This window comes from Neophocaena asiaeorientalis, unplaced genomic scaffold, assembly GCF_003031525.2.
Source record: "Neophocaena asiaeorientalis asiaeorientalis breed wild unplaced genomic scaffold, Neophocaena_asiaeorientalis_V1.1 scaffold180, whole genome shotgun sequence".
In the NCBI taxonomy this organism is placed as follows: domain Eukaryota; kingdom Metazoa; phylum Chordata; class Mammalia; order Artiodactyla; family Phocoenidae; genus Neophocaena; species Neophocaena asiaeorientalis.
In genome coordinates this window covers 271,328-324,225 of record NW_020173697.1, presented here as the reverse complement: position 1 = coordinate 324,225, position 52,898 = coordinate 271,328, and the positions used below count along the sequence as shown (strand labels likewise).

Sequence of the window (52,898 nt, the reverse complement as noted above, 5' to 3'; positions counted from 1 at the left end):
CCGTACCCAAAAAAAAAAAAAAAAAAAAAAAAACTGTTGAGAAGTCATGTGTCCCATTCTAATGATTTTCAACATCACCACACCAAATGTCTTTCATTCAAATACAGACATAACATAATCCAGTTAGGAAATATTATCCTAACATTTGGTCCAGAATTCTTCTCTATGAGCCCTTTCTGCTCAGAAAACAAGTTCATAAATGCTGGGAGTACTCCAGCTGGTGACATCAGAGGCCAGGGAGGTTGCTAGGCATGAGGTAAGGGAAGAATGTGCTGTTTCCTAGCAAGAAGGACAGGGTCGGGGGAGAGGGAGTAAAGAGGTGGGCAGAAGAGGAGAGACAAGCCAGCCAAACAGAGGAGCAGGTGCTGCAGAGAAAAAAATGGGCCTGGAGAACAGGGCAATATAATAAGTGATGTGTTTTTGTCCCCCAACCTTTCCGATCATCGGTAAAATCACACGTTTACAAATGCTTTGGTTCAAATTTTGAGGCAGACAATACAGGAGCAGTTTGATATCCAGGTCAATAGGAGGGGGCACCCAGTCAGCCTTTGTGGGACAAGAGCCCAGGAAGCCATGAGAGAGCGAATGTCCAGACATTCACCAACGGTCATAGAATGACTTTGGACTTCTTCAACAAGTGGAAATGTAGGGTTCAAGTCCAGGTTTACCCAGCTCACCAAGGGTCAGATGAACTCCCATATGGCACATGACTTACACCAATTTATAAAGACACCAGGAAAGAGTCACATTGATTCGAAGTTGGCTCCATTACTGGGCAGTTATTTTTAACATCTAATTGAAAACCTTCCACTTAAACCAATCGTATTCCAGATCTTCTTTGTTCACCTACGGTACCTCAGCTTGACCTTTCCTAAGTCAAATACATCCCTGTGGATCTATGATTCTCGCCTACATGGTCTTCAGAACAGAAAAGTAAAATTGCTCTACCAGAGATCACGATGATATAATATTCTCTAAATGGAGATGGCTTATAAAACTATTTTTGCAGCATTCTCACACAGGTATTTTTAAAGTTATAATTCACCGGTCTGTTCTTTGCCACTTCAACTATAAAGTCAAGTGTTGTCATTTTTAAAAATTTTATTCAGGGAAAACTTTTCTTCCTGCGTCCAGTGATGTTCTGTCTTTTATTTAGCCTGCTTTCCTCCCTTCTTCTCTGAGATCTCCCCGCTGAATTTTGCTCCAGGCTCCTGATTCCTTATCTGACAGTCTTTGTAATTAGAATTGGAGGTGTGGGAGAAGCTCACATTCAGAGCAATTCCAGACTGAGCCAGCTGCAAGAGTGTAAGTCTTACTGTCGTGAGCAACTTTCACCCGTGGACAGTCCTGTGATGATACTGCAGTAAAACGCCCACATGCCCTTGGTTGAAGCTGGTCCCTTCTCTTGCTTTACGAGCTGTTTTCAAAATGCCAAAGACAAACAATACCCCTTCATCCCACAGAAAAACAGCAATCTTGGATCCAATTCCTACCTCCCTTCTACCTCCAAATTGGTTATGATCACACTTCCTCAGGTCCATAAACTATATTTAGGTGGAAAGGAAAAAGAGAGACAGGCTGTCACTGATCAAAGGAAACAGATGCACGGGCATTTCAGGTCACTCCCAAAGTGTTTCAGGACAGTTCAGGGTTTGCACTGCGCCACTGAGTGAATTCTCTTTCCAGCTCCCCTGTTGAAAATGGTTCAGCTTCAGGGAGCCATTCCAGTCTTGGCTATGTTACTGGGACTTTCTTTTGAAAAGACACGGACATGATCCTGAAAATAAATAAATAAATAACAATGCTAAAACTTCTTGTCTTCAAAATACTAAATATACAACAAATTAATCCGTAGGAAAAAGTACAGTGTTATTATGGTTTTTCAAAAAAAGTTAATAGACTAGGATGGAGAGAGTGATGTTATAAGGTCAAGAGGAGACGTTGATTTCCAAGTTGAATCTACTTACTTATTGCAAGAATACGAACAACTTTTTTTTTTTCAATCCGAACTTGCTAAGCCACTTATGCTTTCGTTGCAGCGATTGCTCCCCTGAGCGGGCTATGGCTTTGCTTACAATGAGTTCAGTTGGCTTCTCTGAGACCTCTTGCTTCTCTGGACGAGGGAGGCATTTGCCATCAGTGAGGTTGGCTGAATCAGCAAGATGTCACTCTCTATTTGCTGAAAATGGGTGCATTGTCAGGAGGCAGCGGTGGTGGGAACAGTGAGTGATTTGACTCACCCTAGGATGTCACCAGAGGTTCCAGGAACTTGAAGACAAGCAGCCTGTGCTAACTTTCTTTCAAAATAATGATATATTTTAAAAATAATCTTATGTATTAGGTCATTATCTTCATGAGAAATAAGTATCCGCGGTGCTTGAATGCACCACACAGAATTTTCTTTGTCGCTGATTAATTCTCACGTACGCTAATTAAGTTGATCAAACTCTGCTGTGCTCCTGTAGCTGGAGATGTCCTTAATCTCTGTTTCTCTCTCTTAGGAGAGCAGAGAAACTTCATCTGCATGAGTTTTCTACAAAGTTGGTCCTGTCTTTAAAAACTAGGTCAATAGAGTTGCTGGAGTTGAAATTCCCCAGCCCTCTGGCCACATTTGGGCTTGATGGATACTGAACCTGGTCAGTCTCATAAGCCTCTGGGAACTGTAGCTTCCCTCCCTTTTCTATTTTGAATGGCCTACTTTTGCCTGTGAACGGTAAGATGCCATCTAGCATAATGACTGCTTTTATTGCTTTTTAACCCTAGTGGCCACCACAGTACTTTCTATACACATCAGGGCTCCAGAAACACTTGATATTGTTGATAACAGTAAATGATGATAACCAGTTTTTGAATTATGGTTTTCTCAGGGTATATGCCCAGTAGTGGGATTGCTGGGTCGTATGGTAGTTCTATTTTTAGTTTTTTAAGGAACCTCCATACTAGTTTCCATAGTGGTTGTATCCATTTACATTCCCACCAACAGTGCAAGAGAGTTCCCTTTTCTCCAACCCTCTCCAGCATTTATTGTTTGCAGATTTTTTGCTGATGGCCATTCTGACCGGTGTGAGGTGATACCTCATTGTGATAACCAGTATTTTAAATCTTAGGAGTAGTCTTTACTAAAGCAGTAACTGACCATGGTAATACAATCTCCTGCTACTTTAGCTCATTAGTTCCTTGCAACCATCCCATTTTACAAGGAAGAAATGAACTTAGAGTAGGGAAACTGCTTTAGGATTAAGGTTAATACAGCTCATCCTGAAAGATAGATTTGACTCATGCCATTACTAGAATAATCACTTTTTATGTCAGATCTGATTCATGATAGCTGACATTGATTGCATTCCTAATATGTCAAATGCTGTTCTAAGTGTTTCACATGTATTAATTCAGCCTCACAGCAGCACAAGGAGAGACATGGATTATTACTTATATTTCAAAGATGAAAAATGCAGAAATTGAAAGGATTAGTTGCTGGGGACCCGGGGTCCTGTGGCTGGTAAAGGGCCTCCAGGATTTAAACTATGGAAGCCATTGCAAAGCCCTGCTCTCTACTGTTTGGTTATACAGCTTTTCATTTAAAATTAGGTTTTAATTCAGCTGGCGAGGTTAAGATTACATAAGATTCCATTCCTCATTTTGAATAATTTTCTGTTGTATTCCTAGCCAAGGTCATTTAATGTTATTGAGCTTCCCTTTTCATTTTTATCAAATTGTCTCTTTTCATTTTTTTCATATTAGTTTCACCAAAAGATTGCGCTTGGGAGTCCTCATGTAATATATTTAACTATAAAGCAAAATAAAAGTCCTATGTTATACACAAACTGACTGATTTTTGACAAAGGTGCAGAAATAATTCCGTGGAGGAAGGATATTCTTTTCAGCAAATGGTGCTGGAGCAATCGAACATGCTAAAAAGTGAAGCTCAACCTAAACTTCACGCCTTATTCAAAAATGAACTCAGGGCTTCCCTGGTGGCGCAGTGGTTGAGAATCTGCCTGCCAATGCAGGTGACACGGGTTCGGGCCCTGGTCTGGGAAGATCCCACATGCCGCGGAGCAGCTGGGCCCGTGAGCCACAACTACTGAGCCTGCGCGTCTGGAGCCTGTGCTCCGCAACAAGAGAGGCCGCGACAGTGAGAGGCCTCCGCACCGCGATGAAGAGTGGACCCAGCTTGCCGCAACTAGAGAAAGCCCTTGCACAGAAACAAAGACCCAACACAGCCATAAATAAATAAATAAATTTAAATCATATGGGCTTCTAAGAAGACCTCTGCTTAAAAAAAAAAAACAAAACAAAACTCAAAATGGATCAGAGATTTAAATATAAAATGTAAGAATATAAAACATTTAGAAAAAAAAGCGGGGGGAATATCTTCAGGACACAGGGCTGGGCAGGGCCCTTGGACATAACATCAAAAACATGATACATAAAAATTATTTGCGAAATTGGACTTCATCAAAATAAAAATATTTTGCTCCGTGAAAGACCCTGTTAATAGAATGAAAAGACAAGCTACACACTGGTAGGTAATATTTTCAAACTGCATATCTGACAAAGGAATTACATCTAGAATATACAAAGAACTTTCAAAAGTCAGCAGCAAAAAAAAAAGAGAGAAAAGTTAGAAAATGGGCAAAAGATACAGATATTTCACAAAGAGAAGATGTACATAGCATGTAAGCACACGAAAAGAAATTTGGCATCGTTAGCTACTAGGGAAATGCACCTTAAAGCCACAACGAGACATCACTATACACCTATCAGTATGTAAAATAAAACACAGTACTAAGACCAAATGCTGGGCAGAATGCCGAGAACCTGAATTTCTCACGCACTGATGGTAGGGATCTAAAATGGTACAACCGCTCCGAAAAGAGTTTGGCAGTTTTTCCATGGGAATCTATATGCTATTATTGCAACATCACGTGCATCTCTATCCCATGACAAAAAGTTAAAGAAGCCACACGTTCAACATAGTAAGATGGGAATGGGCCATCACTGCGTTCATTATCTTCTTGCAGTGGTAAACATGATATTGTTGATAATAATGTACATATAATAGACATGCAGAGTTTGCTTTTTAAAGTTTTTATCTCTAGTTGTTTCAGATTAAAATATCTAAAACATTCTAGCAGTTTAAGGGGAAGAATCCTTTTAAACTGCTAGTCATGGCTTGCTGCACCAGAGATGTTTTATTTGAAAAAATTCAGAGCCACCACTAGATGGCAGTAGAGGTTCGTATTTTTGTTCCCTTGGTTTTTTGAGGGGGGTGTGGGATGGGAGGGCTGAGAAAATAAGGGACAAATTTGGTTCTGCTCTCAGACCCAAATTAAAAAAATATCTGTAATGATAGACATTATTGGTGATTAGCAAGGTTTAAGCTGCAAATACAATCATTAAAAAAAATCAATATTGGTGTAAGATAAATAAAACCTGCAATAAATAACACACACTGTGAAAGACCATGGGCAGAGTACACTTTGTAAAATAAATCTTGGACTAACAGTCTGGATGAAAATGGACAATTTTAGAGAAAAAAAAGTTTGGCATTGAGCTCTGTAATGACAACTGGGATTTCCTGGTTCAAAATCTTAATGGCTTTCAGAAATTTTAAACAACTCTTTTATTTCTGCCTCTTCCTACTAATAACTACACAATATTCAGCTGCTCATCATTTCTTTTAAATTTAATTTATTAAAATTTTTTATTTTATATTGGAGTATAGTGGATTAGCTACTATGTTGTGTTGTGTTAATTTCAGGTGTACAGCAAAGTGATTCAGTTGTACATATACATACATTTCAGATATTCTTTTTCAGATTCTTTTTCCATTTAGTTTATTACAGAACACTGAGTAGAGTTCCCTGTGCTCTGCAGTAGGTCCTTGTTGATTCTCTATTTTATATATAGCGGTGCGTGTATGCTAATCCTAAAATCCTAAATTATCCCCCCCCATCATTTCTAAACTGGAAAAGTCTTCCTTTTTTAGATTACAGATTAAAGCCATATGAGGCAGAAGAACAAAATTCTGCTGTTTTTCTGATATCACATTTCAAAATACTCAATATCTTTTCGTCTTGATAAAGCTGAGAGAAAATCTCTATATCATTTGCTGGATTTTCTGTGAAATTTACTTGCTAGAGACAAATTGAAACACTGACTTAATATCAAGTTTCAAGGGATGGGGCAGTGCCGTGGGGAGGAGGGGGCAGAGGGGACCCCTGAGCTGTCCATCCTGGTCTTTAATTAAAGGCTTTCTAGGTTTAAAAAAAAAAGAAAGAGAGAGAGAGAGAGATCCTATGCTTTTCTTCCTAGAGGTTAATTGATGGGGTTAACCCATTCATGCCTCTCATTCTAACTATATGTTGTCATCAAGAATACTTCTAAGAGGACAGCACTGGTGGTCCCGTGAGCCATGGCCGCTGAGCCTGCGCGTCCGGAGCCTGTGCTCCGCAACAGGAGAGGCCACAACAGTGAGAGGCCCGCGTACAGCAAAAAAAAAAAAACAAAAAAAAACGGATATTTCTGAGGTATTTATTAGCATATGTTACTATTCTCCTGTGTCACCTTAATGTCAGATGAAGTGAAACAATGTGTATTATGTCTGGGGCTCTCTGTGTAGGAGAGACACATTCAAAATCTTGATGGAATATTCACGGAAGTGTCAAAACAAATTTCCACATGAGTCAGGCATCAGAACAATTTTTACAAACAAATGGTGCAGCTTTTAGTCAGCCTGCTACAATGTCACCTAAACCTTATGGATGCTAGGTGATGAAGGAGTGAAATTTCTATAATGAGACATCCACAGTGAGACTGGGATGGTAACAAAGGACAGCGCCATCGTGGGGTTGGAGTGTGAAAGCGCCAGGAAAGAAAGGGCTGGTATTCCCCACCCCAGAGCAGGTGATCAGTAAATCCTATTGTCTGTGAACCTGGGTGAGATCAGATGATGCTAATTCATGGTAGATTCTCAACACAGTAGATTGTTTAAAAATAAAGAGGTATTCTTAATGCCTCAGTAGAGAGAAATATCTAACATTCTCTCATTTACTTTATCCACATCAGCAAACCTTAAGAATTATTTTCATGACATAGTAGTACTTCTGTATACCCACCTTTGGTATAAATAGCAAAACAAGCTTTCCAAGGAATGTGGGTGTCTGTAAGGTCTATATTTCAGTAGAAGAATAAGATTTTTTATTTTCTCTTTAGTTCTGTAAGTCAATAATAAAATAGTTAATTCTTGAATGATATGAGTACGTTTCCTACAACTGTTAGATAATGAGATGAATGAAGCATTTAAAATGTTATCACCCCTTCAACGTTTATCAGTTTTCTACTTTTTCTTTAGCTTTGATAACAAACAGGATCTTGGATTTTGAAATTAGAATGTTTCCTGAAGAAAATTCTCTGGGGCTACTGAGGCTAATGCATAGAGATCAATAATTAATAGCGATTCTTACAAATCCACTGGGCTGTATACTTTTTATCACATCTCCCCTCTGTTTTCCGGGCCGGGGCACGAACCCATGTCCCCTGCATTGGCAGGCAGATTCTCAGCCACTGCGCCACCAGGGAAGCCCTGGGCTGTATACTTTTTATCACATCTCCCCTCAGTTTTATTTTCCTCAAAAACATGACACAGTCTAAGGCACTTGGTAATCTTGCATAAAATGTATTTTTCAATTCTCTTCACTGTACTGTCTCCAATCCTTTCAATCCCTGCATTTTTCTGTTTTTTCTTTGCTGATGACGTTTCCACTTGAAAAATCTATCCTTGATCTGAGTGAATGTCTTGGAGGATATATGTAATACAGATAGCGACAGACAGGCATTCAGAGAATTTGGCCCTGGAGCTCAGAATCTCGGTGTTGTATTTTATGAAGATGAATATATATCCAACTTGTCAGAGTTAAATGTCATCACATTGAGATAAAACTTTGACCTTACCCAGTTGATTGGAAGTTGAATTTTGTTTCTTGTCGTGGGTCTCTAGAACCTCCTGGCAACAGCTCTTAAGTGACTTGTTTTTTAATATTTTTAGGAAAAGCACCGGGGGATAGATTAATGTTTTATTGTAGGAGTGAATTTGGTTCATGTACTCAGCATTGATACCCAAAGCAGCACAGTCCTGAGAAATTGCCTGAATATTTGTAGGAAAGAAATTGTCCACTGCATCATAAAGAAGAGGCTTTTTGGAACAAATCTCACTGCAAATTTCAATACTTTACGCTTTAAAATAGTAAGAGATAAGTCACAGTGCTCTCCTCCAAGCATGCCCACAGAGTGACCTGACTGCCACCACTTGTGGTTTACATGGAAACTTTCTTTAATTGCTCAGATCGGGTTTTGAGCAGCATCACACTCAACCTCGTCTCTGCCTCCACAGCAGGGTAGCAAGACGTAGATACTGCATTTTTATGAATGCCGACATTAAACCAGAGAGTTAGAAGGTGCTGGGGTCGATGGTTCCCAGCCCTTGCGAAGCATTTGGCTATACATACCAAAGTGCTATCTACTTCTGTGAGCAGACGATTAATCTGTGCTACCCAATTCACAACTGAGTGGAAATCAGGGAAGGTAGGGAAAAAAAGGAAGAAAGAAAGAAAGATCTACAATTGTTTCAATACCTAGTACATGATTGGCGCTGTCTAGGCACTATAAAACCCTTTTTTATCATCAAATCTTTACAACCCTATGATGTAAATTTCTTTTTACACACAAGGAAGGGGGAATTCAGAAAGGGGATATGACTTAAGTTCACATAGCTTGGAGCAGGTAGAACACGGTTTTAAACCCTGATTTGTCTGCCTCAAGACCTAGTGCTTTTTGGAACCCTTGTGCACAGTTTACACGGAATGTAAACTGGTGCAGCCACCATGGGAAACAGTGTGCAAATACTTCAGAAAGCTAAAAATAGAACTAACATGTGATCCAGCCATCCCTTCTTGGGGTACATATCCAAAGGAAATTAAATCAGTATCTGAAAGAGATATCTGCACTCCCAAGTTCATTGCAGCAGTATTCACAATAGCCAGTGTGTGAAAACAACTTCTGTGTCTACTGACAGATGAATGAATAAAGATAGCGTGGTATAAGAAAACGTATCTGAAGGACTTAGTATAGTATTCCTCAGGAAGTGAATTACTGCCTTTTCTGTAGTACACTGATTTTGAGGTATTTGTTGTGTTAAAAAACGAAACCCAACTGAGTACATTTGAAGATCTAATTAGCTTAATCCAACGATTCATGGATCGGGGAGCATCCCATCTAACAAGCAAAAGGGAGTTCTGAGGAGCTGTACAAAATGGAAGGCTTTTATAGGCAGAAGGGTATAGAAAGAGGAAGTTTCTAACAAAGAGTGGATTGTCTCAGGCAAGGTCACCTTCCTTTGGAGACAGGCAGGGTTCTAGTCTGCCGGTGACCTCACCAGTACTGGTCAGGTAATTCCAGATTGACTGGTTAAAGGTCACTTTTCTGGGAGTGGCTGAAACTGTAATTAGGTTGGATATTAAATCTTGGTTTGCTGTTGTGGGGTAAGTGACCTCATTCTGGGCTTCTCTTGCTTTTTCTTTTTCTTTTTTTTTTTTTTTTTTTTTTTTTTTTTTTTTAGCAATTCCCCCCTTTTGATCAGACTCTCAGCTTCACTGAGAGATGGCATTAGGGCCACTTCCAGCTACCATTCTGAAGTTCTTGCAGTTTTTATTGATCCTTGTGTGTTAGTCATAGGTCATGATGTTTTTGTGCTTAATCTCTGTGATATTCACAGGCCATGATTTCAGGTTCCCTTTTTTTTTTTTTTTTTCCTCCCTGCAGTGGGCTGTTCCCTAACCAGAGATTGAACCCATGCCACCTGCATTGGAAGCATTGAGTCTTAATCACTGGACCATCAGGGAAGTCCCCAGCTTCACAATTTTTAAGTTGGTCTTTCTCTTCATTCCTTTTTTGATGTTCCAGTCTTAGGGAGATCACTTGCTTGGTGGTTAGTGGCTGTGGACATGCATTGGAAACTTTTGAGAGCACTTAGCATGCCAGGGAGACTACTAGGACTATTATAGGTAGGGCAATTCCCAATGTCTGGAGTGCATGTCAGAAGCACAGGCTCCAAGACCCAAACTAATCTAAATCAAGTAAGTCCAAGAAGGACTCCATTGAAGGAGTCACCTTTCTAAGCCCAGTGGCTTGCTCAGTCATCTTATGTAACTGAGCTTCAACTTCCCCAGAAGTGTTAATCTAGGGGCAGCAGGTGGTGTTGGTCAGGGAAGTAGGGCCCAGCCAGAGGAAGAGAGTCCTGAATCACAAATGCCTCCTGGTTATTCCTGTTTGAATCAGGACTGAAAAAGTGACAGCCATGGATGCCAGTCAAAATTTTAGGGTCTGTAGACCACACAGGCAGTTTTATTCTTGTCTTTTGATCCTTTTCTTTTCATAGAGCCTAGATGCAATGTTCACCAAGTTTGGGGTGTTAGCCAGAGAGAGGAAAACAGACCAAAGAAGAAATGGGGGACAAAGAAAGGATTTGTACCTGGGAGGGACCCAGAGAGTCCTATCTGGTTTCAATCCTCCCTCTTCTTTGATACTCATCAATCACAAGGAGAGCAAGCGTTGGACAAGAAAGGGAATAACGGATGGAGAGGTTAATCGTATACTCGGCAGAGGAGCTCGGTTTTAGGGGGACTCAGTTGCACAATGGGTCTGGACTTGGAAAGGAGGAGACAATGGAAATTTTAATTTTTCTCGCTAGACTGGGCACTGAGACAGACATCTGAGGGAGCTGACTTTGGCAAGAATTTTAACCTTACCTGGCTTCTGCCGGCTTTCCAAGGATATGCAAGATTTTTCATTAATTTTAGTTTCTTTGGCTATTTAAGGGAATAATGTAACAGCTTACTAGAAAATTCCTGAGTCCCATCAACCCTGGGAGAGACCCATAGGAGTGCCCTCCTTCAAGGGTATATCTAGGGGCATCTGTAAGACCACTAACTTGACGGACTTCTGTTTATTGTCACGCAGTCTCCTCAGAGTGGAAAGACAATTCAGACAGAGAATTGCTAGAATGAGTACTTAAACACAGGAGGATAGAGGGGGGCAGTAGGAGTTATGTCAGTCTTTAATCTTTCATTTTAGGTACCTCTTGTGTCTTTCATTTTTCATTAGCCTTTAGCAACAAAACTTTTATTTTATTTTTATTTTACTTTATTTTATTTTATTTATTTATGTTTTAGGCCATACCACGAGGTATGTGGGATCTTAGTTCCCCGACCAGACATTGAACCCACACCCCACTGCAGTGGAAGCACAGAGTCTTAACCACAGGACCACCAGGCAAGTCCCAGCAACAAAAATTTTAATGAAGCTATTTTGGAATTTTGAAGCCTTTCTGGAGGCTTCTGTATGCCAATTAAAACAGGCATTCCATTCTGTTTGCTTGATTTTGGAGTCCTTGCTTTTGAGTGCACTTCTTAAGTAAAGGATCTTGTCTAATTGGAATGTTTCCCATAATGGCCTTGTAATTCTAGGTTGTTTTTAGTAAGAGTTTTGTCATTTTTGTAGATATCTACAGTTTCTGGGACCACAGTTCTTAGACATAAAATAAGTAGGTGTGTCAGAAGGCGATATGCTTAACTTTTTAGGATTTGAGGATCTACATAAAACAAAACAAACAAATGTATGCACCCTAACACACCAGCAGTGACCAAGAAATGTTACTGTAGAGTATCCAAGAGAAGGCCCTGTGTGCACCACCGGCAGGAGCTTGGGACAGGGGAAAGGGCCGAGCCAGCAGGCCCCCCGGAAACAGAACTGCAGACTAGTCTGGGTTTCCAAAAGGGGAACTGTGGACTGGAAAGCCAATTAAGTAGGGAGCTCAACACAAAGAGATCATCCAATTTAGCCAGTGTTAAGGTCTGATGAGCAGTCTTATAAAATTAAAATTAAAAATATATTTCCGTGAATTTGGGGAATCCTGTGAATCTGATGATTATCAGTTGAATCATTTGACTCAATTCTTAAAGCATCTTGGTCTAGATTAAGTTTGTTTGATAATGAGCTCAAGGGGCTCATCAATTTTTCAACAGAGGATTCAGTTTATATCTTGCTTTCCTAATCTGTGCTAAGATACTAGAATTAAGGACTCTTAAAGTGAAGCGTGTTAATTAAAGCTTATTTATCAGGACCTCATAATCAGACAGGTTTGTGGATGACTTTCCCATTCCAAGATGTAATAAAGCTAAAACCCTGAGCTTCCTTCAGAGGTGCGATTGTTGGGTTGATTGTTCTGTCATCTGACAGCACAATCTCTTATCCCAGAAGTACTGATTTAGTCATTTTACCAAGAAGTCAGAAGTACATAACGAGTTCTGTAAGGTCTTCCAAAATAAGTAGGACTCTGTCTCATATTACTTTGAAGCAAAAAGTTTTTTTTTTTTTTTTTTAAACCTTTAAGATCAGAGTGATCAGGAAGCCAATTTGCTAACCTGAGAAAAGTAACCTTTTCGCTGGGCTGACGAAGTTTGGGAAGCTGTCTCTGAGCCTACACTGGTTTACTGGCTGATCTACATGTTGGCATTTACTTTTGATGGTGTGGATGTTAAGGTTTCCTTTTTCTTTATAGCTATACTTTGCTCATAGCAAAGCATAAGGGCCGGGCTGAGGAGTGCTCCTTTCCAGTATCCAGGTGTCCTACCTGGATGTCATACCATCACATCACAAAAGGAGAAATCCTTCCATAATCCTCTGATGTCTGTACTCATCAGAGGTATTATCTACACTTTTCAGATGAGTAAACCATACCTAATGGTATTTATCACGAGAGTTTGTGATTAAATATTTTCCCCAATAGAGGGTGCATAGGCCAAACATTTTAATAGATCCAAGAAAGATTCACATAGATTAATTAATTGCTCTTTAGCCAGTCTGAAAAGGACAATAAGATAACCTGATTTGGGGGGGAAGATATTTTATTTTTCCACATTTTATTCTCTCATACACATCTTTAGATATCAAGGACAGAACATGTTGTCCTAATTAGTATGGCACTGAAAAATGTTAGAGAAACTTGTTCTGATTTACTTTAAATCCTGAATATAGAATATGATTTTTTTCCTTTTTATTTTGATAGTTTAAAAACATTTTTATCTTTGATTATCTTACTTAAAGGTAACCTACTTGCTAGCTATGTAAACCTGAGCAGGCTACTTACTAGCTCTGGGCTCTAATTTCCTCATCTATAAAATAGGAGAAAATAATAATAAATACCTCCCAGGATTGTTATCATAGTAATGGGTTAATTTTCAAAAAGTGACTATAGTATGGCTTGGAACCTAGTAAGAGCTATGGGTTTGCTAAGTAAAAATTAAACAGGGATAACATGTCCAGAGAAATAAGCCTATTTTTTTCCCCAGATAATTTCTAATGAACATTCTTCAATTAGGAGAAATAAAAATATAAAAAGGTGACCCCTGAGTAGAAAAATCAGCATTTTCTTTCTCAGAAGTATTTTCAGGTGTTGATTTAGAGTGTGCTCTAAGGATTGCAGCTCATCCTCTCTAGGCTGTAACCAGAGTATCAGCTCTTCAAGGGCTGGAGGGGTATCTTACTCATTTTTATCCTCAAGCACAACAAAGAATCTTCCAGAATGCTGGTGTCCATGAAATATTGGTTGAATTAACAAGCATTTAATGTGTTCTTTTTTGGTAAGTTTCCTGGAATTTCCAGCTTGGTCAGACACTCCGTCTTCCAGACATCTCTGGTTAGTTCGGGTCCCTATGACTACGGCACATCGACCACAAAGTTGCCGTGGTGGGAGAATTCTGACATAACCAGGAGTGCCTGGAAGAGCTCAAGGTTGATAGCACAGAAGTAGAGGTTGATAGCTTATAAAAACCTTACTGTCAAGTTCATCGTCCTCCCGTTAAATACTTCTAAAATAAATTTTGAAAATAAGGCCATGGCTTTGGTGTCCTTCCGTTTGCATCAATGTGGGGAAGCATGTAATCAAAGTATCTCATGCAAAAAAAAAAAAAAGAAAATGAAAAAGAAGAAGATTTTTGATAATGCCTGAAATTTTAAAACATTTTGTCTGATGAGTAGAATAGTTTTTAGAAGAGATCACTTTAGGGAAATTCAATACCTTAAAAAAATTATTTAGCAAAGTGTTTATTGAACAATCAGGAAAATAAAATAATCTCTTGTCCATATTTAAACCATTTCCTAGAGGCTGCAGAAATGCACTTAAATATTACCATTGTTTTTTACATACTTATTGATGTCCTAGGTTCTTATGGAAACAATGTACTAAGCATGAGAGTGATCAGTTTTAGTTATCATCGATTATTGTTGAATTTAACATCTTTAATACCCTTCATTCCTCACCCCCTCCTCCCAATTCCCACCACCATCCACTTCCTTCTTGGTCTAATCTAATCTTCCTCAGACTTGATCCCAGCCTGACTTAAACGAATTCACGCTGCTCTGCTCCACTAAATCCAGCAAGAGTTATGGTTGTGGAGTTTGCTGCCAGAAACCAAGCCCCAAATCTCCTTCATCGTTTCCTTGACCTGCTAGAAATCCAGTAGCTAAATGGGAGCCGCAAAACTGACCCTACAGCCACTTCTGCACACACTGGACCTCCTCCGAAGTTAATGGCAGCTATTACTGCAGCCTCGGAAAAGCGTTTGCTTAAAAAACTGTGTAAGAGGGTAGTGGGGGAAGACAAAGCGATTACAAGAAGGAAGAAGTGTATGAAAGCTGGTGAAAGTATGAATGACTACAGAGCCAAAGTTGATGGATGAGCTCGTAGGGGAAGGGATTCGTCTGGACTGAGGGGTCAGTGATGGAGGAAAACTTGTGCATCAGAGATAGTACATAGTGAAGTAACTATGGAGACAAGACCCTTTTCTCCCAAAACTCTTCCACATCTTTCCTTAACGATTTTCTTTTTGATAATATCATCTGAGGAAACCACCTTGTTTTAACCTGCCAGGATTCTAGAAATCCATGTTTCTTCATGACACCCTTGTTATGGCCCTAGGATGCGATGCTGCTGGCAGTAGATATATTTAAGTGAGATGTCTTCCAGAACTGAGGAATCCCAGTGGCTTGTTCTCAGGGCCTGCGCTAGTCTGCTACGGCTGCCACGACAAAATACCATAGACGGGGTGCCGTAAATAATCAAGATTTACTGTCTCACAGTTCTGGAGGCTGGAAGTCTGAGATCAAGATTTCAGCAGAGTTGGTTATTTCTGAGAACGGAGAGGAAGAATCTTTCTAGCTTCCGCTGGTTTGCTGGCCGTCATTGGTGTTCCTTGGCTTGCAGAAGCTTCAGCACAGTCTCTGCCTTTATCTTTGCGCGCTGTTCTCCCCGTGTGTGTCTGTGTTCAAATTTCCCCCTTTCGTGAGGATACCAGGCACGTTGGATATGGTGCTCACCGCCACCCCCCCCAGTATGAACTCATTTTAACTAATTACACTCGCAACCGCTCTGTTTTCAAACAGGTCACATTCTGAGGTATTGGGAGCAATGACATCATCCTATGAATTTGGGGGGGGGTGCATAATTCAATCCATAACAGTGCCGGTTTGGGGAAATTTCTCTTAATTTACTGTTATTGGAAAACTATCATTTTGATTGGGTGTTCCTTCTTGGATAGGCTTTTTCTTAATGAACAAAATCCATGAACTTAAAGACCTTTAATTAACAAAGTACGATTTCCAAGCTACTCAAATAGAAACTTTCATGTGTGTCTCACGTGGAAAAACCTACCTCTATGGGGTGAGAGTGGGGCACTGAGGTAACCTGGAGGTGGGTGAGGACAGGTGCAGCTGATCACTGGGGTCCAGCTTGCCTCTCTGCAATCACAGAGCCCTTCTCTTTCTTTCTTTCATTTTATTTTTATTTATTTTTAAATTTATTTTTATTGAAATATAGTTGATTTACAGTGTTGTGTTAGTTTCAGGTATATAGCAAAGTGATTCAGTTATGTATATATCATACATATACATATCCAGGCCCTTCTCTTTTGAAGTCAGGCCAATTTATCCAAAAGAATCCTAGCAGTCTGTTTTTAACAGACTGTTTCTACACTAACTGGAATGAATTCTCTCCAAACACCTCTTCACCCCTTCGTCTGTTTGTTAAAGGAAGCCCTTCACGATGACTGCTTGTCTTCAATCTCTGGACATGGGGTCTATTGACAGAGAACTTGTCCAGACCTTTTCTATATCACTCAGTCAATGAGGAGCAATGGGGCTGGGGAGAGGTCATTCTGTTTCTGTTTTGTCTCTGGAATAAATTTACAAACCCTGTGAAAACATTTACCAAATTTACTCTTCATGTATCACATCCTCCCTGCTCTCTGCATGTATATACACACACACACACTCTCTCTCTCTCTGCTGTGGGAAAGTCTTAGGGCTATCATTGCTCATGGAATCTTCATTAACTCCCCTGAGAAATTTTAAGGTATTGGTTTATACTCAGAAATGAAGAGTATCTTATTTTTAACTCTGAACTCCTAGTACATGCAGGGAATAACACTGTGAGTCTGACTAAAAGAGGATGATTCAGGAAAAGCCATAGGGTTAATTCAAGCAAAAACAAGAAGAGAATCACAAAAAGAATTTTATTGGGGATTTTTGAGTATCTAGAAGCTCTAATTCATTTTTTAAATACTGTGGAGAAAATATGCAACCTGCTTTCCCACCCACAAAAGCTGATGTCAGAATTCTCATTTATTATGATTTTTATTGGAAAAGGATTTCCATTATCCAAGTAGGAATTCTCAGTATTACACACATGTGCTTGGGTGGTATAGAGAACTTTGAATCTAATTTTTATAAACATATAAAATATGTGTATTTATAAAAGGGAAGATAAGGTAAAATGTGATTATTTGTTTTGAGCACATTCTAGTTTTCTTTTCTTATTTCAAAACTAAGAATTTTTTTCAGGGAACTATACTCCATATTTTGTAGTAACCTATAAGGGAAAAGAATCTGAAAAAGAATATATATATATATTCAGTTAGGTATATGTATACCTAACTGAATATATATATATAACTGAATGATTTTGCTGTACACCTGAAACCAACACAGCATTGTAAATCAACTATACTTCAATTTAAAAAAAAGAATGTTTTAAAAAGTATTTGTCCAGACATTTTAAGATTCCTTCCAATCGTACTGTTAAATTAATTAAACAAGGAAACCATTAGAATGAGGGTGTCTAATGCCTTAGCAGCCTCTGTAAGCCACCAAGACCTAAGCCACCAGCAATTCCTGTGAATGCCTGCAGGGCAAGAACTACCAATCGCAACCCGCCAGCTCCACTTTCCCAAATAATGCAAGCGTGAAGCTGTAGCAGGTCAGATGAGTTATTTACTTTGCTTCTGCATTTTCTCCACAAGACCCTTGTCCCAGCTCCTCTCTGTGGAGTACTCCTAACCACTTCTGGGTTGGCACTGCCCCATTCACACTGATGTTTGCTCAAATAAACTCTTAGCAATGTTAACATGTCTCGGTTTATCTTTTAGCAGTACCATTGAGGCACTAGTCTTCTTTTATTAAACCTTGTTCCTGATTTCTGTGGCACTACGAGAGAGTGACTCAAGAGGGGCAAGTGAGCATACACAAACACACACACACACACACACACACACACACTATTGCCGGCATCCTTCTTTAAGGAACGTGTCTTGTCCTTAAAGAGTGTGTTAAGGATTGTACTGGAGACAGAGTGCTAACATTTCTCAGATTCTTTGCGATTACGCAGGACTTTGTGACTAGTTGTGGTCAATAGTTGTGGGTGGAAATGACGTGTAATATTTGTTACCTTAGCATAACGGCCTCTCTCTCAACTAATACAAAGATCTGCACAAGATACATCACCACACACTTTCATTTTTCAGATATCAGCAATTTTATCTTCCCGGCGTGAGAAAGATGGAGAAGGTGTATTCTGACAGTTACGGGCTCTCAGTTTGGGATCATCTTTACAGCTAGGAAACAGGAGGGGACCAACCCATCTTTCTAGCTGACATATCAGATGAAAGATCAAAGGGACTGTCTTATCTTAAGAGGAAATGTCACCACTTAAAAATTCATGCTGCTAACTGATGACTTTTCACTTACAGGACACTCAGGACTACCCAAGATATTGTCTTTGCTTAATTTAAATACATTTTTAACTTCCAACTCCAATGTTTAAACATTTGAATCCTTCTGTTAATCATACATTTTAAGTAGCAGAGCCAACACTGGCAGCTGTTATATTATCTCAAAAAGACAATGTACCCTAAAATCAATTAGGCTCGTCCCGTTTGAATATTCAACTTATGATCATACAAAATTTAATCTCTTGAAAACGGGTTTTTGACAATAATCAGACCTACTAAAATTATCTTCCAAGAAAGTAATTGCCTGAAGACGTGGTATAAACAAAAGAAGCTGGCCTTACCTCCATATCGCCCAGAACAATGCACCCTCTCTCTCTGCCTTGATATTCTGAGATTGTAGCTGCCATAACACCCAAGAATGGGGGATATAATTGTTCCAATTGACATACTTAGGAGTATGAAAAAAGAAGAGAGGAGAGCGGAGTAAGAGAGGTTGGGATGCAGGGGCGGATAGGATGGGACGTAAATGTTCACAGGGTGTCCGTGTGGGTCTCGTTGAGAAGGTGTGATCTGAATAAAGGTTGATGGAGGAGAAAGAGTGACCATGAAGGGATCTGGGGAAACAGTTCGAAGAGGAGGGCTCCGAGAAAGCCAAGTCTCTCCGTGGGAGCGTGGGGATCACGAGAACCGGCAGAGAGCTGTCCACGGCTTTCCCTCCATTGTGATGCCAGACCTGGGACTCTTCTGAGCTGTAGAGCTGTGAAGCCCAGTTTTCACGTCATGGCCAGAGGCAGGGATGGCACACACTCTGCCCCGGATTCCTTCCCTCTATGGCGTAACAGCACGCACTCTGCCATTTTTGTGCATGACTTTAAATACATGAGTCAGTACTGCAAGCATTAGCTGTGCAAGTTCTTGGCTAAGGAAAGATTAATTTTTAACCTGATCTGAGCCTAAGCCTGAGGAATGAACTCAGAAATGGGGCAAATGAAACTTTACTTTGGGATTTGGATAATCGGAAAGATGGTTTCCTATCAGTATGAAATGTGTCACTAGGATTTTAAGTCTCTATTGGATAGTCAAAGTGGCACATATGATTACTAGTCACCCAAAATATTCCAGTAACAAAATGTATTCTTAGTGGCTGATATGAGAATTCTTCTAAGGGAGAAATGCAACTTTTTCTTCTAAAACACCCGGCTGGATAAGCCCTTGAGGGTTCATAGGTTTTGATGAAGAGCATGAACTGTTAGGCTATAAAATTGGAGGTCTGAGTCAAGATTGTTTATTGCTGCAGGAGACTTGGATCTGATTGTATAGGAGTTACAGGTGGAGTTAAAAGGCGGATGGATAGTGTAAACACTGGTCGTTTGTTGGTTATGAGATTGTACATTTTTTATTAAGCATTATTGACATATTCAAACCTGGCATGGAATGATTCCTAAAGCACAAGAACTCTTTGATAAATGTTTCCTGAGTTTCTATAATAATGAAACACTAAAGGACTTACAAAGATCACAACAAGCCTTTTAATCAACGATTAATTCCAGGAACAAATTGTAAAGTTAAATTCATTACAGGAAAGCCTCGTTTACTTTATCATTGTAACAAATGAAAAATTTGCAAGAGAGTTTGAGGAAACTTATAATCAAAGACAAGGACGAAGCTCAGAAGCCAGGGTGTGAGTGACAGTGTCATTTGATAAAGTTCCCTGAGATGTCTGTAGTCATTTACTTATTGGGTTGGAGAAGCTCAGCTAAGAAAGTTTAATTTACCAAACAGATTTATCTTTTCAAGATGTTCTTATAAACAACATAAACACCATATTGTCTAAGATGAGCTTCTGGCCATACATAATTAGGAATTGACACTATAATTTTTCAAGCCATATAGCTAGTGAAGTTAGAATCAGATAATTTCCACTAGCTGGTTAAGGTTATAAAGAATGGTCAGTATGACACTGGGTATTATAAGTGCTCTCAGCTCCTGCAGGAAAGTCTTTGATTTTCTCTCACCTGCTGTGTATTAGGATGACTGTTTAGAAGTCTAATGTGTTTGCTGCCTCTCTGTGAATTAGAAGAGAAGAGGAAAGGAGAGAAAAGAAAAGAGGATAAATGTCTTAGGCTGAGTGACCTCAATAAAGGGAGAATGCAAATCCAAACCCACTGCCATCCGAGTGCTAGATATTCAGGAGAGAAAAATTTCCAACATAAACCATATAGATGGGAAAGAGACATCACCGGCCATTAAGCTGGGGCAGAAGGAATTCATTTACATCTTCACCGTGTCTGGAAATTAGATGGTGGAGGTGGTGCTGATGAGTAGGTGGACAGTATAGAGGTTGTGGGAAGATCAGTCCGTTCATTTATCTAAAGAGGACCAGCCTGAGTACGAGACCAAAGTTCACGAGAAAATGCTGAAGGAGAGCGACAAGTCTCTGTTCCACAAATTGGGAACCAGTACGACCGAGAATGAGAATGAGTGTGTGGACAAATGGGAGAGCAGGTCAGAGAAGAAAGAAACCATTTCAGGCGTGGTGCCTCTGGACTCCGTCACCTGTACCTCTAATAGCAACAGCAGTCGCCTCCAGACCAGCCAGGTCAACGACAGCTAACCTTCACTCAGTCCTTTCCGTGGGCCAGGCACGGTTCTCAGTGCATTATATTATTTTATTCTCACAATAAACTTATGAGGCTGGGAAAAAAATAAAGAAGGCCTCAGGGGAGAAATGGGAAGGATTCTTATCCAAGTGAACTTGAACTTCCAAGGAGGTACAGGCGGTATGCCTAGAATGCTTTAATTAGAAATGGGCTCTGATGTTGGGAATGAATTTCCTGACAAAATACCATCTTTCAATGATCTGGTTAGTTACTCATCGCCCGCTACACCCAAGCAACAACCCTGGGCCACCACACTGGTGAAGAGTTATGTAATCCCATGATTGCCTTAAGTGAATACTGAAGACATAAGCAGTGAATCCTCCAAACTCTCAAGTGTTTTCATCCATACCATAACTCCTGGTCATGGCCGTTACTTTTTTTCTTCATGTATTTTCTTCATTCAGAAAGAATGATTCAAAAAATTTTTAAATGATGCCATATCATGCCACTCCCTGATTATATGCTTCAGTGGTTCCAGGACTCTGTGTTTCAAAGCACTCAATTTTACTTGATAGAACTTTCCTCAATCACGTGTTATTATTTATTTAATCTGTTTATTTGCTGAATATCTGTTTCTTCTATTAAACTATTAGCTTTACGAGGACAGAGAGCATATCACTTTATCCAGCCATTATTTTTTATTCATACTTCTTTTTTTTTTTTTTTTGCGGTACGTGGGCCTCTCACTGCTGTGGCCCCTCCCATTGCGGAGCACAGGCTCCGGACGCGCAGGCCCAGCGGCCATGGCCCACGGGCCCAGCCGCTCCGCGGCACGTGGGATCCTCCCGGACCGGGGCGCGAAACCACGCCCCGTGCATCGGCAGGCGGGCTCCCAACCACTGCGTCACCAGGGAAGCCCTATTCATACTTCTTAAACAAGATAAAAATGTTTCCTGACCACATGGACCTTACAGTTCACTAGGAAAATTTTTAAAAAATCAAACAGGTAGTAATATAAAGTATGAGTTGCAATTTTAGAGACAGCAACGCCATGAGGGTGCTTGGAAGAAATAGCTAGCCAGTCTGAGGGATTGGATTAGGTCAGAAAAGAATTTCTGGTGTAAATGATACATAAGCCGAAACTTAAAAGGTGAACAAATGCTAACCAGGCAATGAAAATAGCTAAGAATATTTCTGGAAGAGGGGAGAGATGGTAAAAGAATTATGCTATGGATGCTTTTGATACGGTTCAACATGGATGTGCTTGGTGTGTGAGGTGAGTGACAAAAAAGGAGACTAAACAGATAGGAAGGGTGTTGTGAGCCATCTCTGAGCTCTTACGAGCATCAGAAAAACCATTGAAGTGTTATAAATTAGGATTCAAAGGATCACAGAAACTCATCCAGGTACTTGGGCTTCTTTTTGAGAAAGACCTGGGAGAAAGGATAGAGGTAAGCAAGTCAGACAGTTTCAGTAAGCCAAGTGAGTAGCTAGGATGACTTGAAATCGGACGGGAGTGGGGCCGTTGGGAAAAGAGAAAAGTCTAAAAATGATTAGAAAGTAGGTTAAACAAGATTTGATTTTTGACCAAACGTGGGAATGAAGGACAGAAAAGAGTCAAAGGAGACTCTGAAGTTTCTGGTGTGGGCAGTGGGGAACACATAGGAAGAAGCTGGTTGGAGAAAAGGTGAGGATGATGGAGTTCAGTTTGGGATACATTGAGCTTAAAATGCCCAGAAGCCAGCAAAGTTGCAGTGTCCACTAGGCAGGTATGCACACAGCTGGGAGGCTTCAGAGAGAAACCGGGCACAAAGATTTGAGACTTATAACCATGGAGTTGATAAAAATCACCAGGAGTGCCTGTGCAGAGCAAGCAGAGAAGGTGGCCTCGCTAGGACTAAACCGTGAGGAAATGATTCATATTTAAAGGGCAAGCGTGAGAAGAGGACCTTTAAAAAATATCTGAAAGGAAAAGAGGTTAGGATTATGGAAATCAATAGAAGAAAGTGTTTCAAGAAAGGAATGGTTCACAAGTGGTGAAAAGTCCCCAGCAGATCTGTCAAAAGAAATTTGCCACTCACCTTGACAGTAGTGGTTTCAGTAGGGAAGAAAGCTGGATTGCAGTGGGATACCAGGGATTGGGGATTAAAATACATAACTGTTATAAGACGCTTAGTTGAACAGGAAGAGAGATAGGGGGATAGCTGGAAGGGAGTGTGCCGTTAGCAATTTTTTTAACTTTTAATGGAGGAGATGCTCAAACATGCTTCATACTTACACAAAACAATCAGTAGAAAGTGAGTGGTGGAAGACACCAGTGTAATTGAAGAAAAATGTTCAAATCTTTATATTCTGAAATATATGTGATTTCCTAACATGTGGGTAAAATCAAACATCGGGAAATCATGCTAAGTATGACAACAGTATTCTATTTTCAAGCAGTTTCCATTACCTGTCAAACATTGTAGAACATTTAAGTTCGGCATGAAATTTATTTTGGCTCGTAATGTCCTTAATATAAATTTTGTTTGGATTTCACTGTTGACAAGATGTTTGAAATTGGACATTTTGGAGCATAGCCATCCATTTGTTACGCATTTCGTGGTGAAAGTCTTCAACTTTCTGAGGAAAAGTATTGAGGATTATGTTAAACAGCTAGAGGCGGCAAAGCAAATTTCTTATTCTGGGTCAAGTAAAGAAGTCTGTGGTATCAACTAGTTAGATATGTTACACTAATGAGAGCAAAATTAGCCTTGACCCATTTCTGGCAGGTCTAGAAAAACATGAGATATAATTGCTACCACACACAAAGTGTTGCATCAGAATAACATAGGGTATCACTGTTGAGCCTACAAAGGGCCAGGCTTATGCTGTACTTGGACAGACCCTGCCTCCCAATGGGACCAGAAACCTCAATGACTCTCCAGGTTGAATCAATTCAGAGATTTTGGAACTATGTGGAGATTCAGACTGGAAAGTCAGGGGCCACCATTGATGATCTCAAGAGGTGACAAATTCCACCAGGATATGCAGTTGGTGAAGACTTTCCATGTGAGCAAACACAAATCAGCTCTGATACAAGGTGCATAAAAATCACAGAGAGCTCTTATGAGGATCATTGGAAAAGAAAAGAGAGACGAATGTCACTCTCATTTCGTCCACATTTTCTTTTCTCTTCCTATAGATAAATTTGCGAGAATCATTCCAGAAAAGAAAATGAAAAATGAAAATGGTTGCTAGTCCAATAATGGAAACTGTTGTGATTAAGTTTTTGGAAAGTTTGAAATGGAAAGAGAGTTTAGTGCAGATAGGGTAAACAAATCAGCCCACCACCTGTTTTTGTTAATAAAGTTTTATTAGAACACAGCTTCACCCATTTGTGTCTGTCTTGACTATGGCTGGGGCACACTTTAGTAGTTGTAACAAAGACTTTATGGACTTCAAAGATAAAAATATTTTCTATTTGGCTCCTTAGAAAAAAATTTCCCAGCCCTCTAGTCCAGTGAATCAGTTTAGTTTTTCAAAACTTTCTTTCTGTAGGTTCCTCTTTTTCCCTGCCTATGAAAATATGCTGAAGCAAATAGCAAGTGCAAATGATTTAATTTATAATTGTGTATATGAGACTAAAGACATAACTACTTCTCAATCAGACTTCTCTGATTTCAGTGGAAACGGATGGGGAGCAATAGGAGAAAGTGAGTGTGTAAAGATAAAGAGTGACAGGAAAATAGCTAAGAAAGCATTGATTCATAAGGTCAAATGCACTTCCAAAGAAAATATCTTCAATTTTCATATCCTTTCAATCCTTCGTCAGATAACTCATAGACTTGGCATTTAAGAGGCTTAAAAACAATCAGATCAAATGGGTTTCATTCTTCTTGGTTGTCTTGCCCTCATCAAGTGGTAATTTCTTTATAAGGAAGGAAACAAATTTAGGGGAAGAAAACACGGTGTGTATTGAAGTGGCTTTTTTTCTACTTGGTAGGAGTGACATTAAGTCAAAACTCTCCAAATAAAAGCTAGAATGCTATTTCCTATTATTTGCTCTGTCAAACTGGGGCTCTCCTATGTCCATACTCTTCAGAAATCTTTTTTGTGGTAGATGATCATAGAATTTGATAAATGAAGTTGGATTAATTTCTATTACTTGTTCTTAGGCAAAAATGATATCAAATGCTTAAAAAATACACTCTGCCCTAGTAATTCCTTTATTTCAAAATCATTCTAAATAAATTATTAAGGTTATAGGCAGCTACTTAAATATAGAATGTACAACAGAAGAAATCTTTACAGCAAGTAAACATGAAAAATATCTAAATGACCAATAATAAAGGATTTGGTTAAGTAAATTATGGTGTATACATTAAATGGTCTACTTACAGCCACTGAATGATATTGTATGTAAATATTTTTTAACACAGAAAATGTTCATAATATCATCTAAATGAAGCAAACAGGATACAACATGGTATGTACATTTTGGTCCAATTTTTATTTAAAGCTATACTTTTACACCTATACCCCAGCTTTTTAATTTAAATTTTTATTTATACCCCAGTTTTTAATTCTAAAGTGTATAATTTTTGTTATGGTCTAATTTAGACATATACATATCACATTTTTAATTGTGATTATTTTAACAATAAAATATAGATATTTTAAATGTTAAAAAACTATATATTCTTATTTTTCTTAAATTAATTTAATTACATGTAGAAATAAAATTACAGTATATTTTACTTTCACTTGGCTAATTTTTGTTCATTATTTAAGCTTTCACTTAAAATATTTGTGAAGTTACTTTAAAAGTTTCTGAAATTAAGGTGATATTATGTTTGAATCAGACTTATTTGAGTAAAAAGCTAAGAAATAGACCTCCTTTTATCTTAGCAGTCCTCACTGAGACATGACCAAGGGCACAGAACTAGATGAACTTTGAAGTTCATTTCTAGTCTCATAATTCACTGAAAGTGCGCCTGAAGATGTGAACTCAGCTTCTAATTTACAGTACATCAGAGACTCTGCTTTTAGAAGTGTATGGATACTGGTATATGTAAAATATGGTGGTTAAAAAATTCAGTCCCACAAATCAAGCATCAGGATTAGAGGTGATCATTTGTCAAAAAACAGGTCAGTTTAGCTTAATAAGGCTGTCCTCCAGTTCTTGAGTTCACAGTGTTTTAGTAAAGAATTGGGGGTTCTCACATCACACCACAGTTGGGGTCTGGTCAGGAATCTAGGGTTTCCCTTTGAAAAGATCTAATCCATGTTTATGTAACCATGATTTTTCTATAATTTGTAATCTGGTCACTTATTTGTTAGTATAAATAGTCAAGATTTAAATTTTACTGCACTTGTAACTAAACAACTTGTAAAACAACTTGAATTTTTTTCTAATCAGGTTTTCTGATTTTGGAGTCTGCCTGGTTGACTGAACATCGGATGAATGACTTGGGCTCCCCTGTCTTTGGTGAGCTGGACAGATGTGGTACTTGTGAAACGTTATGGGGAAAGATCTCAATTTCATCCTTTCCACTTAAACCTAAACTCAAAAACATTTTATTTTCCCTAAAAGTATACATCGCAATTTACCTTGGAAAGTCTTGGAATACAATATTTTAGTTTCTCTGGGAATATAATTATCTGCAATGAGTTTTTACATATTGTAGGAAATTAATATTTCCCAAAGGATAGAGGGTAAACCCAGCTGCCATTTTGAGTCTTGGATGCATTGGAACACGTTTTCCTGCTGCTACTTCTGATAGAGCTGATTTGACTCCAAATAAATTGTCAGTAAAGGGAGCATTGACTTATACTGGCTTGATTTTACATATTCTCGTATATGAAATGAGTTTTTTTGTTTTAACAAAAAGTAAGTCAAATGTCTGACTTGCTAGTTATATTTGAAAAACTTGGAAAGAAGAAATAATAAGGTAAAATTTTAATGTAGAATAAAGTGTCAGATTGGTTCCTAACAATATATCGGTATTCACTCATTCGATTACCAAATGTAATCAACATCGAAATTCCAAATCACTACCAATTTTTTGTTGTTGTTCATAAAGCCTTTCATTATTAGCCTTAAAGCCAAGGCAAAGATGAACATGACTAGGTATTTTGCTTGCTGCTGTGGTCTTTTGCTACATACTGATGTGATAGAAATGGTCTTCCTGGGTAGGCTGCCAGAAGTTTTATGTTGCTTTATCAAAATCACTTAATTACTGCTGGGACTGGATTTTAAAGCTACATTTTCCTCTGACATTTGGGTGCTAAACTGAGCCACTATGTATATTTTTGAAATGTAAAAAGCTATATTCTGAAAGATTTTTTTGGTGTTCAACAAAAGTGCCTTGTTCATTGTTATTTAAAAGTATTAACCTCAATTACCTCAATTGTAATTAAACTTAGTATTAAATTAATTAGTATTCAACCTAATTAAACTCAAAAGCTTTTGCACAGCAAAGGAAACCATAAACAAAACAAAAGGACAACCCACAGAATGGGAGAAAATATTTGCAAACGATGTGACAAACAAGGGATTAGTCTCCAAAATTTACAAACAGCTCATGCAGCTCAATATCAAAAAAACAAACAACCCAATCAAAAAATGGGCAGAAAACCTAAAGAGATATTTTTCCAAAGAAGACATACAGGTGGCCAAGAGGCACATGAAAAGATGCTCAACATCGCTAATTATTAGAGAAATGCAAATCAAAACTGCAATGAGATATCACACCAGTCAGAAAGGCCATCATCAAAAAATCTGCAAACAATAAATGCTGGAGAGGTTGTGGAGAAAAGGGAACACTCCTACACTGTTGGTGGGAATGTAAATTGGTGCAGCCACTATGGAGAACAGTATGGAGGTTCCTTAAAAAACTAAAAATAGAGCTACCAGATGATCCAGCAATCCCACTACAGGGCATATATCCAGAGAAAACCATAATTCAAAAAGACACATGCACCCCAATATTCATTGCAGCACTATTTACAATAGTCAGAACATGGAAGCAACCTAAGTGTCCATCAACAGATGAATAGATAAAGAAGATGTGATATATATATACATATATATGTGTACATATATATATATATATAATGTAATATTACTCAGCCATTAAAAAGAATGAAATAATGCCATTTTCAGCAACATGGATGGACCTGGAGATTATCATATTAAGTGAAATAAGTCAGACAGAGAAAGACAAATATATGATATCGCTTATATGGGGAATCTAAAAAAAAATGATGCAGTTGAACTTATTTACAAAACAGAAACAGATTCATAGACTTAGAGAAGAAACTTATGGTTGCCGGTGGGGATAAGTGGGGAGGAGGGATAGATTGGGAGCTTGGGACTGACATGTACACACTGCTCTATTTAAAATAAAATGCCTTCCCATGAAAAAAATAATAAAACTATTTCACATTAGATGATGAATAAACAAGGGCAATCATCTCCTTTCCTGAACCCAACTCTCAAGATGCCACAAAAGTGAGAGGGTGAAAATGTAATATAAAATCAAAGAGTATTCATCTGGGAAGGCATATATGCCTCGTGTGTGACTGAAATTGAAGCCCAGGACAGCAGAGGACCTGGCACCATGGATAATAGGATAAGATTGAGAGTCCAGGTCTTTTATGTCCTACCATCGCTCTGGAGGTGGATGGTTGCCTGTTTAACTGCTTACAAAGCAGGAAAGCCAGAGCCCGCTGGGCTAGGGAACTCTAGGCAGGCCAGTGGGACTCCAAGCAGGTCTTTATCATTCCTTCTCACATCTGCCATACTCCACGGGTGAGATTACAAATAAAGAAGAAAATTGTCCAATGGAAAAACAACAAAAATAAATAAAAAGAAGAAAATTGTGGAATCTTTGGAAAAGAGCAGGAATTGGGATAGGGGAGTGGACTGAATTAATAAGAAATGAATTCGTGATAAGGAAAATTAGTCCAAGGAACTCTCCCAGAAGGCATCCCGCATAGATAAAGAGGTGGAAAGTATATAAGGAGAGGTAAGTGATGGGGGGTGGAAGTAGACATGTTAAGAGGCTTGAAGGGTCACAGAGGCTGAAAATGAATGGAGAGACGTTAGCTTCTGCTCAGGATGTAGAAAGCTGGAAGGAGCATCACTCCTACCCTAACAACAAGAAAGACAAAACTGTACAAGTGATACGTGGTTTTTGAGTGCAGCATAAAACTGAGACAGCAGGGTGACAAACTGGCCTGAAATCTAAGGAAAGGAAGGCACTTCCAGGGATGTGGAGACAGAGCTAGAAATTTCTTTCAATACCAAGATGTTCACGTTAGCAAAGTAGGCAGCATTTCGGAAGCTAGTGTAGTACAGTGTGCTGTGGAGGGAGTGTGGATTAGTCACGAGTGGGATCCTTACAAAGCAACTTTCTAAATGTGTACTTTAACCTATTTTACAAATCCGAACGATCAGAATAATAACACTTATTTCCTAAATTTGTTGTGAGATTTATAAGCGCCCATGTGTGTAGCATGTCTTATAGATAACGGTCATTTTCAGAATGATTTTTCATCTCTCCCTTAGCAACATGTTCTTGGTTACAGTATTTGTACTTTCTTATTATCTCTCATATCCATTTCCTTATTTCTTCTTCTTCTTGTCACTTCCTTGGTTAATTTCTCATCTAGATTATTTCACTAATCTTGACAATTTTAGATAAGAAATTGTCTTCCTGACTACAAAGGCACCACACTCCCGCATCTCCTATCTGTCCCACACACTGCAGGAAAAGCGATAGGAATAAAGGGCAATCCCGATTTTATCGCATGGCTCTTTTAAATCCCTCAGCTGTTTGCAAAGATTAAAGATGACACTCAGGGCTTCCCTGGTGGCACAGTGGTTGAGAGTCTGCCTGCCGATGCAGGGGACACGGGTTCGTGCCCCGGTCTGGGAGGATCCCGCATGCCGCAGAGCGGCTGGGCCCGTGAGCCACGGCCACTGAGCCTGTGCGTCCGGAGCCTGTGCTCCGCAACGGGAGAGGCCACAGCAGTGAGAGGCCCACGTACCGCAAAAAAAAAAAAAAGATGACACTCAGTGTTAGTAAGAATGCCAGAAAATAGCATTCATCCATTACTAATGGGAATGAAAATTGTTATTTCTCCAGAAACAATTTGCCCTGTGAACCAGACACCTTTAAACAGTACTTGTTAGCCCAGCAGTGCCACTTACATGTACTTACTCTGAACGAAAACTAGAAAATTTGCTCTGGATTTCCAGCACAACTGCTTCTACGAGCAAACTTCTAAAAACCCTTCTCAACAACTGATCAATCTGTTAGAAGGAAAACAAGAGGAGAAAACAATAACGGAAAAAGAAAACTATGTTTATTAGTGCCAAGAGAAGAAAACGGCAACTACGTACCACAAAATCAAAGAAATCTCTGCAAAGTCTAGGGAAAATTGAATCAACCTGAAGGAACCAAAACTGAGAGAATTTGTTGTTGTGGAAAATAAGTGGACAAGATATTTAGAAGCGGGGCTGTGGCATAAAATGTGTGTCAAGTCACATGATTATTTACCAATAGGATGTAAAGTAGACTTAATTTTCTTCTTTATGATTTCCCCGTTTAAAAACATTTATTAATGAATGTGAACTACTTTTTGATAGCAAAAAAATCAATGAAAGTATTTCAGTGGCCCCTAAATACCCTTAATATAATGGGTAAATTGTTAACTTCTCCCTTTCATACTCCAGCTCTGCTGAAACATTTAGCTTTCCAAAATATTGTATGCTCTTTTTCTCTTCCACACCTTTGCAAGTGTTCTCCTTGCAACTGTCCAGGGAGTTCCTTGTAGTCATTTGTTACTCAGCTAAAATGTACCTCCTTCATGAAATATTCTGTGGTATCTCCAGGCAAGATGAGATTTCCACTTCGGTGATCGCATTGGACCCAGACCACACCTCAGCTGTGGTACTTACTTACGCAAGTGTGTTATGAGTGTGTATGTCTCTCTCCTGTACCATGAGAGCTCCAGGAATGCAGGGATGGTGCCACTTTAAACTTTATGTGGAATTTAATACACCTTTACTGAATCAACACACAGGAAATGGGCAGTAATACTTCATTTACTTCAGTCTCTTTCTTGGGTTTAGTGGGGACATTTCTCACAATATTGCCTAGAGGATGTGGTTGAGTAAAGAAGTATTTTTCTTGCATAGTGTTTTCTTTTATATTTATTGTTATATATTCATTTCTAATGAGAAAGTATTTAATTACTTTTTATTTTGTTCTATGTTTATTTATTTTCTGTTTATTCTTCCAGAACAAGAAGATCGTGTTTCTTGTGTTGGACTTGCTTCACATACACAATAAGCTGTATGCACATGAGTTCGCTTATTTTGCAGTAGCAGGAACATATTTTCATTCATCAGACATAAATGTCATTACAATTACTAATTGTGTTGCTCAGCTATAACAGGCTTTACGATGTGCTGTGCAGGGGTGGTGCATTTATACAGGCACAAGAAAACAAACTCATTGCTTTCCTTTTTCTCTGTACGAATCTGCCAAGAAAAACTCTGAGCTGGCTTTTAGACTTTAGTAGATTAGATTTATGGAAATTAAAAATATGTTCCTATGCAAAATGTTTCGTTAAAAGATTTTATGCTGACATCTAGTGAATTTTCAGCTTATTTAACCTAAAGTAAACCACAAAGTTCTTTCCAGAACCTGAACTAAACCCAATCTTTGGAGAAGAAAAGAAAGGAAAACAACTTTAATTTTAGGAGAGAAGTTAATTTTTTAAAAAATGATGAAAGGTTTTGACTTTATTATAACATTTTCATTTCTTTTTTAGCAAGACCACTAAATTGGTCCTTTCCGTAATTTAGACACTTTTTTTTTTTTTTTTTCTGGTACGCGGGCCTCTCACCGTTGTGGCCTCTCCCATTGCGGACCACAGGCTCCGGTCGCACAGACTCAGCGGCCATGGCTCACGGGCCCAGCCGCTCCGCGGCATGTGGGATCCTCCCAGACCGGGGCACGAACCCGCGTCCCCTGCATCGGCAGGCGGATCTCAACCACTGCGCCACCAGGGAAGCCCCCTAGACAAACACTTTTAATAGTCCTCCACCTCCTTGACAAATTAGAAGGGTCTAGATTTTCATAAAGTGGGGAGCCCTGTCAAAACACTTCTATGTTTGCATTTTTTTCCAGGTAAATGTCACAATACCCATAGGTCATACTTAATTTTGGATTCTTATCTAAAATTGCCTTGAAATAACTGGTAACATGGCAAAAGCTTTTCTCAAGGTATGTAACATTTAACCTTCAAACTTTGGCTGAAAACTGAAACCAATGCGAGTTTTTTTTTTAAATAAATTTATTTATTTATTTATGGCTGCGTTGGGTCTTCGTTGCTGCACGCAGGCTTTCTCTAGCTGTGGCGAGCGGGGGCTACTCTTCATTGCGGTGCATGGGCTTCTCATTGCGGCGGCTTCTCTTGTTGTGGAGCATGGGCTCTAGGCGCGTGGGTTCCGTAGTTGTGGCATGCAGGCTTAGTTGCTCTGTGGCATGTGGGATCTTCCCGGACCAGGGATTGATCCCGTGTCCCCTGCACTGGAAGGCGGGTTCTTAGCCACTGCACCACCAGGGAAGTCCCCAGTGTGAGCTTTGGTAGAATAAAAAGGAGAGAGAGGAAGAGGGGAAGGAGTAGAGGGGGAGAAAGGAAACACATTAAGTAGAGGACAATACCAGGTTGCTAAAATGTGATCTTTGCCTTTGATTAAATCATATTTTATCAAAGCCTACTTTTCCAGTTTTAGTTATGATTCACGGTGTTATCTATGAATCACCGGCATGACCACATGCACACACGCTATGGATTACAATCAATACAAATGACGCAGGTTGCATTTCGAGTCTTCAGAACTTCTGGTTTGGCAGTTTGCCAGCTTTTTCAGGCTCCGCATGAAGGAGAAACAAAATTTCTGCAAAAGCAATTCTTTCAAAAACATGGTCCAGACTTGCATAGAACCATGGAATTTGCTAGTCAGACTACTTAAGAAATGCAACTTTTTCTGTTTTGTGCAATTTTGCGTTTGTGCTAAAATGGTTGGCCTGTACAGAGTGTATTTTTCCCCATGTGTTCCCTGAAGCGATGAGTTAAATAAGACAAGCTGTGGGCATGTTATGGTCTGATCCTGTGACTCATGTGTTGGCAGTGGTCGTGTAAACAGAGCTACTGTGTCTGAAGGTGATGGGTAGCTAGTTAACTTCCTGACAGTTCAATACGAAAACCAACTTTAAAGACTTTCAAAACAAAGACTATTAACAAGGATTTGATTTCTCAATCTTTGAATTTCGTTATGAGATTTTTTCATTGAAATGGAAAAAAGATCTAAACTTCAAAATCAAATATACAGTATTTGGGGCTTTTATTCCTCTGCCCCAGTCCATCCTTTTAATTTTTCAAAGTTAATTACTCTTATCTATTTCTGGATTTCCTACATTATAGATTCCTCTAGGATATTAAAAGTCTATTTTCTTTTTTAATCACAGCTGTCCTATTGCCAGGATACATAAGAGTGCTTGTTTGTCCAGAGCCCATATTTGAATTTTATCCACTATCCCCGTAATGTCGTATAACAGCTAACTGTTTTTTCCCAGCCTAAGATACTCAGAGTTATGAATTACACTTAGTTGTCATGTGTCTTAAGTGTCCTTTTATCTGGAATAACACCCATCAGTCTTCCTTTTTCTCTCGTAATGCTGGCAGTTTCAAAGAGCACCTATTATTTGTAGAACGGCCATCAATTTGAGTTTCCCTGAGGTTTCCTCTGATGAGATTCAGGTTATACATGTTGTAAAAGCAAACAGATGTGACATTATATCCTGCTCAGGGCATCATATCAAGAGGCACTCGATGTCATTTGTTCCATTATTGGTGGTGTTGGCTGCAGTCATATGGCTGTGATGGTTCTGCCAGGTTTCTCCACCGTCAAGTCACTATTTCCTCCTCGGCTAATTAATACATAATTTGAAAATAAATATTTTAAGGCAATGGAAATATCCTTTATTCCCCAAACTTTCACCTACTCTAAGCATTCATCGATAGCTTCTGCTTAAATCAATTTTTATTATAATGGTTGCAAAATGGTGATTTTTCTATCGTTCCTCCCATATTTACCAGTTGATATTCTAAAGGAGTAAGACTTCCTCCCCCACCTCGCATTTGTTTAGTTTTAATTAATTAATTAATATATATATGGATTCATGGACTCTTACTGAATTCAATGTATACACTGAATCTGTTACCATCAACATCAGGTTTCTTTCTTCAATATTTTCACACTTAAGGATACACGTTCTTTCTTTGGGGGTGCCTTTTTTGGTTTTCGGTTTTTAGAAAAATAAAGGTCTAATTCACTCAAAATTCTTCAGTTTTTACAGAACCAACAGGGTGGAGTAGGGTAGGGAGAAGCGGGGCAGGCAGCCGGGAGCCGGGCTGGGCAAGGCCACACTTCTGCCTCCACCTGAGGCTGGCCCCCTGCCACATGGTTCTTCTGCCCGTCCTTCACCTCCGTGTCAGCGGGCTGGTCTCCTGCAGCGACCGTGGCCTTGGCCTTGCTCTCCTCCCCAGCTAGCCTCTCAAATATGTTGTCATAGAGCTTCTTCTCCCATTCGAGCTCCTTGCGGATCCGCTGCTGGGCCTTGGCAGCTCTGTGGTTGGGGTAGAGCTGCAGGACCTTCTGGAAGTCAGCCCGTGCCAAGTCGAAGTCGTTCACCGCCTGCTGGGCCTCTCCCTGGCGGAAGAGGCCCTTCTCATGGTTGCTGTCCGGTTCCAGGGCCTTGTTACAATTTTCAGCGGCAGCAGAGAAGGCTTGCAGCTTCAGATGGCCAGGTTGAGGTGTGAGGCCATCCGAAAGGCCTGTGTCTTCTGTGCGTCCTCATTAGAGAAAGCCGACTCAAATTCCAGCCAGGACACGATCTCGTACCGCAGCAGAGCTTGTTTGTACTTGCCTTCCTGGAAGTCCACGGTGTCCTGCTCCTTCACTGTGGTGCTCTGCTCCAGCTTCTCTGAACTCATCTCCTGGGACTCCTTGGCCTTCCCCAAACTCTTGAGTTATACCTCATACTTCAGCTCAGCATTTGGGGGGATCTGGAACTTTTCCTTCCCAACACTGCCAAAAGCATAGCTGGGCTTGAGATACACAATGGGATGTTCTCCTTTTTCCTTGCGCTGAATGACTTTCTCCACCCCACAAGGCAGATCCACACACTCGGCCTCGCCGACCTCCCGGCGGTAAAAGATCTGGTCTTTGGAGTACCTTCCAGTGCAACCTCCCCGATGGCGCCACTCCACCTGGAACACAAGCGTGGCCTTGGGAGGGATCTCGGGAGGGCTGCCCGCCGAACCGTAGGCGTATTCTGGCTTTCAGGGGATGTGGCACACTTCCCCCTCCTTCATGGTCGCTACAGCAATATCCTAAGCCTTGATGACTTCCCCTTTCCCCAGGTCGAAGGATAATCTGTCCTTGCGGTCCAGGCTGGAGTCGAACTTGCTGCCATCGAACAGCCAGCCCGTGTAGTGGACAGAGACTCGGTCCCCGATCATGGGCATCCCTGTGCCTGTGCCCTCTCGCTTGAAGACCTGAAGCACGCCCTCATCCTGCTTGGGGCTGATGTCTATCCCCTCAAGGGACAGCGGCGCCGACTGAGCCCCACTCTCGGAAGTCTTCGTGCCCGAGGCGGTCTTTGCGCCGTTTCCCGGGCAGCGGACGCAGGAGGCGGGTCTTAGGCGGCCCGGGGAGTGATTGGTCCCACCGCCGCGGAGGGGGCGGGGGGAAGAGGCTAGGAGGAGCCGGCCTGCGGCAAGGGACGCGGGGTGGGGAGAACTTTCTAGAGGCGGCAGCCGGTTCGGGATTTGGAGTTCATTTCTGCGAAAGGTGGTTTCTCGTTCGTTCCTCCCGCCTTCCGCCTGGCCCTGCCCCGGTCCTGGGACCCTGGGAATCCCGGGCCAGCCCTCGACCCCGCTACCGCGTCCCCAGCCCGTCTCCCTGGGAGTGGTTTTATCTCAATCTTATCTTTCTTGTGCATTTTTTTCAGAATCCCTTTGCTCTCTGTGAAATTGACTCTGCTGGAATTTGGTGCTTCTTTTCCTACTTACAGGTAACCTGTAGTGTATAAGATTGTCTGTTTTCTAGTTATGCCAAAGGTGTGTTTTGTGTGGTGTTATTTATTCTTCTTGTCGTTTGGAGGTTGTTTGACGAGATTTTGCATAGGCAGCTGCCATTGCCCCAACTGCCCAGGACTCTTGGATGCAAAGACTTTTAAAAGCTGTCACTGAATTTCCTGTGAGGAATTGTCTTTTGCATAAAATGATAAAACTTGAGAAGCTATTTTTTAGTATAATGTGAAAACAATGGCATGGATCATAAGAAAATACAAAGAGGGAGAGGCAATATTCTCTCAAAAAATAAAGAACAGATGTTAGGAAAAGAATGGTGAAAAGAGTGAGAGAATTGAGGAGAAAGGAACAGAGAAATGGCCCAGTAACATGACAGACGGCCATGGAGGAAAATGGACAGTGAGACTGTTGAAGGCAGGTCAAAGGATTATAAAGATTGAGGATGTTTAATATTAAATGATAACTTTTTTGAAGCCACGTAAATACACTTTTGTCATTGCAAATTATAAGTTAAACATATTACAATGGGTCAGCGTTTGTAGGGGTGTTGAAGCGAAAGCTGTTGCTTTCTGTGTCTCGGTTTGTCACAGAGCAGGGGATAGAGAATAGTTATAGGGGATCAAATGCCAATGACATCAACAGTCCAGGGAGGCAGGGAGGCAAATCCAGAGTAACCATGAAGGTATTAACACTGGGGAGTTCTCGGAAATCTTGTTGAGGGCACTAGATTCTCACAGAACACGGGATACACAGCTTGACACAATTTTGCCTGACTTTCAAAGGTTGAGATGTCCTCAATAAATATATTTATCACACTGTGAGGTTTTGTTCTATAATCGACATTGTAGAGCATCTCTTTATGAAGTCAACACCTATCTATGATGTGTCAACCCCATGCCAGGTACATTCTCAGAAGTGGAAATACGATAAGAAACAGAGTGAGTACAAATCCTGTCCTCATGAAACTTTTGTTATAGTGGAGGAGACATACAGTAGACAAGACAAACAAATAAAATGTGTATCATGTTATATTTGATGGCTCTAAGAGCTAAGGAGAGAAATAATGCATGGAAGGAAATGTGAGGGATAAATGTGACATTTTAAGCAGGGTGGCCCCCAGGAAAGCTCACATTGAGAGAATGTGAGTTTTGAGTGAAAAAAGAAAGACATGAGATAGTTAGCCACATGTGTATTTGAGGTATATATGGTAGAGGGAATATCAAGTGCAAAGGCCCTGGGGTGGGAGTGTGCCTGTAAATTAGGGGAATGTTAAATTGGCCAGTGTGCCATGAACAGAATGAATTAGAGGAAAGAATTAGGACACGAAGTCTGAAAGGTAACGGGGACCAGATCATGTAGGGCCTTATAAGTCCTAGTAAGGACTTTGGCTTATGTTCTGCTTGAGACGGAAAGTCTCAAACCTTTATAGGGAAGGTTTTGAGCAAAGGAGTGACATGATATGATGTACATCTATCAGGATTGTCCTGGCTGCTCTTATGAGACTAGAGTGTGTTTTGGAGCTGGGGAGGGGGCGGTAAAGTTGACCAAGTGCAGGACTAGGGAGACCATCAGCAGGTTATTGCAGTAATTCAGTAAAGAGATTATGGTGGCCTGGGCCAGTGTCGTGGTAGTTCGGAGTCTCAGATTCTAGACATATATTGAAAAAGGAGCTAACAGGCTTCACATGGGGGGTGTAACAGAAAGAGAGGTGTCCAAGAGGACCTCAGGAATTTTGGCCGAGTAAGCGAAAAAATGATGAATTCCTTTACTGAAATGGGGAGACTGTACGAGGAGCTATTTGGGGAGGGATTATCAGGAACTCAGATCTGCACAAGTGTGGTTTGAGATGCCTGCTGGACCTCGTAAAGGAAGTGTCAGGAAGTTAGGTGCGGGTTTGGGTGTGTGGGTTTGCGGTTCAGCATGTAGATGGTATTTTTAGGCAGGGAACTGGTTAGGACCACTTAGAGAATGTGGATAGGAAAGGGAAGAGGGCTAAAGAGGGCTGTGAGACACTCTAATATGTAAAGGTTGAGGAAATAAGAGAGAACCAAAATGGCATCATGGTATCCTGAAAGTCAAGAGGAGTTTGTTTCAGCTGACTCTAGTTATAGAATCCAGTGGGGCAAGGAGGGATTCACCATGAGGACTGGCTTTTTCACCGTGAGGACTGCTTCAGATCAGGGTGCAGCAACATTTTCAAGCAAGAGAAGAACATCTTTTTAAATTTTTATTTATTTATTTGGCTGTGCTGGGTCTTAGTTGCGGCACGTGGGGTCTTCTTTGCCTCGTGTGGGATCTTTAGTTGCGGCATGCGGGATCTAGTTCCCTGCCCAGGGATCAAACCTGGGCGCCTGTATTGGGAGCAGGAAGTCCTAACCACTGGACCACCATAGAAGTCCCGTGAGAAGAACATCTTTATAACACAAAGGTCTAAATTTCGATTCCATGGACAAAAGGAGGCTCATTGGGTGGTTGGAGTTTCAGGGAGCACACAGGACTCCGAATTCTGTATAATCCCATTTCAATTCTCTAGTGCTCAGTTAATCCTGATCCATGTGTTGTATTATGTATGGTTAGGAATATGGACTATGGAATCAGTCTGATTGCTTTAACCGTAGCTCCACCATTACCAGCTATTTGACCTATGGCAATTTACTTAAATTCTCTGTGCCTTTGTTTCCTAATCTGTGAAACAGAGAAGACAATAATACTTAAAAGGATTCTACTGAATGTTAAATATGATGATACAAATATAGCACTTAGCACAGTGCCCTGAACATAGGATTTTCTAAGTGTCAGCCATGATGATCTTTCTTTTTTTTTTTTTTTTAGTTTGTTTATTTATTTATTTACGGCTGTGTTGGGTCTTCATTGCTGCGCACGGGCTTTCTCTAGTTCCAGTGAACGGGGGCTACTCTGCATTGTGCTGCGCGGGCTTCTCATTGTGGTGGCTTCTCTTGCTGAGGATCACGGTCTCTAGGGCACACGGGCTTCAGTAGTTGTGGCTTGCGGGCCCTAGAGCACAGGCTCAGTAGTTGTGGCAGACGGGCTTAGTTGCTCTGCTGCATGTGGGATCTTCCTGGACCAGGACTCGAACCCATGTCCTCTGCATTGGCAGGCAGATTCTTAACCACTGTGCCACCAGGGAAGCCCAGCCATGACAATCTTTATGAGACTTGGCTGAGGGAATTCAACTGATACTACGATCTGACAGCCCACAGGATAAATCTTTGGCCACTACAGCCCTGCAGCTGCCTGAGCTAAAGAATCATTTTGAATGGTTTTAGAAAGTCCCTGGGTTTCTGAATGTCTTTGAGGTGAGCCAAGAATTTAGGCTTTTAAACTCTTGGGTGAATGGATATTTTTCTGTTTACATTCTATTTCAGAATTGAAGAGGGTTATGATTTTTTTCATTATAGGAGTGATATAGTTTATTGTAAAAAAATTTTATCACTACAGATACATGTAAGTAGAAAGGAAAAATAATACAAAAGCTCTTTACCCTGAGCTAACACTGACATTGGTGAATACACTGTCATGCATCTCTGTGTATATCCATGAAGCTTTGTGGGTCTGCCTCTTGCTGGGGGCCCCCAAAACTCCATACCCGGTTCTCTCATCTTCAAGTCTCAGCTTCTCCTCTGGAACAACAGGATCCAAGTCCTGTTTCAGAATCCTCTTCTCTTCAATAAACTGTCTAGTGACAATAGATTAACCTTTCTCACCCTCGGTCTTTGTAGTCTGCATGCACTTCATGGATTCTATGGGCTGAGCAATTTGATCCCCCAAAGCCTTACCCCAGGAGGTACTTCATCCTAGAACACCACAGGCTTACAGATTTTCCTCCTAACAACTGTTTGTTTATAACTTTTTTTTAATACCATCTCTTAAAAAGTTTACCTCTTTGTGAATGACTCCTTTCTTTTTTAGTGCAATGACTATTTTTTCCCCCAAATGTGCTAAAGATATATACTACAAGAAGGAATGTTTACACAGTATATTTTCAAAGATACACTCATCCATAGACTGACACAACAGTTGAGTGTCTGAGAATATTGTATAGAATATTATATAGAACAACATTTAGATGAATTCAGAATCGTTCTTTGTGAACATACGCCAAGGGAAAGGGGGTGGCTCATGAGTCTGTTCTCTGCAGGTGCTGTTTCTGTTCTTTAAAGAGCTCTCATGCACAAAATTTTGGTGTTCTGAAAGTGGTTTCTATGGTATAAGATAATTTTGCAGTGCAGTTTGACATTGACAACTAGTGAATAAAATGGCGCAAAAGAAGAGTGTCCCTTCCAAAGAATGGCTGCCTCAAACCCTTCCTCCACTACTTGCCATCCGCATCCTAGTCTGCTCTTCCTTTTGTGGTGAGGATACTAAATCTTCATTGCACTAATTTAAAAATAAACTACTTTCAGTTTTTATCATTATGTAAACTTGTTTTCATTGTGCAATTGATACATCTTTCTATCAAGTGAAAATTGTTTGGGTGTCTTAGTTTGGGATGAAATAAATCATAATTTGTTCCATTGAAATTCATAACAATTAAAAAAATTTAAGGGCTTTATATTTAGCGGCAAAGTTTTCAGGAATGAATTGAAGCTATCAAGAAAGGTATAGATGCATTTATTTAGCTGTTTCACCACTGTTTCCCATGGGCTGCCAGATTCCCATTCAGGAATATTAAGGAGACTGCCTCTCAATATTCTCCCCTCAGTTGGATAGTAAATCCTAGATTCCCCACGTTTTCATTTCTTGAACCCCTCTTCCTATTATTCATATCTGTATTGGGATTTTTTGCTCATAAGAGAAATCAAATCTCTGTGTTATGGCAAAACTGGGACTTTCTGGAATAATGCAAGGGGTTCAGAGAATTGAAGAGAGCCTGACAGATGGAATCAAAGCTGCAGGTGAGTCTGTTTTGGAATTACAGACCAGAGCTTCTGGGACCACGGCCACTGCTTGGTTGTGGCTGGTGCCATTGGGTCTAATTTTTGCACCATGAATCCTAATCATCCCTTACTCATTGTCTCATTTGGTCCAAATTAAAACTAGTAGGTAAGACAGTCCACTGATTGGGACCCAGGCAGGGTCCCAATCATCAGTGTGTGAAGTGTCTTCTCCCCTTTGGATTCTGTAGTGGGAGGTTGGGTACCACCTCTTTTCACTATTGTAGCCATGGGGGCTTCTCCTGAAAGAGAAGAGATTTTACTTCTTCAAATCTTCACTCTCAATTCTGGGTCTTTGTACACACACTACACTATCTACTTTAAGCACCTTCTTCCTTCGCCTAAAGTCTATTATTCTTCATTCTTAGTTGGCACTTCCTTCTGGAAGAATAAGGCCCCAGTCTTAGCATTTGTCACCAGGTAATTGTCTATTTGTATTTCTCACGTGACTGCACGTTGCCCGGAAGTGTGGTTTGCATTTTTGCTTGTCCAGCACTGTATTCTCTGTGAACAGCAGTGTCGAACACATACTTCTGTTTATATTTGTTCCATAAATGAATAAAAGGTTTATTAAGACCTTGGAGAGATAAATTGGAATAGTAAAAACTTCCAGTTCTTTCTCTGGATTAAGTGTGATTACCTCGATTAGGAAACTTGTAAGGAAAGGAAACCCTAACTGTGAATATCGTCTCTAAATCTGTTTGCAACTGACTTTCCCCATGTCTTTCTTAAGCTCATACACTGATTTTCATTGTGAAATATCCCGTTTTTCCAGTTTAATATCTTTTGGTCCAAAAGATCCCCAATGCAGAGCAAACATATCTATTACTGTACTACTAGCATGAAGCCAAGTTCACAATTTAAATAATTACATGTATTCAACAGAGTTTCTCAAAGAACTTTCTCAGAAATTGCAATTTAAGAGATGAAAAATATTTTTATAAGCTGACACATTTAATTATCATTTTAGATAAATCTATTTTGGAGTCTGATATTTTTGTATTTACTTCACCAGTATGATCCAGACTCAATGTGTTTACTGGCAACAGAGTCCAGGGATTATACTCCCACATTGAAACAATAATCATATTGCAACGTCAGTGCTCTTCATAATGCATTTCCGTCAGCATTTATTTGGCACCAAGTATGCACCAGCTACTAGAAATAGAAAAATCTCTGGGACATTAGGAATGCTAAGTAGCCTTGCTTTGGGATGAATAAAACAGGGTGTGGTCTGCCCTTCAGTGGGGAGAATCTAGAGTGGGGTAATGTGACACTGGGTCATCTTTTGGGGTCTCAGTAAAAATGGTGCCAGTCACACCCCAGCATGGGACGTTGATGGCCACTTTTGTGGGGAGATGGTATGAGTAGGAAGCAGAAGCGGCAGCAGCAGGGATAAGGCATCTCAGCTTCAGGTGCATGCCCATGAGAGTCCGGAGCCAAAGGAGGAGGGGAGGGTCCAGCAGCAGAGATGGATGGCTCTCTCAGGAGAACATCGGGGCACAGCTTGAGACTTTAAGTAAGTGTAGTGTCTTATTCACATTTCCAGTGAACATGAGAATCAGGGCGAACTTACTTGTACCAAACTTGTTACTTCACAGTTGAAACACTAGGTTGTAAGGCTCTGCAAAACACAAGTTATTATTGTTGTTTTCTGAGGACACTTCCCCCTGAAGTTATATGCTTTCGATTATATGCCATAGATATTTTTTAATTCTGTGATTTTATTTATTATTTAAAAAAATTTTTAATAGATCTTTATTGGAGTATAATTGCTTCACATTACTGTGTTAGTTTCTGTTGCACAACAAAGTGAATCAGCCATATGTGTACACATGTCCCCATATCCCCTCCCTCTTGTGTCTCCCTCCCACCCTCCCTATCGCACCCCTCTAGGTCATTGCAAAGCACTGAGCCGATCTCCCTATGCTATGCTGCTGCTTCCCACCAGCCAACTATGTTTTACATTCCGTACTGTATATATGTTGATGCTACTCTCACTTCGCCCCACCTTTGATCTCCAACCCCATGTCCTCAAGTTCATTCTCTATGTCTGCCTCTATATTCCTGCCCTGCCACTAGGTTCATCAGTACCATTTTTTTTTTTTTAAGATTCCATATGTATGCGTTAGCATATGGTATTTGTTTTTCTCTTTCTGACTTACTTCACTCTGTATGACAGACTCTAGGTCCATCCACCTCGCTACAAATAACTCAATTTCGTATCTTTTTATGACTGAGTAATATTCCATTGTATATATGTGCCACATCTTCTTTATCCATTCATCTGTCAGTGGACACTTAGGTTGCTTCCATGTCCTGGCTATTGTAAATAGTGCTGCAATGAACATTGTGGTACATGTCTCTTTTTGAATTATGGTTTTCTCAGGGTATACGCCCAGTAGTGGGATTGCTGAGTCATGTGGTAGTTTTATTTTTAGTTTTTTAAGGAACCTCCATACTGTTTTCCATAGTGGTTGTATCAATTTACATTCTCACCAACAGTACAAGAGGGTTCCCTTTTCACCACACCCTCTCCGGTATTTATTGTTTGTAGATTTTTTGCTGATGGCCATTCTGACTGGTGTGAGGTGATACCTCACTGTAGTTTTGATTTGCGTTTCTCTAATAATTAGGGATGTTGAACATCTTGTCATGTGCCTCTTGGCCATCTGTATGTCTTCTTATGTGAAACGTCTATTTAGGTCTTCCACCCATTTTTTAACTGGATTGTTTGTTTTTTTAATATTGAGCTCCATGAGTTGATTGTATATTTTGGAGATTAATCCTTTGTCTTGTTGTTTCATTAGCAAATATTTTCTCCCATTCTGAGGGCTGTCCTTCTGTCTTGTTTATGGTTTCCTTTGCTGTGCAAAAGCTTTTAAGTTTCATTAGGTCCCATTTGTTTATTTTTGTTTTTATTTCCATTTCTCTAGGAGGTGGCTCAAAAAGGATCTTGCTGTGATTTATGTCATGGAGTGTTCTGCCTATGTTTTCCTCTAAGAGCTTGATAGTGTCTGGCCTTACATTTAGGTCTTTAATCCATTTAGAGTTTATTTTTGTGCATGGTGTTAGGGAGTGTTCTAATTTCATTCTTTTACGTGTAGGTGTTCAGTTTTCCCAGCAGCACTTATTGAAGAGGCTGTCTTTTCTCCATTGTGTAGTCTTGCCTCCTCTCTCATAAATTAGGTGCCCATATGTGCATGGGTTTATCGCTGGGCATTCTATCCTGTACCATTGATCTATATTTCTGTTTTTGTGCCAGTACCATACTGTCATGATTACTGTAGCTTTGTGGTATAGTTTGGAGTCGGGAAGCCTGATTCCTCCAACTCTGTTTTTTTTTCTCAAGATTGCTTTGGCTATTCAGGGTCTTTCGTGTTTCCATACGAATTGTAAAATTTTTTGTTCTAATTCTGTGAAGAATGCCATTGGTAATTTGATAGGGATTGCATTGAATCTGTAGATGGTTTGGGGTGGTATAGTCATTTTCAAAATATTGATTCTTCCAATCCAAGAACATGGTACATTTCTCCAACCATTTTTGTCATCTTTGATTTCTTTCATCAGTGTTTTATAGTTTTCTGTGTACGAGTCTTTCACCTCCTTAGGCAGGTTTATTCCTAGGTATTTTATTCTTTTTGTTGCGATGGTAAATGGGTGTGTTTCCTTAATTTCTCTTTCCGATTTTTCATCATTAGTGTGTAGGAATGCCAGAGATTTCTGTGCATTAATTTTGTATCCTGCAACCTTACCAAATTCATTGATTAGTTCTAGTAGTTTTCTGGTGGCATCTTTAGTATCATGTCATCAGCAAACAGTTACAGTTTTACTTCTTCTTTTCCAATTTGCATTCCTTTTATTTCTTTTTCTTCTCTGATTGCTGTGGCTAGGACTTCTAAAACTATGTTGAATAAGAGTGGTGAGAGTGGACATCCTTGTCTTGTTCCTGATCTTAGTGGAAATGCTTTCAGTTTTTCACCATTGAGTATGATGCTTGCTGGGGGTTTGTCATATATGGCCTTTATTATTTTGAGGTAGGTTCCCTCTATGCCCATTTTCTGGAGAGTTTTTATCATAAATTGGTATTGAATTTTGTCAAAAGCTTTTTCTGCATCTATTGAGATGATCATATGATTTTTATTACTTAATTTGTTAATGTGGTATATCACATTGATTGATTTGCATACATTGAAGAATCCTTGCATCCCTGGGGTAATTCCCACTTGATCACAGTGTATGATCCTTTCAATGTGCTGTTGGATTCTGTTTGCTAGTATTTTGTTCAGGATTTTTGCATCTGTGGTCATCAGTGATACTGGTCTATAATTATCTTTTTTTGTGATATCTTTTTCTGGTTTTGGTATCAGGGTGATGGTGGCCTCATAGAATGAATTTGGGAGTGTTTCTCCCTGTGCAATTTTTTGGAAGAGTTTGAGAAGGATTGGTGTTAGCTCTTCTCTAAATATTTCATAGAATTTGCCTGTGAAGCCATCTGGCCCTGGACTTTTGTTTTGTTGGAAGATTTTTAATTACGGTTTCAATTTCATTACTTGTGATATGTCTGTTTATATTTTCTAATTCTTCCTGGTTCAGTCTTGGAAAATTGTACCTTTACAAGAATTTGTCCATTTCTTCGTGGTTGTCTACTACAAATAACTATATGCCAATAAAATGGACAACCACGAAGAAATGGACAAATTTTGTATTTCTGCAGTGTCAGTTGTGATTTCTGCTTTTTCATTTCTAATTTTATTGATTTGCGTTCTCTCCTTTTTTTTCTTGATGAATCTGGCTAAGGGTTTATCAACTTTGTTTATCTTCTCAAAGAACCAGCTTTTAGTTTTATTGATCTTTGCTGTTGTTTTCTTCGTTTCTACTTCATTTATTTCTGCTCTGATCTTTATGATTTCTTTCCTTCTACTGACTTTGGGTTTTCTTTGTTCTTCTTTCTCTAGTTGTTTCAAGTGTAGGGTTAGATTGTTTATTTGAGATACCTCTTGTTTCTTGAGGTGGGATTGAATTGCTGTAAACTTCCCTCTTAAAACTGCTTTTGCTGCATCCCATAAGTTTTGGGTCATCATGTTTTCATTGTCATTTGTTTCTATGTGTTTTTTTTATTTCTTCTTTGATTTTTTCAGTGATCTCTTGGTTATTTATAGCACACTGTTTAGCCTTCCTGTATACGTGTTTTTTACAGTTTTTTTCCTGTAATTTATTTCCAATCTTATAGCATTGTGGTCAGAAAAGATGCTGGATATGATTTCAATTTTCTTAAATTTTCCAAGGCTTGATTTCTGACCTAAGATGCAATCTATCCTGGAGAATGTTCCATGTGCACTTGAGAAGAAAGTGTATTCTGCCACTTCTGGGTGGAATGTTCTATAAATATCAGTTAGATCTATCTGGTCTCGTCTATTGTGTCATTTAAAGCTTATGTTTCCTTATTTATTTTCTGTTTGGATGATCTGTCCATTGATGTAAGTGGGGTGTTAAAGTCCCCTATTGTGATTGTATTACTGTTGATTTCTCCTTTCATGGTTGTTAGCATTTGCCTTATGTATTGAGGTGCTCCTATGTTGGGTCCATAAAAATTTATAATTGTTATATCTTCTTCTTGGATTGATCCTTTGATCATTATGTAGTGTCCCTCCTTATCTCTTATAACAGTCTTTATTTTAAAGTCTATTTTATCTGATATGAGTATTGCTACTTCAGCTTTGTTTTGATTTCCATTTGCATGGAATATCTTTTTCCATCCCTTCACTTTCAGTCTGTATGAATCCCTAGATCTGAAGTGAGTCTCTTGTAGACAGCATATATATGGGTCTTGTTTTTGTATCCATTCAGACAGTCTATGTCTTTTGTTTGGTGCATTTAATCCATTTACATTCAAAGTTATTATTGGTATGTATGTTCCTATTACCATTTTCTTAGTTGTTTTGGGTTGGTTTTTGTGGGTCTTTTTCTTCTCTTGTGTTTCCTGCTTAGAGAAGTTTCTTTAGCATTTGTTTTAAAGCTGTTTTGGTGGTGCTGAATTCTCTTAGCTTTTGCTTGTCTGAAAAGCTTTTGACTTCTTCATTGAATCTGAATGAGATCCTTGCTGGGTAGACTAATCTTGGTTGTAGATTTTTCTCTTTCATCACTTTAAGTATATCCTGCCACTCCCTTCTGGCCCGCAGAGTTTCCGCTGAAAAATCAGCTCATAACCTTATGGGGATTCCTCTGTATGTTATTTTTTGTTTTTCCCTTGCTGCTTTTAATATATTTTCTTTGAATTTAATTTTTGTTAGTTTGATTAATATGTGTCTTGGTGTGTTTTTCCTAGGGTTTATCCTGCATGGGACTCTCTGTGCTTCCTGGACTTGGGTGACTATTTCCTTTCCCATGTTAGGGAAATTTTCAACTATAATCTCTTCAAATGTTTTCACAGACCCTTTCTTTTTCTCTTCTTCTTGTGGGACCCCTATAATTAGAATGTTGGTGCATTTAGTGTTGTCCCAGAGGTCTCTGAGACTGTCTTCAATTCTTTTCATTCTTTTTTCTTTATTCTGCTCCTTGGCAGTTATTTCCACCATTTTGTCTTCCAGCTCACTTATTTGTTCTTCTGCTTCAGTTATTCTGTTATTGATTCCTTCTAGTGTATTTTTCAGTTGAGTTATTGTGTTGTTCATCTCTGTTAGTTCTCTAGTTCTTCCAGTTCTTTGTTGAACATTTCTTGTATTTTCTCAGTCAGTGCCTCCATTCTATTTCCGAGATTCTGGATCATCTTTACTATCATTACTCTGAGTTCTTTTTCTGAGTTTGTAGGCTATTGGGTAGAGCTGGGTCTTGGTGCTGAGATGAGGAACTCCGTGAGACCTCACTCCGATGACTATTCACTGGGGCCTGAGGTTCTCTGTTAGTCCAGTGATTCAAACTAGGAGCTCCCACTGCAGGAGCTTCAGCCTGACCCCGAGCTCCTTAATCCTGCAAGCCATGTGAGGTGGCCAAAAACCAATTTTTTTTTATTATAAAAAATAAAATTAGACTAGGAAACTAACAGATATGTTAAAAGGATAAAACTAAAAATATAGATGGATGAACAACCAGAGAATACATCAGTACCACAACAGTAAAAAAGAGGAGGTGGGAAAAGAAAGAAAAAATAAGGGGGGGGGCAATGCCTTGACTGTGGAGGGGAGGGCCTAAGTAAGAGCGAGTTTTGGGTGGTGGGTGGGGCCAATGCTCAGGACCCACAGGGCTGGAAAAGGCCCTGCGGGCTGTGGGGAGTGAGGCTTAAGCTCAAGGGACAGAAGAGGGCCAGGCGTGCCCCCAACTCCTGGTCTCAGAGAGCAGGGGACCTCACCTGGGAGCCCAGCAGGCTTCCTGGGCTCTAGTGGTGGGACAAACACCCTCCTCTCCTTTCCTGCTCCTCTCATCTGGGGTCTGGAGGGCCCCTCTCGCCTGCCTCTCCTGATCTTCCTGGCCTCCCTCCTATGTCCCTGGGACCAATGTGGCCGGGGGGGTGGGAGGGCCTTGGAGGGCAGGGGATCAGCCTGGGAGCCCAGCAGGCTGATTTTTTTTTTTTTAATAGAAAACATCCTTAGATCCTTGCTCTTCCCGTGCCCAAGTGGGTGGGGCAGTCGCCCTCTGCTCCTCTCTGGCTCCTCGTGCAGGGCCCCTCCCACCTACCTCTCCTGATCTCCCTGGCCTCAGGGGCAGTGATCCTGTCTGGCCTCCACTTCTTCTCCCCGCTCAGTCCCCGTACGTCCTACTGGTTCACTTTGGGGTTCCTCCCGTCTCCTTGGGTGTTAGAGTTCCCCACTAGTGGCCAGCAGGTGCCTAGTTATGGGGAGACGCTAAGTCTATGCCTTCCCACACTGCCATCTTGACTCTGCCTCTAATTTATTTATTTTTATTGAAATATAGTTGATTTACAATGTTCCGTTAGTGTCAGGTGTACAGAAATATGCTATAGATATTATCTTACTGATTCTTGCAATAGTCCAAAGTGGTTGGAATTGGCCAGAAATAATTGTTTTTACTTTGCACATAAACTGATGCAGACAAAATCTTTATATCCAGTCCTGCAATAATCAGTCAGTCAATCCAGGAACAAAGCCAAGTCTCTCCAACTTCTGACCTTACTTTCTCTTGACCATGACCCTCCAGCCTTGGAGGGGAGAGGTATGGACAGATGTCCAAAATCATGATTGTTTGTGGTTATTTAAATTCCCAGTAGGGCCCACAGGGCAGATTCGGACAGTTGCTAATCAGGGAAGGGAAGGGATGCAGAGACAAGGGAGGAGCAGTCAAGAGACAATAGCACAGCCTTGGGGCAGGCCCTGGTTCTGCCTCCAGGTCTATATGTAACAATATCCTTGAGCTCTTTACAGAACTAAAACCCCCCAACAAATGGAAGCTGTTAGCATTCTTCAACCAGATTAAAGGAAGCACAGAAACTCATCAGACCACCTGAGGTGAGAATAAAGGAGTGCAGGCCCTGCACACACCCTGATCCTTATCAACACCCCATCCTTGAACCATTGCTATAAAACTTCTCACCAAATTCCTCCAGGTTGAGACACACAGTGTTGAGGGTCCTGAGCCTGCTGTGTCCCCCTTTTCCTGGTGAAGAAACAAAGCTATTCTTTGCTACTCCACCCACTAAATAAATAAATAAATAAATTCCCAATAGGTAGTAGGAATGTGTGGGGTCATGAGTTAGTGAGGAAGTTCCATTTCCACGGTGTCTCTGCTGCCCTTTTGCTGGGTGACTTCTATTTCAGCCTCTCTGGGTTTAATTTCTTCCTTTTCAGGTAAGATGCTTGGGCCAAATCAGAGATGGCTCACCTGAGGTCCATGGATCCCTCCCTTCCCACCCTAGCAGTTGCATCATTTATGAAGAGCTTTCAGGGAGTTGACAAATCTAAACTTCTGTATGACGGACATGTGGAATACGTGCAGTTTTCTAAGCAGAGACTTGAGAGATAATATCAGATTTCCAAAGAAGTCTGTGATCAAAAATGACTGACAACAAACAAATTAACAAAATTAGAATATATAATTTCAAAGGCCCTAACTGAGTTGAATGCCTATGTATATAATCCTAGTATTCTAGGATTAAATGTCACATGTATTAAGAAAAGCCTTTTCCCAGTGTAATTTCCAAGCACTAATAGTTATAGGATTTCAAAACAAATAGCCTCAAAGCCAATCTGTGAATAAATGTGAGAGGGGAGCCCATGATATCACTATATCTGAATGTGTCTGGAATTCTAATACATTTAAGTCTCTTCATTTGTTCTTATTTCATGTGATAAGCCTACATGTCCTTTGTGAGAACTCCTGAGGAATGGTTGAATCATTTGTTTTGCAGACATGTGGGTGCTCTCACTTACCACAATATGTTAATGCTTTTTTAAAAAAATGTTCCTGAGAAGACACATTTGCTTGGGATCCCAATATATAAAGCTCGTGTTTTTGGCTGCAAACTCAATTAAGTGCATCATGTTGAAACTGTAAAATCATTTCAGGAGCTCTTTATCACTTTTTTGGGAAAAAAAAATATTCTGGCAGCAAATAAGGGAGTTTCCTTAAAGTTTCTGAATGCTTATATTATTCTCAGTGGGAATTTGCCAACAGGACACTTGGAACTTGTCTGTTTTTGGAAAGCTAGGGAATTCTTATCATTATGCACATGGGAAAATATAACAACTTGTTATTTGGAGGATGCAAGGAAATGAATGGTGGTCTAGCTGGTTGGTGGTCAGGGACAGGTTGAATGATTCCCAAGTTAATTTTTCTTTCAGCCCCAAGATGTCTTACATGCACATTGCAGTGCAAATGCCCTCAAAACTCTCTTTGTAGGTGACAACAGCAGTGACTATGACTGCATTACTGCGAAGGCTGAAACCATTGCCCCAAGGTCACGATATTCTGGTCTGTTAGCGGCAGCTCCATCTCATATCACTGTTCTTACCTTCTCCTCCATCATCATGTCCAACTCATTCTTCATGCAGATATTTTCTAGATTTCTCTTTTTCCTTCCACAATCACGATCTAGTCTTAATTCCATTTCATCTCTACTACTCTTACTTCTCTAAATGCCCTACCATTTTTTCCCATAATCTTTCCTCCTGTGAGTTCAGTTACACTGAGCAGTAAGAATGATCTTCCTCATGCATTCTTGATCTGTTACCCACCTATCTATCTATCTACCTTCCTACCTATTTCACGATCCTTTAATATTTATCAGTAAATACAAAGAACCTGTAAGTAAGCCTTATTTTTTTCTGTATCACAGTAAATTTATTCAACACTTATGTTCTGTGAGGCGCTTGATAGTAAAAAGAGAAAGATGACAGAAATGAGCCTTTAACATTGCAAGGAATCACAGGTTTGCAGATTAAATAGACGTTAGACAATTATACTTTTCTTCTTAGCACTTGTCAAAATGATAAGTAATTGATTTAGTGTTCAGTTTTATCTCCCTCACTGGGGAATGGACGATGGCTGTCAGTTCAATCTTATTCCCACCACCTAGCACGATGCCTGACACATGATAGGGGGAGAACACATATTTGTTGAATTAATTACTGAATCATAGCTAGGACAATGTGGCACATTCAAGCTTCAGTGAAGACAGCTAGGGTCTGTTTTCTTCTGCAGAGAGAGATCAGAGAATGTTCCACAAAAAGGACAGTGTCTGAGCTGAGACTTTTAGAAATCAGTAGGAGTTGAGGAAAACAGGTAGGTTGGCTAGTGCTGTGGCAAAGCATAAATATAGGAGCTGTTAGGAGAGAGAATGGAATGGACTCTGTAGGTCAGCATTTCTGGAAGTGTGTTCTGAGGATGCTGGTCCTGCCTGTTGTTCAGAGAAGATCGTTTTCCCGTGGGCAGTAGTGAGCTGCTAAATGGTTAACAAGTGGCTTTCTTGGAAAAATTAAAAGTCTGATTCATAGCATTTGTTGGGAAGAGATGCAGTGTAGCGCCCCATTGTATAGTATTTCTACCATATAGATAACAGACACCAGTAACTTCAAGATCAGAACTGTATGGGAGGAAAAACACGTTTCCCTCTACCTTATGAGCTTTACCACACAGATTAACAAGAGGAAAACACACAAGTTTATTAACATGGATACCTCAGGAATACATGGGAGATACTCAGGGAATAATGAGTCACTCCCTGAAATGGCTTAGCATTAGGTTTAAATGCCATCTCAGTAGGGAAAGGGGAGAGGGGATGTAGGCCTCTTAAGGGAGAGGAAATAATTGTTAGGAAAGATGAATGGGCCCTTAGAAGAATGGGTGGGAGGTATGAGAGTTTGTGACAAAGTTTGACTCGGTGTGGTGTTGACCTCTGTTCTCTCCTGTGAGAAGAGTCCCTCCTTCCTAGTTGATGAAGCTCCCTGGGAGGATGGTCTGTGGCAACTGAGTCCCTTTTGGAGGCCCTGTCTTTTGACAAATAAGGGGGGTTCAGAGAAAGCCTCTCCCTGCATTTGCTGTTTTTCGAGAGCCTACAGCTCAAAATAATCGACACACCAAAGAGGCGTATTTGGAGGTGCATATTCTCCCACCCTTCATAAGATAATTAGAAAGTGATGAATTTTGAGTATTCATGACCTTAGTTTTTAATATAATTTATTTACTTGTAATTTTATATGATTTAATTTTTATACTGGCTGTGTATAACAACTGACCTTCAAAATTCATGAAACTTCAACAGTAGGCTTTTTTTTAAAAAATTGAAGTATGGTTGATTTACCGTGTTGTGTTAGTTTCAGGTGTATAGCAAAGTGATTCAGGTATATATATAATATATATGTATACACACATACATACATACATACATATATATATTCTTTTTCAGATTCTTTTCCATTATAGGTTATTACAAGATATTGAATTTCGTTCCCTGTGCTACACAGTAGGTCCTTGTTGATTATCTCTTTTATATATAGTAGTATGTATCTGTTAATCCCAAACTCCTAATTTATCCTCCCCTCCTTCCCCTTTGGTTACCATAAGTTTGTTTTCTATGTTAACAGATGGCTTTTTTTTTTTTTTTTTTTTTT

At 40.0% G+C, this 52,898-nt stretch overlaps 1 protein-coding gene across 1 annotated transcript; it reads right to left on the bottom strand.

Moving 5' to 3' along the window:
* Nucleotides 1-34,130: 34,130 nt before the first annotated feature.
* On the bottom strand, nt 34,131-50,896 carry LOC112403184 (peptidyl-prolyl cis-trans isomerase FKBP4-like). The gene is given in 5 exon segments (XM_024750537.1): nt 34,131-34,588; nt 34,591-35,750; nt 39,384-39,522; nt 41,282-41,369; nt 50,801-50,896. Coding segments are annotated over 5 exon segments (1,941 nt in total).
* Nucleotides 50,897-52,898: the final 2,002 nt, after the last annotated feature.